The 72,089-nt window shown below is 41.2% G+C and overlaps 2 long non-coding RNA genes and 1 pseudogene across 2 annotated transcripts; all 3 read left to right on the forward strand.

Moving 5' to 3' along the window:
- Nucleotides 1–3,398: 3,398 nt before the first annotated feature.
- LOC123952666 lies at nucleotides 3,399–5,358 on the forward strand. The gene is made up of 3 exons (XR_006820686.1): nucleotides 3,399–3,490; nucleotides 3,590–3,783; nucleotides 5,122–5,358. It is a non-coding gene; the product is annotated as an uncharacterized LOC123952666 (long non-coding RNA).
- Nucleotides 5,359–7,312: 1,954 nt separating this feature from the next.
- LOC123952665 lies at nucleotides 7,313–9,171 on the forward strand. Its single transcript, XR_006820685.1, has 3 exons — nucleotides 7,313–7,783; nucleotides 7,958–8,052; nucleotides 8,175–9,171. It is a non-coding gene; the product is annotated as an uncharacterized LOC123952665 (long non-coding RNA).
- A 23,622-nt stretch (nucleotides 9,172–32,793) lies between these two features.
- On the forward strand, nucleotides 32,794–32,989 carry LOC123953606 (annotated as a pseudogene).
- Nucleotides 32,990–72,089: the final 39,100 nt, after the last annotated feature.

Consider the following 72,089-nt stretch of genomic DNA (forward strand, 5'->3'; position numbering starts at 1 on the left):
GGGGCAGCGCCCAGGGCAACCGGGAAGGCCAGGAGGGGGCGGCTGGACTGCGGGGAGAAATGGGGTCGCAGCCAGGAGGCTCCCCTTGCTCCGAGGGCCGGGTGGGAACAGGTGGCGCCGGCCGGGCCGGGCGCTTTGTGTCAGGGCGCGGAGACTGGGAGCGGGCGTTCGCGCCTCCCTCGGCAGCTCCCTTTCCTCCCCAGCTCTCCCGGGCGGCCGTACGCCGGGTCGGCCGGGTATCGGGGAGGGAGTCGCCAGGAATGTGCGCCTGGGGACTGCGTGGCTCGAGGGAGGAGCAGGGGTGGACGCGGCGGCCGGGGAGTGCGGGAGCCGAGAGGTGGCGCGGGGGCTGCTGTGCAGCCACAGGCCCGAGGAAGATGCTTTAAGAGAGGCGCGTTCGGCTTGGGCGAGGGCTTCATTCTACCGCGGCGCTCCCGGAGGTGGGGAGCTGGGTGGGCGTGCGTGTGTGGAGAGAGGGGAGGCGGGGAAGCCACTTCCGGAGCCGGTTCAGATCCGCGCCGAGCGCGGTGCTTTCGCTGACGCGGACCTCAGGGTGCAATTGTGCCTGCACTGGCGCGCGGGCGATGCGGGAAGCGCATGCTACAGGTTTGTGCGAATGCATAATATTGGGGGCAGTGGGAGGTAGACAAATGCAGTTTGAATCAGGCAGCTCCCTGTCACATCCAGGAGATGTGCAAATGATAGAGAAGAGTTCCTAGCCCAGCGCGTCCTGGGGTCCAGAAGTAAAGCCGCTAATCCAATGGGCTATGATGGAAGAGGCAATTTCAGTGCTAGATTATGCTGCAAACGGTATTGATCAAGACCCCTAGACAGAAACAGATTTAATTGTCTGCAGTAATTCTTGTCAGCTTTTGCAGCTCCGAGATGAGGCAAAAGCTTAGTAAGATATATTTGCATCCGGTGTTAGGTCTTGTATGTGACTTGAGCAGCGTACCGATGAATTAGTAGGATTTAAACTATTCATGCTTTCTCTCTTTTTGAATTTTCAGAGTAACGCGAGCAAGTATGGGTAGGTCATATATGGCGACTTGGCCGATGTTGGTGTTGGGTTTGGATTTTGAAACTTCCTGCAGCCAGAGATTTAATTACCCTGTTGGTGTTCCTGGTTGCTTTGGTTTCCTTTACAATGTTAAATTTGTAACGGATCAAAGATTGAGAGTCTAATATGGCTATCTGGATTCAGAGCATACTTCCATTGGTTGCCGGAGGAGCTGTGGCTCTGAGGGCAAAGTCCTTCAGTTTCTGGTGAACAAAGAATGATTATTTTGAGGTGTCTCAGGGCTGGCTCAGTTTCCCCTTTACTGGTTATTTGACAGGATGTGTTGAGCTCTGGTCTAAGTAGCACAAAAACCAGTTTTCACACCTAAATTTAGGTTCAACATAAGGATTTGATTTTAGTGGATGTGTTTTGAGTGAATGATCTTGAAACAAACAGAAAGTGTGTATTTACTTACACTTGTATCAAAATATGTATTTTTCCATATTCACCTGATGTCCTGGTCCTAAGCATTTTTTTTTAATGAAGGAAATTCAAAAGCACCCACACCCAAGGTTACCTAATGGGAATTTCCAGTGTGGAGCTTAAAATTTTTTAGTGTGTGGAGCAAAAATTTCCAGTGTGGAGCAAAATTTTTTTTACAAGTTCAGATAAGAATGGGGAATAAAAGCCTTTTTTTTTTTTTCTTAAAGATTTTATTTACTTATTTGACAGACAAGTAGGCAGAGAGGCAGGCAGAGACAGAGAGAGGAGGAAGCAGGCTCCCCGCTGAGCAGAGAGCCCCACTTGGGGCTTGATCCCAGATCCCTGAGATCAAGACCTGAGCCGAAGGCAGAGGCCCAACCCAGTGAGCCACCCAGGTGCCCCTAAAAGCCTTTTTTTTTTTTTCCATTTTATTTATTTTTTCAGTGTAACAGTATTCATTCTTTTTGCACAACACCCAGTGCTCCATGCAAAACGTGCCCTCCCCATTACCCACCACCTGTTCCCCCAACCTCCCACCCCTGACCCTTCAAAACCTTCAGGTTGCCCCAACCTCCCACCCCCATTTTTAAAAGGTTACTGTAACAAAGTCTTTCTGTATGTGTTTAACATCAACTCAAGATGTCACTGAAAGCCTGCATTTAGGAGGAGCTTATGATATACTGGAGATTTTCTGAGGGAATAAGGAAGAAGGAAAGTTCTGAAAAATCATATTTCACGGATATGTGTTTTTTTTTTTTTTAAGATTTTCTTTATTTATTTGACAGACCAAGATCACAAGTAGGCAGAAAGAGAGAGGAGGAAGCAGGCTCCCCGCGGAGCAGAGAGCCAGATGCGGGGCTCGATCCCAGGCACCCCTTTCACGGTTATGTTTAAGATTAAGGTTTAAGGGGGGGCGCCTGGGTGGCTCAGTGGGTTAAAGCCTCTGCCTTCGGCTCAGGTCATGATCCCAGTATCCTGGGATCGAGCCCCGCATCGGGCTCTCTGCTCCGCGGGGAGCCTGCTTCCTCCTCTCTCTCTGCCTGCCTCTCTGCCTAGTTGTGATTTCTCTCTGTCAAATAAATAAAATATATATAAAAAAAATTAAGGTTTAAGGGTGTGTGGTTGAAGTACTTGTTTTAACTAGAATTAAATCACTTCATTCCTGTGGTTTTCCGTAAAGCGAGTGGTATATGGAGTTTTCCTTTGAGTTTCCCCACTGAGAAAAAAAATGATGAAAAAATATATTTTAATTCCATTTGTGTAGTGTGGCCTCATTATATAAATTCTTTTAGAAAGAGGGGTGATTTAAATTAGGTGAGCCGATTGCTTTATGGATTAAGTATATGACCTTATTTTCAGTAAGATCTTTTGGTAGAATTATGTGTTATGAGAAAGAAAGAAAGAAAAACAAACAAACAAACAAAGTCTCCCTAAGGCTGGTGGCGGGGGTTGTGATCTTCACTTAGTGGGCGAGATGACAGGCCCTCTGCCTCTGAGCTGGGAGGTGGCGTGCTCCGTTCTCACTACATTTAGCTTTGACTTTTGTCTTGGTCTCCATTTCTGTGTAGAACTTTCTCCCCACCACGTAAGACTAATTGACACCTCGTTGATGGGCTAATTTAATTTGTGTGACCTGTGGATTTGAGAGCAGGGCTCTGAGAAACTGGGAGTTGGGGTTTTTTTAAATAAAATATATGTTCCATCCATCCGATACAGCTGCTTTTGCTTTGCCTGAAAATGAGGAAAATGGTTGATTTGAGGGGGAAGTGTTTTTTTTGTTTTGTTTTGTTTTTTCTCCAAGCCCTGCGGTTTTTACATCTGCCTTGGAAATAACCACTTCCTGAAAACAAGTCCTGAGCTAAGACAGAGATGAAGGAAAGAGCACAGAAATGGAAATGGGCAGATAAGGAGCACTGATGAAGGGCCCTTGTGAGCAGTGAGTTATACCCAGACCGGTGTACATTCTGCACTTGACCGGCATGTCTTTAGGAGTCATCGAAATAATAGGTACTCTTTTCGCTTATGCGTATGCTGAGACCAAGTCCATAGCCAGAGGAGGTGAGATGGGTGCACTTAATATTATTACTATTATTGCTTTACTTTTAGGAAAACCAACAGAGTACCTTATGTGTGAATGTCTGTGTGTCTGTGTGGACTGCCCAGGACTATCATAAAAGCTCTCTGTCCCTGTAAAGAACTTTATAAAGTACTCTGATTGTCGCAGTAATGATCCAGCAGACAGACCCCTGGACAGAGCTCCTGGTTCAAAATCTGGCTCTGCAACTTGCTAATTACCTTGAGTAAGTCCCTTACCCTCTCTGACCCTCAGGATTTCATTTTGTTGTTGTTATTGTTGTTAAAGATTTTATTTATTTATTTATTTGGCACAGTGAGAGATCACAAGTAGGCAGAGCAACAGGCAGGGGCGGGGGGAAGCAGGCTCCCCCGCTGAGTAGGGAGCCAGATGTGGGGCTCGATCCCAGAACCCTGAGATCATGACCTGAGCCGAAGGCAGAGGCTTAACCCACTGAGACACCCACGGGCCCCTTACATTTATTTTTCGACTGGAAAATTCTACTCTCAGGGGCCTGCATCATGAGCATGGCAGATGGACGTAAGGTCTCAAAACTCCTGATTTTTAAGTTACAAAGAAAAGTGTGCATGGTTTCAAAGGCAGGAAACACCAAGCTGCAGAAAGAGCTCTTGAACTATGGGAAAGAATGGAAATTAGCTCATTCCTTGCAGGTGAACACTTACAATATCCATACTACTTGAGAGAAACCAGCCTCGTTTGTCACATTAGATCATAATAACAATAATTAGGTAGTTTTGACAGAAAATATGTCCCCAAAGAGAGGCCACACTCAGAGCCAAATTTCCCAGCTGAAAACCATCAATAAAAACTTTTCAAACACCAGAGAGCAGCAGTTTCCAGCATTCATTTACTCAAACATTATGTTCCTCATCCAAAGTTGAATGTGTTTATAAAGGGAAAAAAATCTACAACATTCACCCCACCTCCTGTCCTATGTTTCTGGTCCCATCGGACCTAAATGATGCCCGCCTGGGTGGTCCAGGGATGCCTTTCCAGTGCTGGCAAGCAAGCATCCAGCCAAACTGCCCCTCACCGCCATCACTGTGCCCTCCCTTCACAGCCTGGAAGACTACAATTAGACCATCCTAAAATGCACAGAATTCAAAGTCACTGAGTGCGGAATATAGTCGATGATGCCATAATGGTGTTGTACAGGGGGTGACAGCCACCCTGTGAGTATATCATAACACATAGAGACGTCAATCACTATGTTGTACACCTGAAATGAATATAACATTGTGTGTCGACTACACTTCAACTAAAAAAAAAAAAAACACTGAACATCACCTCTAGTGCATCTATTTGTTTTTTTTTTTAAGATTTTTATTTATTTATTTGACAGAGAGAGATCACAAGTAGGCAGAGAGGCAGGCAGAGAGAGTGAGAGGGAAGCAGGCTCCCTGCCGAGCAGAGAGCCCGATGTGGGACTCGATCCCAGGACCCTGAGATCATGACCTGAGCCGAAGGCAGCAGCTTAAACCACTGAGCCACCCAGGCGCCCTAATGCATCTATTTGAACCTTATCTCTCTTTAAACTTTGCAGACTCTCCTATCAGAGGAATCATCTGAGGACACCCGAAGCAGAAAGGCAAATAAAAAAAAATCACATTCAGCGAAGTCCTACTGGATGATCTCACTATTCAACCCAGGTGGGCCTGAGATCCCCTCTTCCAAAGAGAAAACAGGCTAAGAAGTCTTTCCTCCTTCTAGCCACACAGGATTGCCATAATTCTACGAACCCATCCTGTGATCTGCAGCAAACCAAATGAAAGACATATGCTGACTCCTGGAGTTTAGAACAAAGCCTTACTTCAATTAAAATGCCTATGGGTTGTATGCCAGAATGAGAAAGTTTTAAATTTGAATTATTAAGCTTCCAGCCACCATCCGAACTGATGTAAATTATCTAATGCTTCACTTTGTTTCATTTAAAACGGACCTTGGGCTTGGACATTTTAGCTGCGGTGCATATTACTGTCCAGGCACAGAGAACGCAAATGGAAGAACAGTTTCTACTCTTAGGAGTCGCAGCCCTTGACCTCCTAAGCTCATCCCCACCAGGGTCGTCCCTTACGGAGGGCCATACGTACGTACATGCATGTGTGCACATGTGTGTGTGTGTGTGTGTGTGTGTGTTCACAGTGCTTCACATACAACAATCTATTCATCCCATCAACAAGCATTTACTGAGCGCCTACTGATGAGTATTTAAGTTGGCCTTAGAGATACACACCAATGAGCAAGTCCAAGGTCACAGCCCTGGGACAACCTGTGAGGAAAGCAGGTAATCATCTAAACAATGATCTACAATGTGGGAAACACTGGGATGGGGACAACAGGTTATTAAAAATAATACCTCAGGCAGGGACAGCGCGTCAGGTGTTGACAGCCACAGTCTCTCATTCCCACAACACCTACAAAGGTAGGTGTCTCCCCACTTTCCAAATGAGTGTCCTGAGGCTGTCTCACACCACACATTGCCTCTCCATCAGCATGAGCGCCCACATCATCATTTAGGTCTTAAATCCCCATCATGGTCCCAACGCCGCACCGGCCACCCGTTGGCTTGTCCAGGCACTGATCAAGACGTTGCCCGGTGTTACACAGCACACTGCATGCCCTGGGAGGAAAAGACCACGGAGCTCACCACAAGGAGCGCTCCAGCGGGCTACAAGAAGCAAGAGAATAATGACAGCACAAAGCAAGGACCCAGCATGGCACAACAGTCTGTGGTCGAGTACCAGCAGAGCAGAGTGCTTCAAGAGAGCACGTCTGAAGGAGAACTCACTGTGGAGGGAAGTTCTTCAGGAGGCCGGTCTTAAGATCATGTGAGGTCAGACAGCGGGAGAGGAAAGTGGTGCTCAGCGAATGTCCAGAAGACTTCCACGTTAGGCTGAACCACCATGTAAGGGGAGCCCAAGGGTGGGGCAAGCCAGCCTGCTCCAGCTGCTAGGAGTGGTGAGGGTACCCCGGGGGGTTAAAAGTGACCCAGCTATTACGGCTCCGTTCACAAGAACCCCTCCCAGAAATCACTCCATGGGCCTCCTGGAGTCAATACAAAGTTGAAGACTCACCAAACAGTCTTGTAGGGGGACAGGGGGTGCTCATGACAGGAGTTTGGACTCATGGGGAGGCCAAGGGCAACATCAATGTGCCTCCCCCCATATGACCCTTTTCCCAGAAGGCCTCCGTTCCCAAAATTGGCAAACAGAAGCCTGAACAAAAATTGACTTGCAGGCCAACTTATTAGCCTGCCTGGAACACCCACATGTGTGGGTCAGTCCCGCAGATAATATCTGCCTTGGTTTAATGCTTTACTGCGGATTAAAATACTTCTACGTGTGTTAGACTATGTGATTTTCAAAACAGCCACAACATTAGCACGGAGTCTCTCACTTTATTTTTTTCTGAGTTTTTATGTATTCATTTAAGTAATGTGTACACCCAACATGGGGCTCAAACTCACAACCCAGAGAACAAGAGTCACATGCTCTTCTGACTGAGCTAGCCAGGCATTGGTAGGCCACTTGTTTTAAAAAATGAAGATCTTGAGGGGAGCCTAGGTGGCTCAGTGGGTTAAGCCTCTGCCTTAGCCTCAGGTCATGATCTCAGGATCCTGGGATCCAGCCCCTAATCCAGCTCTCTGCTCAGCAGGGAGCCTGCTTCCCCCCCTCTCTCTCTGCCTGCCTCTCTGCCTACTTGTGATCACTCTCTCTCTCTCTCTGTCAAATAAATAAAATCTAAAAAAAAAAAAAAAAAAAAAGAGAAAGAAATGTAGGGAAAATAAGCAGTGCCCCTTTTTCTATCTGTCATGAAAAGAATTAGCTCTTCCTTAGCCTGTGACCAGGCTGCGTGTGCAGAGGGTAGGTAGGACTTGGGTGAGGCAAGGAACAAGAAGGAGGGATCTGTTGGGACAAAGAGGGAGTGGCTTGGGGCAGAAGAGATCAGTCCTTGGAGACGACTGAGGCCTTTGCTGCCCACCCTCCTCTAAGAATTTGCTTTGCCTCATCTGTGCGGAGCTCCAATTTTTTTTTTGTTGTTGTTGTTGGTGGTGGTGGTGGTGCCGTCTGTGGTTTCTAGGTAAGCGGTGTAGGTATGTGTGTGTGTCTCAGACGCTGTCGAGAAGAGACTTTGACCAGCCAGCTGCTGATGTCTGAGATGCTGACTCGTACATGATACACAGAGGAGCTGTCTATAGAAATTTGGTAAGCAAAAACCAAACCCAAACCGCTAACAGGTCACTTGCTACCTTACAAATACCATTTTATTGGGATATAAATTGGTGTAATTTGAAAGCAGAGCCTGCCCGGGGTTTTTCCTGTACACCTGGGGCACGATTATACAAAGCTGTCTCTCTAAATATTGTCTTTGCCACCCAGAGTATCTAGAATCAACATGTGCGCTGTTGTCCTTGAAGCCAGAAACTTCTACAGAGTTAGTCCTCAGGAGCTCGTCTGGCTCCTGCTGAGCACAGGTTAGCTTCCTTTCCCTCCGCAAGACATGAGTAGCCCCTCTCCCGGCGCGAGTGCTGTGGCACTGGGCTGCTCTGAGCAAGGCCGGGCTGACATCAGGCCCTCCCACTCCTTTTTCTCCCAGATGTCATGTGTTCAACATTGTGCCGCTGGAACCTGTCATCCCATCTGGCCGTGAGCCTATCAGGTGACCACTTGGTATCCTGTTCTTGGCATTTCTTTGCACCGTAATCCGAATAAGCTTTGGGATAGCTGGAGGATATTTACAGTTTTCCCCTCGAGAACTGGTAAGGGCTGGCCCTAAGTACCACCCCGCATTTTCCCTCATGTAGAGCTGCAGGCGGCTGGCTCAGTTGTCTGGGAGAGGAGGTGGGTGAGTACAAGTGGAATGTTTTCCAGGATAAAGTTTTATCTGTCCATACTCTCCCCACTGCTCCCTTGACACAGAGTTGGCAGCGCCTGGCAAATACAGCAGTGGGCAGGCGAGGTAGGCCTCGGGGTGATGTGTGGAAGCGTGAAGTTCCGGGTTTGGCCAAATGTGATCCCGGGGTTGAAAGAGTATGTCCTGTTTTCTGAATATCGCTGACTTATAGGGGCCACCCTGTGTAGGTCTCATCTCCTCTTCAGAAGCATTGTTCTCTCTGATGAAGATAAGTTGTAAATAAACAAATAAAAAAAAATTAAAAAAAAAAAAAAAAGCTCATCTACATGAGAGAAGAGCGATCACCTGGAGGAATGACCTGGAGTGGCGGCCCGTGCCTTCTCCTGAGCATGTCCCGGGCTAGTCCACCAGGAAGCCTGTCTTCCTTGGTTTCTGTATTCCTTAACAATTGGAATGAAGGAGCGGCCACTTGGTGTGCTTACGCAACTGGGTGCTGCCTGTGATTCTCGGCTCTCCCTATGGATTGTGCATCTTCTGAGTAGAGAACATGGTTTCTTATGTCACCTCTCTTGGGTGGGATTAAGGTAAGCACACACTCGGTCCTATTTATTTGCTTAATGAAAGTACATATGCAGAAATTAGAATATGGTTCAGAGCTTTGTACCCGAATCCCTGATTCCACAATGCATCAGCTGTTACCTTGGGAAACTCATTGGACTCGGTTTTGTCATCCATTAAATGGGAACAGTAATCATACCTGTCTCCTAAGGTCATTGTGAGATTTTAGGTAATGTGTGTAAAGTGCTTGGTCTGGTACCAGGATACAGTATATGCTTAAGAAATGTTGGATGGTTGGGGCACCTGGGTGGCTCAGTAGGTTAAAGCCTCCGCCTTCGGCTCAGGTCATGATCCCGGGGTCCTGGGATCGAGCCCCACTTCGGGCTCTCTGCTCTGCGGGGAGCCTGCTTCCTCCTCTCTCTCTGCCTGCCTCTCTGCCTAGTTGTGATTTCACTCTGTCAAATAAATAAAATATTTAAAAAAAAAAAAAGAAATGTTGGATGGTTAACAAGATAGAGTGAGAAGGAACGAGGGCGAGGGGACTGTATGACATGCTTCTGAATCTCTGTGACAGGACTGTACCTTGTCTCCATTTGTTCCTCCTTTCCCCACTCAGGTTCTGGCCTGGACACCTAGTGGTGGGGTGGGGGTTGAGAGCTCACTTCTTAGTTCCCTTCTTCCACCTTCTCTTCTCCATTCTCTTCCACCTTCGACTCAGCCTGCAGGGTGGGCTCACTCTGCCAAGCTCGACTTTGTTCATCTGATTGTTCATCTGATACATCCTTGCAGGCGTGCCTGCCCCTTGCTTGTGGGCACCAACACAGGACTCGGTTTATGTGCTGGGTTCCCTCAGCAAGTTGGCCTCATGTTATGGTAAATGGCTCTTCGGAGTTCCTGAGAAACAAATAAGGAATTTAGCTGGGCATTCAAAAGTGGGCTCCTGGGGCGCGTGGGTTGGCTCAGTCATTAAGTGGCTGCCTTCGGCTCAGGTCATGATCCCAGGGTCCTGGGGTCGAGCCCCACATCAGTCACCCTGCTCAGCAGGAAGCCTGCTTCTCCCTTTGCACCCCCCCCCTGCTTGTGTTCCTTCTCTTGCTGTTTCTTTCTCTGTCAAATAAAGAAATAAAATCCTAAAAAAAAAGAAAAAAGTGGGCTGTTAGGGATAAGATACCATCTTGAAAGTCCACCCAGGGATGCCTGGGTGGTTCAGTGGGTTAAGTGTCTGCCTTTGGCTCTGGTCATGATTTCAGGGTCCTGAGATCAAAGCCCCCATCGGGCTTCCTACTCAGTGGGGAACCTGCTTCTCCCTCTTCCGCCCCCCCCACTGGTGTTCTCTCTGTCTCTCTCAAATAAATAAAATCCTTAAAAAAAAAAAAAAAAGAAAAAGAAAGAAAGAAAAGAAAAGAAAGGAAAGAAAGCCCATCCAGATGCTATGGGAAGAGGGAGGGAGAAGCTCCTGTCAAGGAGGTTCTAAGGAAAGAGATGTGTCCAGGGAAGCCAGGTGTAAGCTGCTTAGAAATGCTCAGAGGGATAGCCCTCCTGGCATTTACTGGGAACCCAGGACGTGTCAGCATGCAGATTCAGCTTTCCTGTGCTGTCCTTGAGTTCCCAAAAAGCCTATTTCATTTTTCTAGCTGCTTTTTAAGTTAAATGTAGTCCTCAGCAGCCAGAGAAGACCCCAGGCATTTGATCAGAGGCACAAACCACTGCTTTTTGTCACAGATTTTTATGGAAAAAGAGGTCTACAGTGAGTGTGCGGGCCCCCGAGTTCCTGAGCAAGACGAGCTTGCCTCAGAATACAAGATCTGTGGCAGAGCCAAGCCTCCATTTAGCTCTGACACGTACTGATTTAAGATGTGAAAAGGAGTGTTCGGCGAAGCCCAAATTGCCTGTGCCAAGAAAAGCCTATTAGGTTGGTGGCTGAAAGACTGAATTGTTAGGACTCACTTAATGGCCAGGAGGCTCTGCCAGCTGCTGGGAGTGAATGCCCACTTACACACTGGAGTGCCCGTCCTTGTTCCCCTGGGCTGGGGTCTCCTTGGTGCAGGGAACATGGCTGCTGCCCAAGAGGCCACTTTTAATGGGCGATGCCTTATTCTTCAGGCCATTGAGTGGATAGCTTTAGTTTGTGAAAGTGACATTAGATGCTCACAAATTTGTTTTTTTGTTTTTTTTTTAAAGATTTATTTACTTATTTATTTGACAGAGAGAGAGATCACAAGTAGACAGAGAGGCAGGCAGAGAGAGAGGGGGAAGCAGGCTCCTTGCTGAGCAGAGAGCCTGATGCGGGGCTCAATCCCAGGACCCGAGATCTTGACCTGAGCTGAAGGCAGAGGCTTAACCCACTGAGCCACCAGGCACTCCTTTGCTCACAAATTTGTAAAGGAAAATACTTGGAAGCTGGGTCTAGAAGGTGAGTTCAGATGAAATGTCAGGGAATGGCGTAGTGACTATAAACAGGTCACATATGTGGACCGTGAAACAAAACTGTCGCATGAGCCGTATTATCTGTTCATCGTCTCTCCTTTCCCCTGGGCTTGGCTGGACATGCGAAAGGCCCAGCACTCGTTTGACTTAATCTCAACAAATTTCCAACCACGCAGAGTGGACAGACTTTGCCCAACCAATGACAATAGAAAGCCCAAGTAAGACGTGAGAGAAACCAAGTACAGAAACCCGTTTTTGGAGTTCGGGCAGGGAATGGTCATTCGGACCTAGAAGGGTCGTTGATTTTTTTTTCATTCATTTATTCAGATTCTTGTGGGGATATAATAATGTAAGTGGGTGGGTGCCTGATCAGCTTTGTGTGTCCCTGTGTCTCTGTCCATATATTCCTGGGAAGCAAGTGGAAATCAGGCATGAAGCGGGAGACTAGGAAACAGATTTACAGGGAACCCGTCTAGACGGGGAGCTGGAGGTAGGTATTGTTACCCACATTTTACAGATCAGAAAACTGAGGTTCAGGAAGATCTCACCCTTGTATAATGTGTATAAAATGGCAGAGGGGACCACTGGATGCCCAAACTGCTAAGCAGTGTCTGGAAATTGGGTGGTGGACAGTGCAGCTCACTTTGTGTTCTTTGTCTTGGTCATCGTCTTGGGAGGGAGGTTTAAAGGACTTTATTTATCTATTTTTAAAAATTTGTTTATTTATTTGACAGAGAGAGAGATCACAAGTAGTCACAGAGAGAGGGAGAAGCAGGCTCCCTGCTGAACAGAGAGCCCTATGCGGGACTCGATCTCAGGACTCTGAGATCATGACCTGAGCCAGAGGCAGAGGCCTAACCTACTGGGCCATCCAGGATCCTCGAGGTTTAAAAAACCTTAAAACATCCATGAAACATCCAGCAGAATGCCAGCTCCTCTGATACGTTCAGTGTGGTTTCGCTGTGTTCCTTCCACACCAGGCATTTCTCCCATGATGCTAGTGACCATTTGGTTGGTATCCTTCTTCATGGTGGTGCTGTCTGGTATGCTGGGGGATGCTTAGCGGCACCCCTGGCCTCCACCCACTGGATGCCTGTGGTGCTCTCCACCTCCCAAGCTGTGACAATGCAAAATGTCTGTAAACATTGCTCCATGTCTGTTGAGGGGCACCCCCTCCCCACTTCCTGTTAAGAATGACTGGGTTCCGGGATCGAGACAGGGAAGCGACTCACAAGCCCAAGGGTTGGAGCTGGTCATAGGTAAGCAGGATCCTGCACCCAGGGAGCAATGAAAATGCCCTTGAAGGAAGCTACTGAAATTGGTATCCAGAGCTGGCGAATGAATATGGCCAGGGGCCAGGTGGTGTGAGCAGGAGGTCTGGGGTAGGTGCTCTCTGACGTGCTGTCCCTGGAGCGAATGGGTCTGCCGTGTCCCAGAAGCCTGGCATGGGGCTGACAGTGAGGAAGACCTAGAGAGGCTGCTGGTCAGACTTCCAGATGTTACTCCCTCCCTCGGCCGTGGGAGCCACCTGTGGCTAACGCCCTGGTTTGCGCTCTGCCCCTCCATGCTGACCAGGCTGCTGGGAGTCACAGCCCGGCTCCCCCTGCTGCCTGACCCCTGTCCACCCTGCTCTCTCCCAGGAGTGGCTTTCTGCTCCTGTGTTGAGAACTCTGTTTTTAACCTGCTTAATAGGTATTGGCTTTTTTTTTTTTTTTAATATACTGGTCACTAATTTTAAGTCAAAGCTAGAGAACTCCTACTTTTCTTTTCATTTCTTTTAGCCCCCAGTTTCTGCCTCTCTAGCAGAGTGATGGTATGGCCTGCTGTGTGACCGTGGGGGGCCCCTATGGCTGGGTACTGGCTCCTAGATCCCTTCCTCCTAGCAGGGGCTTTTAAAGGTAGAAGGTGGGGTCTGGCAGCCTCCCTGACAGGAGGTGTGGCGGGTGCCCTGCCCGGGCTCCCAGCTCCCTGGGGACAGGGCCACTAGTGGAGAAGTCACCTGGGAGAAGCTTGCCAGTGGGGGAGGGTGTGAAAGGGCCGTGGCTTGGGGGTGTTGTGGAAAAGAGAAATGTGTCCATCAGCATGCTGGCAGGAAATGAGTCCCCTCCCAAGGGTTCAGATGAAGGTTATTATGGAATGGCCACGTATACAACAGTTTGGGGGTCTCATACCTGCCGAAGCTGAGCTGGACCCCCGAGGAGAGCTACCAGCACACACCATTTTAGGGAAGAAACACCCTGGCTTCCCTCTCTTTCCTTCCAATCTCTTGCCAGCACCTCCTGGTAACCGCCTGCGGGGAGACCCAGTGATGCAGTATATGGGGGGGGGCAGCCACATACTGGACAGAGAAGAGTGAAGAATGCACTGGGGGTGCGGGTGGAGGTGGACAGATGGAGGCGATGGAGGATAATCAGGAAAAACATCCATCGGTGGCAACGGTGGACTGGTGCTGGGCTTGTATGTCCCCTTTCCCCTGTGTGGTGCAGGTGGTCAGAATCCCCCCGTCACCGTGGGGGACACTCAGCGCTCCTCCTGATTCTGGGTGTATATACTCTTTCCCCCAGGGGGTCATCCTGAGCAGAGCATCCCACTTCAAAGCGATGCCCTCCTTTTGCGAACCTTGGGGCAGTTCCTCTTCGGCACATTCATACAACGTTTACACTCCCCACCATTGCACTGTTGGCTCTCCGTGTGTGTGTGTGTGTGTGTTTGTGTGTGTGTGTGTGTGTGTTTGCGTGTGTGTGCGTGTGTGCATGCCCTGGATTGGAAGCCCTTCAAGATGTCACAGTTCTTTTGTTCACAGCATCTTGCAAGAAGGTATTCCAGAAATATCTCTTGTTTGATGATCAGTTCCTTTAAGTCATAATCACAAAATTCTGCAGGGAAGGACTGCAGCCATAGTTCCTGAGTTTCCAAGGCGGACAAATAATCACGAAAAAGTTCCTGAAGATGCATCCTGTGTTTTCATTCTTGGGATAACACTGACAGGGGTCAGTCCCATAAAGGTCCCCATATCACACCGCTCTCTGCAGGGAAAGATGTGGACTGAACAGCTATATCTTTTCTACCGTAGCACAGTGATGATGTCCCCAGACTCTGCTGGTGGTTTGACCATGCAGCAGATTCTCAGTGTCATATGTATTTAAAAATGTGAGAGTCTAGTGGGAGTAAAATGGGGTTGACCCTGTTTCAGTGATGGAAACAAAGCTAGGAAGCGGAGGCCGTGTGTACCAGGTACTGACCTGTCCCCGGTCACAGCTGGTGTGGTTCTCGGAGAAAGCAGCACCCGGCTGTGCCGAGCCTGGGAATAGAGCCTCCCCGGCCCGGCTTTGCGCCCCTGAATATTTGCAGTTTCTGAGGGAAAACCTAAGGGACTTGGAGTCAAACCTTCCTGCAGTCTGCAGTTGCCGGTCTCTCTCTTCTGTCAAATTTGCTCTATCTTGTTATAATGCTTGAAAACTGGGGCTTCACAAAGGAAAAAGGGAAGTCTTAACCTAGAATCAACTTCTTTCTCAGCCGATGTGAACTGATTCTAGTATCGGTAGAAAGTTGTGTTGTGTGTTCTGAAAGGATAGGGTTTAATTCCGGTTTCAAATTAATTCTACAGCAAGAGCTTGGAATTCCACCCAGAGAGACGAAACGGCAGCTCCGGTGGGATTGTGTAAAGGGTTGGTGGGGAAACAGGCATTGGCCGCACATGTCTCCCCTGCTTGGGCCAAGTAGGGGGACAGCCAGGACAGGGGCTATGAAAGCACCCACGGACGACCCCTGGGGGATGCCTGAGCAGATAGGGACAGGGCCCAGCCTGAGACCCGTTTTTAGTGGGGTACAGCTCTGGTTCCTGGGGTTGTACTTCCTCTGCGGTGAGAAAGAGATTACAGGCAAGAGGACAGGTGCTCAAAAGCCCCACAACAAGGGGGAAGTGGTGGAGAGGAGCATCAAGGGGGAACCTTGCATTCCAGGTGTGCTGGATTGCTGAGCCCCGCACCCTCAGCGTAGCTGGCAGGGCTGGGGCATCAGTTCCTTCAAGCTGGTTATCTCAGGTGGCAGGAAGCGGAGACATCATTTCTGTGTGTTCCATGAGGTAGGGTAGGAAATGTTGGGAAGCCTTGAACTTGCATCCTTCTTAAAAGCCTGAGATGAAGCAGGAGTGGGTTCCTGGTAGAAGCACCTCGTCAAAGAATTCCAGGGGGCACCAGTCACAATCCATTCACATCCCCAATGGTGTGACTGGTATATCCTGTGGTTTCCCTGGGTCCCTTTTTAATCCCCTGGTAACCTGTAGGTGGTCTGAAGGAAGTGATTGTGGGCAATTGTGTGGGCAGGGAGTTCTAAGATTTTCTGCATTTCTATTTTTCACTGTGCTTAGCTCAGAAATGAGTGGAATTAATGAATGACAAAATGCCAAATTCCAAAATAAAGCAGAAATAGTTCTTTTGTCAAGGCAGCTGTGTCTAGGTTGGGGACTTCTGGTCTACCTCCTTTTCAGTGTGTTTTGATCTCTTCCCTCCCAAGAGCTCTCAAGGTCTGGTACTATGGCTTCTCTGCTCATTGTCCAGCTTCCTGCCCACGGTCCCTGACACGCCTGGAAGCTTGAATGTTTGAAGAGCTTAATTCCCTGTCCCTTTTGCTCTTATCACAGGGTGAAAAGACAGTTGTTCTGAAGGACATGACCAGTCAGTTGAGCCACAGCTATACAGAGATATATGTTTGTTTTGAAATATTAAAATGAGATTTACCTGGACACATTAAATATTTAAATTCTTTGTTGAGTTTTTTTTTTTTTCCTGATTACTAGTTTTTGGGGTTTTTTTGTTTGTTTTGTTTTTGTATTTTTTTTCCAGGTATAATTTGCATTCAGTGCCATTACACTAGTTATTGTGCCATTCCAGGAGTTTTAACAAATGCATGTTGTCATGTGACCTGCAGCACAGGCAGAATATACAGCGATTTCCTTATCTCCCCAAATTTGCTTGTGCCCTTTGTAGCCAGCACCCTGCCTCCCCCAGCATCTGGCAAGCACTCATCAGTTTTCTGTTCCCATAGTCTCCTTTTTGAGAATGGCATAGGAATGGAATCCTACATAGCATCTGTCCCTTGTGAGTCTCTCTAGCATAAGGCATTTGAGATTCATCTTCATTGTTGATATATCTGTTATCCCTTCTTTATCACTGAGCAGTATTCTCTTGGATGAATATGCTACAGTTTATCCATTCACCAGCTGAAGGACATTCAGGGTTTTCCAGTGTATTATTAGTATTTTGACTATTTCCATCTGTTAGTGGGTAGGAAGCTTTCTCATGAATCGCTATGGTACTAACCAAGTATATTTGGTACCTTTCTTCACGGCAAAGTTTTCTGGGTAGCGTCCTGCAAGACACCCTCTATGTTGGTGCACTGGATGGTCCTTTAAGATGGTGGCCTTAGTAGTGGTGTCACCATGGCCCCATATGGTTGACACCTCACCACCTCCTCCATCTTCCATTATTCTCTCCTGCTCCCTCTCCTGAGGGACATACCTCCTTTCATGTGGAGGCCAATTAGAAATGTTCTAAAAGCATTTCTCTGAAAACTCAGAACCCAAACTAAACCATCTCCATATGCTGTTTTCCACTTCAAAGACAGTTGGAAGATAGTTTGACACAGTTTCTTTTCTTCAAAGTGGGGTGGGGGAGGCTTTTCACTGTGGGACCAAGAAGGAGGGTCTAGAAAGAACGCCCTGAGGACATCTGTCTCAGGCAGCCTGGGGAAGTAGACACCTGAAGGGTGGAGGGCAAAGACGGCGTTGGTTGTCTATAATTATTTAGCTGATAGGAACAGAATTCTGCAGCAAAGCCTGGTATCCGACAGGTTGTGTCATTTCGAGCGACCCTCTGTCTCCCAGCAGCTGGAAACATCCCAAGAGTGGCATTGAGGAAACTTGGATTTTGACCTTGACAACATCGTCTTCAACACTGTACTTCAGCTTCTCTTGTTAGGATGAGGGCCGTGGAGAGGATGAGCCTCTTGGGTCTCTGACACTCATCTCACCCTCTCACATCCCAGCCTAGGGCTGCTCTTTGAATCTGCTGGCTCTGTGAGTCCAGAAACAACTGCTTGGTACCCCAGGGATGCTGAGCTGCCCTCATCACTCACCCAGTGTCCGAGGGGGGTAGTGCTCTGTTGGGGGACGAGCCTTAGCTGGCCACGCATTCTGGAGGAGTACAAGAGAGCATTCTCCTGCCGAGGTGAGATTCGGGGGACACTTCTCCAAATCCAGGCCTGTAAGGAAGGCGATCTGGCAAAAGATCCGCTAAAGACTTTAGAAGCCCGTTACGTACATGCAATAATGTCTTCTGCTAGCAAATATATCAAAACGCAAACATAATGTTTGTGTGACAAAACATGGAGCTTCCTTTGGAGCCGTTACTGGCTGCTCATGGGACTTCCTTCACGTTGTTATTTCATATCGTCCTTCTCTTGCAAGTGACATCTAAAACACTTCTCCTTTGAAGCATGCATGTGAGGCCAGGAGAAAATCCGAGAACGGAACGGGATCTTTTGGCCAAGATCTTCTCTTGCAAGTGGCCATTTGCCAACCAGAGCACAGAAATCCTTAATCCTCCCTTTGCTGTGACATTCCTAGTGAGTTGGAAATGGGAAGTAATTTCCTTTATTTATATATATAAATTTATTATATGTATATTTTATAATAAATAAAATAAATTTATTATATATTATATATATTCATTATATATATTTTATATATAAATAAATTTATATATGTATAAATAAATCTTTAAAAAAAGAAGAAATTTCCATATAACTTTTGACTCCTCCAGTACTTAACTATTAATAGCCTACTGTTGACCAGAAGTCTTACTGATAACATGAACAGTTGATTAACATATATTTAGTATGCTATATGTCTCATATATTCTTATAATAAAGTAAGCTACAGAAAAGAAAATTTTAAAATCAAATGGAAGAGAAAATACATTTACAGTACTGAACTGTTGTTTATTGAAAAAAATCCTCATATAAGTGGACCCACACAGTGCAAACCTATATTGTTTATATACGTGAATGAATATTATATGTCTATGAATGAATATTACTCAGCCATGAGAAAAGGAAATCTTGACGTTTGCAACAACATGGATGAACCTTGAGGAAATTATGCTGAGTGAAATAAACCACGCACAGAAAGACAAACCTGCATGGTATCACTTATATGTGGAATAAAAAAAATAAGAAAAATAGATAAGAGAAGTTAAATTAAGAGTAGAAAAGTGGCTGCCAGGGTCTGGAGGGGGGAGGGTGGAGTAGGGAGAGGTTGATAAAAGGGTACAAGCTTTATGTTGTAAGAGAAATAAGGTCTGAGAATCTAATTATCACATGGTGACTACAGTCAATAACCTCGTATTATATAATTGACATTTGCTAAGAGTAGAACCCAGATGTTCTCACATACACCCAAGAAAAATAAATAAAATCTATTCATCAGTTCTTCGTGTGTAGAAACCATGTGATGTCAATGGATAAGCAGATGACACAGAAACCATGCCATTTTGTGTGTGTGTGTGTTCTCTGTGTATTTCTAGCCCCAGGCAAATCCTGCTGTGGGCTGGGCTTCTTATAATAGCCCCTGTTCTGTGGTCACCAGGGCTTAGGAACTGTGTTTCCATTAGTCCCCCTTTCCTGGGCTTTCTTGACCCTACGTTACTGTTCCCTCAGCAGCTTCAAGCAGAAAATCAGCACAGAGATGCTTATGAAGGCTGCCTCACCACTGTTAAGACTGATGTCAGTTTTCAATTCTAGTATTTTATATGAAGCTAATCTGTGTTTTATATTGAGTTATATAAAAATTATAAGCCATACTAAATTTTGAGTGTGATTAAAAAAAACAAAACAAAACACCTGTACGTTTCAAACTTGCATGGGTTGAGCATTTTGTATTATAAATTGCAGGCACTCAGCATAACTCACAGGGCTTTGTTGCTCCTAACTTGGAGTTCTCATGTGTGAAGGTACCCTTTGGTGTGAAATATAAAATGTTCTTTTAATATAATGCTGTCTATAAATATGATTTTTTTTCCTCTGGGAAAGGAGGTAGATTCTCTTTTAGTTCATTTAAATATACAGTCCTGTAAAGTTTTATTTCTCTTTATATCATAGGACATAATTCTAGGTATTTTAGAATTATTTCCAGATCCATAAGCTTTCCTCACTAATTGTTTACAAAATTATTTATTTATTATTTATTTATTTAGAAGATTTTATTTATTTATTAGAGAGAGAGCGAGCGCACAAGCAGGGGAGAGAGGCAGAGGCAGAGGGAGAAGCAGGCTGCCCACTGAGCAAGGAGCCCGATGCGGGGCTGGATTCCAGGACCCTGGGATCAGGACCCAAGCAGAAGGCAGACGCTTCACTGACTGAGCCACTCAGGCACCCTATGTTATTCATTTTTAGTAAAATAGATGACGGTATAGTAAATGCCCTTTGCCTAAGGCATACAGTTAAGGCAACTTAATATGTTTCTAAGTAAAGGGGAAAAAATGGGATGAGATAAATATTACCCAGAGGCCTGTGGTGGTTATCTTTTGGCAGAAAATTACAGCTTGGTAATCCTTGTTTCCCTTTTACTCATCAGTTTTCTAAAATTTCCACAATGGATGTTTTATCTTGGTAATAAGAAGAAAAATGATACTTGTTTGTTCTTTTAAATAAAGTCATTTATCCCAGCACTCAGCCTCTGTCCCCTCCCAAGTGAGTCAGGGCTTGGGTGGGTATTTTTAAGCTTAATAGGAGTGTAAGTGACAACATTGTAAAATATTTAAAGTGTACCTTGTGATGATTTGCCATACATACACACTGTGAAAGGATCTCTTCCGTCTAGTTAATTTTATTCATCACCACACACACACACTCTTAAAAAAATTTTGTTTTTTGATGAGACCACAATACATACAGTGTTATCCACTGTAATCACCACATGGGTTTTAACTTACATTCCTCGTTGTCTCTAGGGTACTGCTCAGAACTATCCCCAGGTGCCGTGGGAGGTCAGGAGTCACAGCAGTTTGGGGGCCACCAAAGTGACCCCAGTGGCAGATACCAGTGTGCAGAAGGCTGCAAGCCTCACTGGGTTTTAAGTCACTGAACCCCTTTTGGTTCATTCTGGGAACCACAGTGTGTGGAGAGCTCAGACTTTGGTTCTCTGGCAAAGGTGTCACCAAGATGAACCCCAGGAGATGTAAATCACAGTACAGCCTGCGAGTAAAGTTGTTTTTAATCCTCACTCTGTGAATGAGTGTGACCTGAAGGTTGTTTAATAATACAGATTCTTTCTCTAGAGAAATGCTAAATAATTAAAGCTTTTATATGTCTGTATGGACTTTGAAAACCAAGAGTCTAAGATTCTGATAGCTTAATTAGCTTTAAAAAAAAAAAAAAGAAAGAAAACAAAACTGCAAGTCATGTGGAGTTGTAAAAAAAAAAAAAATCAATACCTGATTTTTCCTATCACTCTACCTTCCCATCATTCCCTGTCCTTGTCAGTGAAATGAGTATTATGCTATATTCAGTTCATTTTGCAAATTAATGTATTTATAGTTATTCTTTTGAGCCATTTGGTTTTGGGGCAAATGATATCCTTTGTGAATGTTTTATTCTTTTATTTTAAAAGATTTATTTATTTGACAGAGAGATCACAAGTAGGCAGAGAGGCGGCGGGGGGTGGGGCGGGAAGCAGGCTCCCAGTTGAGCAGAGAGCTCGATGTGGGGCTCGATCCCAGGACTCCGGGATCATGACCTGAGCTGAAGGCAGAGGCTTTAACCCACTGAGTCACCCAGGCATCTGTGAATGTTTTATTTCTTATTTAAATTCCAAATGGTATTGAATAGGCACAATAACAATAAATTTTTTTAAACCAGAATTTGTATCTTTTATTTCTTATTTTTTTAATAAACATATAATGTATTTTTATCCCCAGGGGTACAGGTCTGTGAATCGCTAGGTTTACACACTTCACAGCACTCACCATAGCACATACCCTCCCCAATGTCCATAACCCTCCTCCCCCTCTCCCAACCCCACCTCTCCCCAGCAACCCCCAGTTTGTTTTGTGAGATTAAGAGTCACTTATGGTTTGTCAATAACAATAAATTTATTCAAAATTCAAGGTTAGGAAAGAATTTTAATTAACCTGATCATTTTATATTTTTGTAAGGGAGTAGCAGTGTTTTAGCTTTATTATCTGGACAGTATGGTTGCTTTAAAATAATTTTTACTTTGAGAAACTTGATATTGGAGAAATGGAAGTTTTCATATGTTTTGGAAGCCCTACTGAAATAGTACAGCAGCACGTGATCTTAGCTCACTCCTTTTAATTGGTTTGGTCTAGCCTGGGGGATGTTGCCTGGTATACTGTGGTGTGTGTGTTTCATGTGTATGGCATCTGTGATACAGACGGGATGTGCGCGTGGTGCAGTGTGTGTTTAACGTGTGATGTACAAGGAGGTGCAGTTTGTGTTTAACGTGTGATGTACAAGGAGAGTGCCCCTGTCTGGGTGGAATGCGGTGTATATACAATGTGCTGTGTCGGGTGTGTGTGTTGTGTGTGTGTGCAAATATGTGCTATATAGGGTGTGTGCTTGTGCTCACAGGGGATGTGGTATGTGTGTGTAGGTAGAATGGAGTCTGTGTATCATCACTAACTTACGTGAGAGGGAAGAAATCAAAATTATTATTTAGTGGCCAACTCTCCCTTTTAACATGGCCTTATTTTACTGAGTTGGGCACTCAAACTGAGGAAAGAACTAAATTGAGAAAAGGGCATTTGAAAGGACTAGAGAAAGGGGAAGAAGCAAGTCAGAAACTGGCTGATAAAGGGGAGAGAACTCTGGGGGCAAAAAAAAAGATGTCTAATACAATTGTTCTTCTAGATTATGGCCATCTGGTGTGAGATGTGAATTCTCTCCATTCCATAAAAGATTAGTAAAATTAGGGGCATCTGGGTGGCTCAGTGGGTTAAGCCTCTACCTTCGGCTAAGGTCATGATCTCAGGGTCCTAGGATCGAGCCCCGAGTCAGGCTCTCTGCTGGTGGGGAGCTTACTTCCCCTCCCCCCCCCCCCGCCTGCCTCTCTGCCTACCTGTGATCTCTCTCTGTCAAATAAATAAATAAAATCTTTTTTAAAAATTAGTAAAATTAGCATCAACTTGCCAGTGCTTTTAGAGTTGGATTTGTTTGTTCTGGGATATTAAACACTACTCAATCTGGCCTCTAAACAAAGACTACTCAAATGGGCTGGCACGTTTGAGACATCCTCCTTCTCTGAAGAATTTTTTGCATTTTTAAGTTTGGAAAGTCTAAGTCATATGGAATCACTAAAATTCAGATGAGAGGTAAAACCCAGAACTTCATGTCTAGAGATAAGGTGTGGAATGATAGAACTGAATGGGACTTGTTACTTCCTTTAGTCCAAAGACTATAGAGTTTGGAAATCCATAAGAAGCTTACTGGAAAAACTAACATTATTTCCTGGAAGTCAGTGCCATATAAAAGCCTGGGATTTAGATGTAATATCACCCAGATTTGAACCCCAGTTCCAACACTTATTATCCTGAGTGACATTGGACAGGCTAGGTGAAACCTTCCTTGCAGGGTTTAGAGTAAGTAAATATGTATAGTGCACTTGTCACAGACTTTGGCATATAGTAAGTAACAGCTTTTTATCAATTATAAGTGATAATAAGTTCACTACAGCATTGGACTACACAAAGTCCTATTGTGTAGCATTAATATGCTGCTGGACAATGGATGGTTACTCCCAAGAGTAACTATAGCTGTGTACTGACACTGAATTCATTCTACCACACAACTGTGTAACAAGGCAACTCTGCAGATAAATCCGTTTTGTGTGTCAAACTTGGGTATAACAACTATTCTTGGAGGCATCAGTCTGAAAAGCATATTCATTAACTATAAAAATGAGAAATCTGATGCATTCACACGCACCCTGTATGTGCACTTGTCTTCATGGTCAAGGAACTGAGGAGATGTAGCAGAAGGTTAGCATTAAACACAGAGCATTCATAAGTGGATTGTAATTCATTATTTGGTCATCAGAGTGATACAGTTCAATGGATCGCAGCACAGAAAAATGCCAGAGTGTTTTACATAATGTCAATGTGTGCTTGGTAATTATCTATCATTTACCTAGTGCCTTGTGTTTTCAATATGCACTGCACTCATTTAAAGTGGGCAGGTGGTATTCTTCCTCCTGGAGGGCTTGGAAAATAAACATAGAATACTGTCGGAACTAGGACTGTTTCTTATCTCTTCATGTTCCATAGTTGGGAGGACCTGGCAAATGAGGTATAGAAGTGATAATATCCGATGATCTTTGTTCCAATAAGAAGATATTTTCATCACAAAAGGTGCCTTATTCTTACTAATTTCCTCTAGTTAGAGAGATTTCTGTGGGCCAGTGTTTCATAGCCCTTTGTGCTCTAATTCCCAAATGAAGATAGGGGATTGGCATCTGCAAAACTAGGTGGGAGTGAGCATACTTTCTGGATGAAGACTTAAAATTTACACAGTAGCCTGTATTTTCCACAGTAGTCTTACATGTATTATCACGTGACCCTTACCGTGCTATAAGAGTAATAAAGGGAATAATTACTATCTCTATTATGCAGATGAAGAAACTCTGCTGTAAAGAGATAAGTGACTTGTCTAGGTCAACTTAGCTAGTAAGTAGCAGGGGCCAGTCTCAAATAAAGGACTTACAACTTTAAGATCAACATACTTTCCATTCAAATACAAAATCCCTCTGCTAGTAACCTTGGTTTTGCTGAGTAATCATACTGGAAGTACAGTGCTAACTTCTGGGTCTGTTGGTAGACAAAGCTACCATTATTCCATAGGGAATATATGGGAAAAGCATGCTTTTCTGTGAATGGAAGTAGCCTTGCTCTAGCCAATAATTGGTTTGGCAAGTGGAGCATGAGCTATATTTCAGCTCTCATTTACCCTTTCAGCCAGACAAGCTTGTGAAACACTCATGGTAGACCTGCTGGTGGGGTGAAGGAAGGAAGACTGTGGTAACTGGCCTCCAAAGATAGTTGTCAACATTTACTCCCACTTCTGTATGCTCATGATGTACTTCCATTGAAAACTGAAGCTTGTTTCTCCTCCCTTTAAATATGGGTTGGTATTCTGACTATTCTGACTGAGAGAATTCTGTCATAATTAATCTAATATTTCTAAGCCCACGCCTTGAAAGAACTGTCAACTTATCCTTCTTTCCTTTTGATGCTCCATGTTGGAAATCAAGTCATCATGCTATAAGGAACCCCCAAAAACATAAGGAGAGGCCCATGCAGTGGAGAACTGTGGTCCCCAGCCACTGCCCTGTTGGAACTTCAGCCAATAGCTAGTACCAACTGGCACCCATAAGATTTAGATCATTTGGATTTTTCCAACCATCCTAGTGTCCCAGCTGACATGAAGTGAAATAGACCTATGTAGTCAACTCCCAGAATCATTAGATAATATTATTTAAGACATGAAGTTGTGGGTTGCTTTGTAATATAATAATAGTTAACTAAAAAGAAATTCACATGGATTAGTAAGAGCTGGGGCACAAATGACCAGAGCTGTTACTAGCCTCACAAGTGAATTAGCTACAATAATGAGGTGATGACAGTGTAGTGGACTGGTTGGTGGCCCTGAAAAATCTCTGTCCACATGGGGAGATGGAGAGGAGAGGGAGTTGAGGGAAACTGGAAGGGGAGATGTACCATGAGAGACTATGGACTCTGAAAAACAACCAGAGGGTTTTGAAGGGGCGGGGGGGTGGGAGGTTGAGGAACCAGGTGGTGGGTAATAGGGAGGGCACATACTGCATGGAGCACTGGGTGTGATGCCAAAACAATGAACACTGTTATGCTGTAAATAAACAAATAAAAGAAATGCAAAAAAAAAATCTCTGTCCATATCCTAGTCCTCAGAGATTGTGAGTGTCAAATTATTTGGAAAAGGGGTTTTTGTAATTAATTAATGTAATTAAATAATGTAATTAATGTAAGGAATCTGAGATGAGGGTATCATCATAGTAGGCTCTAAACCTAATGACAACTGTGACCATGGAGACAGAGATTGGAGTGATGTGGCTACAAGCATTAAGAAATGCTTCAAGCCACCGGAGGCTGGAAGAGGCAAGAAATGGATTTTCCCCAACATCCCCAGAGGAAGTACGATCCTACTAGATTTTGAATTTCTAGTTTCCAGAAACATCGGAGAATACATTTCTGTAGTTTGAAGCCATCTAGTTTGTGGTAATTTGTTGTAGGAAATAGATACATATTTTGAAATGGGGTGCTGTAAATGTAAATAAACACCTAAAAGGCAGAAGTGGCTTTGGAATTTGATAATGGGTACAGGTTGGAAAAATCTTGAGATGCATGATAAAATAAAATAAATCAATTGCCTTGTATACACTATTGGAAGAAATCGGGATGTTAAAGATAGTCTTTAGTGAGGGCTAAGAAGAAAATTAGGAACATGTTATTGGAAATTGCAGAAAAGGCAATTCTTGTTATATTGTAACAGAAAACATGGCTGACTTGTGTTCTATACTTGTGTAGAACATAGATTTTCTCTTTCATCATGATAAGTATATTATTTAATCCCTATCACTTATTCCCCCACCTCCCCCCCACTGACCGCCTCTCTCATAACCATGTATGTACTCTATAGCTAAGAGTCTATTTCTTGGTTTTTCTGTTTTTCTTTGCTCATTTTTTTTGTTTTGTTTTTTGAATTGCACATATGACTGAGATTATATGGTGCTTGTCTTTCTCTGGCTGACTTACTTTGCTTAATGTTATAATTTCTAGGTCTACCCATGTTGTTGCAAACTTCAGGATTTCATTTTTTATGGCCAAATAATATTCCTGTGGGGGGGCGTGTGTGTGTGTGTGTACCACATCTTTATCCATTTATCTATCAATGGACACTTGAGCTGCTTCTATAGTTTGGTTATTGTAGCATATGTTATAATAAACATAGGGATGCATGTATCCCTTTGAATTAGTATTTTTGTATTTTGGGGGTAAATACCCATTAGCATGATTACTGGATTGTACGGAAGTTCTGTTTTTAATTTTTTGAGGAACCTTCATACTGTTTTCCACAGTGGCTGCGCTAGTTTGCATTCCAGTAGTGCAGGAGGGTTCCTTTTTCTCCACATCCTTGTCAACACATTGTTTCTTGTATTTTTGATTTTAGTCATTCTGACAGGTGTGAGATACTTTTTTTGTATTTTCAATTTGCATTTCCCTGATGAGTGATGTTGAACATCGTTTTGTATGTCTGTTGGCCATCTGTATGACTTCTTTGGATAAATGTCTGTTCATGTCGTCTGACCACCTTAATTGGGTTAGTTGTTTTTTGGGTTTTGAGATGTATCAGTTCTTTATATATTTTGGGTGCTGACTCTTTATTGGATATGTCATTTGACAATATCCTCTACCATTCAGTAGTTTGCCTTTTAGTTTTGTTGATTGTTTCCTTTGCTGTGCAGAGACTTTTTATTTTGATGTAGTCCCAATAGTTTAATTTTGCTTTTGTTTCCCTTCTTTCAAGAGACATATCTAGAAAATGTTGCTATGATTGATGTCAGGGAAATTATTGCCTATGCTCTCTTCATGGATTTTTGTGGTTTAAGGTGTCACATTTGGGTCTCAGATCCATTTTGAGTTTGTTTTTGTGTATGGTGTAAGATAAGTGGTCCAGTTTGGTGCTTTTGCATGTAGCTGTCCAGTCTTCCCAATACCATTTGCTGAAGAGACTTCTTCTCCTTGCATATTCATTCCTCCTTTGTTGAAGATTAACTGACCATATGAGTGTGGATTTATTTGAGTTTTCTATTCTATTCCATTGATTTAAATGTCTTTTTTTATGCCAGTACCATACTGTTTTAATTACTACCTCTTTGTAATATAACTTGAAGTCTAGAATTGTGATACCTCCAGTTTTGTTTTTCTTTCTCAAGATTGCTTTGGCTATTCAGGGTCTTTTGTGGTTCCATACAAATATCAGGATTGTTTATTCTAGTTCTGTAAAAAATGCTGTTGGTGTCATGATAGGGATTGCATTAAATCTGTAGAACATAGACTTTTAAGTGATGAACTTGACTGCTTGTGCAGGAGTTTTCCAAACTGTGTGTTGAAGGTGTGGCTTGTTTTCTTCTTAATGCTTATATTAAAGTGCAAGGGGAAAGAGAGAAATTAAGGAAGAAACTGTTAAGTAAAAGGAGCAAGCTCTTCTTTGGGAAACTCTCAGCATATTCTCATTGCAAAAGATGCTAAACTTGGGAGATTCGCTGTAAGGAAAATGTCCTGGAGAGAAGGCCAGCAGTGTGTCTGAATAATCTTTTGCTGAGGAGATTGGGCATGTGACTCACACATACAATCATCTCAGCAGAGTCCAGTAATAGAGATGAGGTTTTCCAGGAAAGATGTGTTGGGAATCCTCTTGTCTAATGGTGTGGATCCTGTGACATACACAGAAGACCTGAAAGGTTTTTGAGAATGTTGTATCAGCAGAAACTCTGCTAACTGAAGGCGAATCCCAAAGGGGACAGAGACAGGACAAAGTGGAAGTGGTCTGTTGGGCTCACAAAAGTCTATAGAAAAGAAACAAGCTGATAGAGCGACTTTATAGTGCTCAGTCTGTGCTAGTCTTCAAATAAAACAAAACCAAAAAGCAGAAAGACTTGAAGAGGTTGAAAGAGTGAGAGGCACAGGCCTAAAGAACTGAGCAGGTGCAGAAGCCGGCTGAGCTGCCACAGGCCTGCAGGGCAGAGCCTCTGGCCCGGAACAGAGAACCTTGAGCCATAGAGGGTTATTCTCAGTCTTGAAACCTAATGGAATTTTCCCTTCTGGACTTTAAAATTGCTTGTGACTGGTGACTCCTTTATTCCTTTCATTTTCTTTTTTTTGGAATATAATGGCTCTAACTCTTATACCCTATGTGTGTCCCACCATTGGGTTTTGGAACCAGGTAACTTGTGGTACTCATTTCACAGGTCCACAGATAAGAGTGGAATTTTGTCCCATCATGGATCATACTGAGTCTCATCCAGACATGATTTAGATGATTTCGATGTGATTTTTGACTTTTGAGTTGATGATATACAATGAGAAATTAAATCTGAGCTGATGCCTATAATGAGCTGAGACTTTCGGGATCTTGAGATGAGGTGAATTGTATTTTGCATGTGGAAATGATGTGCATATTTTGAGTGGAGCCAGACAGTAGGTAGCCTTGGGCTAAATACTGATCTCTGAAAATGTATGTCTATTCCTAATCCCAGAACCTGTGAATAATACTTTATTTTGCAGATATAATTTAGTTAGAATTCTGGAATTAGAATACCATCCTGAATTATCCAGGTGGGCCCTAAATTCAATGACAGATATACTTAAAAGAGACAGAAGAGGAAGATTCCAGGATTCTCTCCTCCAGAATTGTGGGAAAATAAATTTACCTTTTAAAAATCTCTTGTGTTCATGATAATTTGCTATAGCAGCTTAGGAAATTAATATAGCAAGGAAGTTCATTCTGTGGCTGGAAGGAATCTGTTTTCTCAGTTTTATCACAATCTCTTGACAGTGGTTTTTGGCATAAGATACCATAAGATACCCCCACGTCCCCATGATCCATATAGCACAGGACATTCAGCTCTATCCACACCCGCAGATAGGAACTGAGTACCTCGATTTTTCAACCCTGCCTGCCTCTAAGCCCTTTGAATTGTTACAGTGTAGCTCCTTCCATTAAGTGGTAGAGTAAATTCCCATCCCTTGATTCTAGAATTAATCTTCAGGCTAATAGAATGGGACAAAAGTGAGAGCACACAAGTTCCAAACCTATGCCTTAACCTGTTGCATATTTCTACTCTCTCCCAGAACCCTCTCCCCAGCCTGTGAATAAGCATATGCTAGCCTATTAGAAGATTAGAGACCCTGGGAAAAAAGAGCCCAATTGTCCAAACCAAGGCTTTCCTGAGCCAACTTAGAGCCAGGTAGTTGAGCAAGCCCAGCCTACCCAACAGCAGGGTCACCTAACCCAACCTCCAGGTCACCAAAGCTCATGAGTAAGCCCAGCTGACATATAGATTTCTGAGTTTTAATTAAGTATCTAAATGAAGGAGTTGTTAACTAATGCAGTATGCAGAGGACTTTTCCTAAAGGTTATTGAGAAGACTTTAATTTCCTTGATATGAAATAAAGTCCACCTGAGAAACTCTAGGGTCAGTCAGGTATGGCTCCAATATTTCCATATAAGGTTTCACATAAATATCTGAAATTGGAGGGAATAAGGAAGCAAGAGAATTTGCCTTGAAACTGTGTAAAGCAAGCATACTTTTTTTGCTTTGGTATATTTATCTGGGGGTGGGAATAAGGGATAGTTTTCACACGGAATTGACATTAACTACAAAGTCCAAAAGATGAGCAATGAGTTGGCCAAGGCAACAAGTTACAGGAGGACAGGAGAGCTTTTAGCTTGAGCAAAGGCCCCGAGTCCTTTGTTGGTATTCAGTATATTTTTAATAAATAAGCAAGTGTCCATGTACCTCTTAGTACTTTGCTTCATTACCACCTTTGGAACAACCCCCAAGATGCCTACCATGCCAGCTGTCAGCCTCCTCCTCACTTCCTTTCCCCTTCTTTTCACCTACAAAAACACTGCCTGCTGATGAGTTGTAAGTCATTTTGCAGAGGAAATTGGGTGTGCAAATCCTGTGATTAGACAAACATCCCTCATTAAAAGTTGTAATCCACTGGCCCTCTGTGTTGACACCTTAATTGCGAACTCTTAACAGCCTGAGCACACTCAATGACCCTGAACAACTCCACCTTCATCATCTCTTTCCCAGCCCCCTCCCTTCCTTGCCTGAGTCTCCAGTAGAAAATGACATCGTCTTCCAGATGGGGTAACGTGGTCTTCTCTTACTTGCAGTGATAATAATGTTTTCTCAGTTTTATCACAGTCTGTTGAGAGTGGGACTGATTTGCATATTCCCTAACATTTAATTAACGATGTCACCTTCCCAGTGCCTTGAAAACAGTTTGCATTTTTTCTTCCTCCCCGGGCAGACCTCCAACTGTTACCTCCCACATTTTCTGCTGCAGTCCTTTTTATTACTTTAATGACAAATAATTGGGCAGATTCTGAGTAAAGAGGGTGAGAGCCAAAGGACTGTTGCAAGGGAGACAGCTGCGTGTTACAAGACACTTTTAGTGGTCTCTAAATCAGACAGACAAGTAGAGTAATGATCACCTTGCCATAATGAGACACAATTAAGAATCATTGTGGCAAGTGACAGAGCATTTCATTGAACAGTAACCTCCTTCTTCAGGTTCTCTCTCCCTTCTTTTTTTTCCAAAGGAGATTGAATCTTAATTGTAGCATCGCCATTTGCAATGCTATCATTAAGATTGTGTCAGCATTTCCAATATAAATCGCATATTTTCAAGGGTTTATTACTTAAACATAAAAACTAGCTCCATTTTGAAATTTAGGGTGTCAGATCTTAATCTAAAAGAATCAGAAAATATAGATTCTCTGGTAGAAAAAGGTCTTACAGGTGCTTGATTTGTATCAGATCTCTGAATACTAGAATGCATTTAAAGCATTTTACGTTTTGCAGATTTCTAAGGAAAGACCCTTTTGCCCAGTGTTTTTCAAACTTGAGCATGCATAACAACCACAGGAAGGACTTGTTAAAACAGACGGCCTTACCCCACCTAAGTACTTATTCAATAGGTGGGGTAGGGCCAAGTTTACATTTCTAAAAATTTCCCAAGTGATGCTTCTGTTGCTGGTCCAGGTAACCACACTTTGACAACCATGACAAGGATCAATAACAAAATTCCAAATCACAGAACCACACATCTCAGAAGTTAGTGACATTGATTAGTATTTGAAAGACTAATCCAAACATAGTGTAGGAAACAAAGCATCCTCTTCAGAAATCCACCCTGTGACTGCTCTCCACTCTAAGTGGCAGGGAGTCTTTTCTAGTCAGTTCTTTCAAAATAAAAGGGAAATTAAAAACCAACTATATATACTTGATGAGCCACTGCAATTTAAATTAAATATTCTGGAGGTGCCTGGATGGCTCGGTTGGTTGAGCATCTGACTCAGCTCAGGTCATGATCTCAGACTCCTCACTCAGTGGAGAGTCTGCTTGTACCACTGCCCCTCCCCACAGCTCATGCTTATTCTCTTTCAAATAAATAAATAAATACATAAATAAATAAAATTTAAAAATACATATTCTTTTTTTATTTTACTTTGTCTCTTTCCTAATGAGCTGAGTGCCCTTTGGAATGTGTCCTTGCTCTCTATACACATTCCCTTTCCCCAAGGCTACCTGTCCCTGTCAATATAGTATGTTTGGAATGGCCAACATTCTCAATTTCATGGACAGAGAAATGGCAATAGACTATAAATAATTTGCCCAAAGTCATGGAAATTTTGTGGTAATGGCAGATATATTTGGGTGCTCATTCTATGGACTTATAATCCATAATTTATAATATAAATGGACACATCCATCCTTATACTTAATTCCATTCCTTCTGTGATTCATTTATAGCAATGCAGTTTGCTATGGAATAAGATCAATTATACTATGTAGTTTTTATATAATATAAATTTGAGATGGTGGAAGAATTCAGTAGTGACTAAACATTCCTGTGGAAGCACACTCATGAGTGAAGGAAAGTAACTTATTTTTTCTGAATTTACTAAACCAACCAATTTTTCTAGCATTGTTAAAATGCAGTTGAAAGGCAAGTTAGTGAATTGAAGGGTTTGAATATACTCAAAAAAGTTTTCTTGATTAATAGCACTTAGGAGATTCTGATATCTAAAGTTTAACATCAGCAGAACTCTGTGGTTGTGTCATAAGTAGGAGCATAGAAACCTCTGCCAGTTACCTCAGTGATTATACAAGTCAGGATAGGCTGAGTTATTCAGTGGTAACAAAAATCAAAAAAACAAAACAAACTCAAAGGTGTCATAGAGGTTTATTTCCTGCTCATGCAAAATCTACTGTGGGTCCAGATGGCTCTAGGGTATAATATTCCTTATTTCCCCACATCATTTACCCAAGTGGCTTGGATCTTTTGGTTCCACTGTCTCAACTAAGGCTCCTCAGTCACCTTCGTAGGTGAAGGAAATGCCACCGGGGTGGGGGTGGGGGCTTTGCACTGGTAATTAGAGCTTTGGCCCTGTGGACTCAGATATCACTTCTGCTAGCAGACTGTTGGCCTAGAACAGTCACATCGCTCTGCCCAGTTTGAAAGTGTCAGGGAGCTTTGTGCAGTGGCAGTATCATAGCCAATGAGGTTTATCCGAGGCGCGATTATTGCTAATTGAAAGTGTCAGGGAAATGTAATCAATCAGGAGGAGAGAGGACAAGAAAAATGGGAGGACTAGAAGTCCTACCACCTGCTACAGTGATTCAGACAAAATTTCCTTTCTTCAATATTTTACACAAAATTGTTTTTCCTACCTAGCATCTACCTTTTCTTTATGATTGGATAGTAGGAGGTTTTTGTTATATTTGGTTAATTGTCTCTGCTCTGTATTTTTATCATTGAAACATAAACTAAGGCCTAGTTGTATTGAACATGTCATTTCCAAAGTAATTTTTTACATATTATATCAGTTAATATAACCCTGCAATAATGTGTGTAGAAGGGTATCATGATTGCTGTCAGGAAATAGACTCAGCAATGCTTTGAAACTTCCAGGTTTTCCTAGTCAAGTAAGTGCTGAAGATAAGACTAAAACCCAAATCTGACTAACACCTCATATTCATTTTACTATACCATATTACTGTCTTTGTTGGAGCATTTTATGCTCATTCCTCTCAAATAAGTAAATTAAAATTACTATTGTGCCTTTAAACATGGAATGTTCTGGATCTGGTTTGCCTTAGAGTTTCAGACTTCGTTTAGTATTTATGAGGTCTGGAGTTGTTTTTTTCACAAGGTTGCTGCAGAAATCATTAGTCCATAATTTCCTTAAAAGTCTAAAATTAACTCTGCTTTTATTCCATTTTATTTGATTCTCACATGTGCTTTTAAAATTTTGGATTATTGGGGCGCCTGAGTGGCTCAGTGGGTTAAGCCACTGCCTTTGGCTCAGGTCATGATCTCGGAGTCCTGGGATGGAGTCCCACATTGGGCTCTCTGCTCGGCAGGGAGCCTGCTTCCCTCTCTCTCTCTCTTTCTCTCTGCCTGCCTCTCTATCTACTTGTGATCTCTCTCTGTCAAATAAATAAATAAAATCTTTAAAAAAAATAAAAAATTTTTGGATTATTGCCATTAATTTTATTAAACATCTATAATTACAGGGTCTTGGCTAACATAGCTGGGATATGTGCCATTTGTATTTCTTTACCAGTAAATTGAGATATGTCAACTTTTATGGTGTCATTTTATAGGTCCTCTTACCCCAGAACTTTAATGCTTTTTACAGAAACTAAACCCCTTGGAATTAGGTGTTTGCCTTTTTACCAAGGGAGAAAGCAAGTCCCACTAGGGGCTGTAATACAGATTCTCAGCTTCCGACTAGTTGTTCTTCTCATGGCTCTGGGTGATATACATAGCAAGATTTTGGGTTGATTTTCCCATATCAAAGTGAACTATGAATATAATTGTAAGGTATATAAACATTCATCCACAAAATCCAGTCTTAAACAAATGTAACTATATTTCTCCTTAGGTAACTCTGGCTAAATATCTCTTATAAGCCCCCATTCCTCTGGGTGCTAGAAACTTAATTTCATGGCATTTAGGATGCCTACCAGTAAATTGTGTCAGTGCCCCCACCACAGCCCCTTGGATCTCACCATTCCCATATATGCCAATAGTGTCTTACTGCCAACTTCTACAGCTCTCTACCTGAGGGCTCTCTCACCCACATAGAGGGCAAAATGGAGTAACCCTCAGCCAACTATAGATGAGAGCTAAAAAATAAGTACATTAGCTTCCTAGCCCCTCAGGTGGAAAACTAAGGTGTATTTCACAGTCTATCCACAGGTTCCTATTGGGATTGATTCAGAGTTGCCCACAGCTGTAATATGTTCCTTAATGCATGTGTATTGGTTTCCTTCTCTTTCCTGTTTCATTTCCCCACTCCTCTATGACAGCTTCCTATAATTACCAACCACATAAACCCCATGCTTTTGGACACATCTCAAGTTCTGTTTTGGAGGGATCAGTCCAAGATACTCCCTTTCCAGTTTCCCCTACATCTAAATACCATTGGCTCATAGAACATTGAGACACAAGTGGAGGGGTGAATAATATATGGGTTTGAGTTCCAAATAGGTAGATACGTGGATCTGGGAACCAAAAGGTGGAAGTAGAAAAGGTCCTGCTGTTATTACTCCTAGAGACTTTAAGGGGCTTTGTGCTTCCCTACCCCACAAATTGAGATTGTCAGTCTCGTGGTTCCAGTTCCCAGATGGGGAGACACTTCCACCAGAAAACACAGCCAGAGTCTAATTCAATTTAAAGTTAAGGTTGCCACCTCATCACTCTGAGTTCCTGTGCTAGTAGTCCAGTAGGCACAAAAACGAGTTACCCCATTGGCATGGGTAATTGTCTCTGAATATCATAGGTAGTAGGAATGGTGCCATATATTGGGCAAGGAAGAATATGTTTGGTATTAAAGTAATCCATTAGGATCCTGGTATTCATATGTTCAGTAAATTGGCAACCATTGCATTATAAGGGCCTACAATCCCTTAGTGGTGAAGATCTGGGTCATCCTATCAGAGAAACCACCTAGAGTATCAGAATGACGAACTAAGAGTGAGAGAAATCTAGATGGCAAGGGATGGAAATAGTATCAGCATGATCTCTGATTTTAAATGCAACATCAGGTATGGTAGTTTGACCCACAAATTCCCTTTTGTAAATCTTCTTAGGAACTATGGCCATAGAATCCTGGAGTAGCTGCACCTAGATGCTGGATAGAGTGAATGGAATGTGAGAAACAAGTATATTTGCTCAGTACAAGGGGTGGACTGTATTAGACATTGTTTTGGTGAACCACCTCACCTTCTTTAGCAGGATGCTGTAAATGCTCAAAGATGACTTTCTACTTTGTAGAAATTGCTTTTATCTGGTGGATTCTTAAATATCATCCTGCATCCCAAGGAAGAGCTATAGCCAAAGGCTGAGTGATGGGAGAGTACATCAGCTCCTGCCTCAAGGAAATACAGCACTCTGGTACAATTTATGTTCCAGAGCTCTTGTGTATGTGAAACCATATGCTTGCTCAGTTATAACCTCTTCTCTGTCCTGATTCACTTCCTTCTTTACAAGACTTTTTCTCAAGAGCACTCCCTCAACTCATGTATCTTCAAATCCCTGTCACAGAGTATGCTTCAAGGGAATTTGGCCTATGCCACTCAATTACACAGGTAGGTTATTTTCTGAGATTTACATAGTTTTACAGTAAAAAGGGCATTTTTCTCATTTCCTCAAAAGATAGGACAAGTCAAAATTATGATTTAAAAGGGTTTTTTTCATATCATATTTTATAATCAGTCATAGTCAATGTCATATTTGAGAATTCTGTTTTCTTCACTAATTGTAACTCTGCTATATGGAAGTCTTAGCCCAAGTAACTTGCCAGAATAATTTTATGTTTGAAAGGTGGGCCTGAGCCTATCTTAGTTGACTGAAGTTAAGACTTGGAAATAGTTAAAGACTACAGAATGCACTCTGCAGGTGTTCACAAATAAAGGGTGAAAGGCTGGAGCACTTAAAAATCTTTTGAGTATAAAAAAATGCCTTTCTGTTTACCTATTTGTTGATCTGTCTAAACTATCTAGTTTTGAATGTATTTATACTCACACAGGCTCTTTTTTACTAGGCTAACATAACTATTGCTAGTGAGAAAACAACACAGTAATACACTGTAAGAAACACTAGGTTAGAAAACTTTAAGATAGTGCCTCAGTATCATAGTTTAGTGGTGGTGGTGAGGGCAGTGCTGATTGAGTGGCCTGCTCCTTCTAAATTCTTATGAATCCACAATAACTTGGCTTTATTCTGTACTTACTGGGCCAATTAATGCCTGGTCATGACAACCTCTCTAGTCACACTCCTTGGCACTCTTCCTTTATATGCTATGATTCAATGCAGTTCTCAGAAAGTGCCCTACTGTTTTCATCTTTAAACTTCACACAGGTTCACAGGCTCCCTTTGCCTGGGGCTAGCTCACAGTTTTGTATGGCCAAACTCTACTCACTCATGAAATATCCCACCCACTAGGAAATTGCTGATTACCTGTACATGCCATTGCATTATGTATGCCCAGAGCCTTGTCTTTTATCTGAATTGCTGTAAGTTGTTTGTTTGATGGTAAAGAATGTATATTCGGTTCTGTACTCATACTGCCTAACAAACAACTTAACATATAGTAATTGTTCAAAAATGGTGCTTATTATTATTTAAAAGTGGACACAGAGCACATACCTGAATTTTGATTAAGTTCTGCCAGTTTCAAAAGCTCAGACATAAAACACTTTTTTAGTGACATAAAACCATACCTATCACATCATTTTTTTTGTCTTTTATTCCCCCACATTCTCTGATATTTATCAGTAGTCCACAATGCGATGAAGATCAGTGTAATTTACCATATGGGGAAATTGCAAATTACCTTGCAAACCATACAGGATTTCATAGAATTGATGAAAGTGATGTTGGAGCACTACTAGATTCTGTGTGAAGCTGTTGAAAAGCATGGCATACAAATGAAGACTGAAGAAGATAAGATGCAAAGACAGCTTGAGTGATACTTCAAATAAGAATAATCAGTATAACAATAAAGATTAGGAAAATCCCTTGGAAGAATGGTTGAATCCTTTGAGTACTTTTGGAAAATTACTCACTTTATAGTAATATTTTAAAAGTAAGACGTGACATAATAAATGTTCTATCAATATTTTACCTCTGATTTTTTTTGCCTCTTAAGAAAAACTAATTCTAATAATTAGCATAGAGATGCATTTCTTACTTAAATTCCATTAGTGACACAGGATAAACACACTTCTTTTCTATACTGTTAAGTTTCATTTTCATAGTACTGGCCCAATCAAATTTTTTTTTTCATTTTTTCACCATGAGATTTTGGTTCCCACTTAAAGTGGATTCACTTTAAGGTGGTCTTCTTTTGGGGTACTGATTATCTTTATATACTGAGAACTTTCTGTACTTTCAGGGACAAAACTAGAACTAATATATGGCAATTATAGGCAGATGACCAGGAAACTTTTGAGAATGAAAGGGAGCACACTTTATACCCATCACCCTGATATGACTATTAACTGGAACTGCTCTGGGCAAACCAAAACATTTAGGCACCCTTATTTTAGGGAAGTGTGTGTGTTGAAGTATTTATGAAATATTTTCTGATGGTGTGAGCAACTCCTAGTATCATGACTTCCCTGACATTGGAAGTATTTGCTCAGACTCTCTGTCAGCAATGATATGATGACATCTGAGAACCCCTTTCCAGTCTCCAAGAGCACTGATTCTTGATATACACCTAAAGCCATTACAGCATTCCAGGGTCTTGCTTGGCTATAAAAAGCCCTTTTCATTACAATAGCGACAACAACAACAACAATGGCAACGCTGATAGATATAGTTCTTGGTGTTTGATAATCTTGTTTCTGGTCATTTTCAGGTTTCAGCACATTCTGTAACTGAAGACTCATTCTGCCATTGGTCAAGGCTTGGATAGCCTCAGCTGTCTATCTCAGGCACTCCCGAGCCTTATGGAACTAGAATCACAAAGGTGAGAATAAATGAGGACCTTAAGATCGGAGATTGAAGGTAAGGTTGTTGGTTTGTTTTTTTTTTAAGATTTTATTTTTTATTTGACAGAGAGAGAGAGAGAGAGATCACAAGTAGGCAGAGAGTCAGGCAGAGGGAGGGGGGAAGCAGGCTCCCCGCTGAGTAGAGAGCCCAATGCGGGGCTCGATCCCAGGACCCTAAGATCATGACCTGAGCCAAAGGCAGAGGCTTTAAGCCACTGAGCCACCCAGGCACCCCTGTACTGTTTTGATAAAGAGGCCACTTTCTCATGCTCACGTTATAGATGCGACTTATGTGCAGTGGATCAAGCCAAAGTTCAGCCAGGTGAGCACACCTTTGGAGAATTTTAAAGAACTCTAGACATGTTTAACACAATAATTAACTAACTGGCATATTTAAGCATGAGCATCTTTTTCATTCATTGATCATCTTCATGGTATTTAATTTTCACTCATTTAATAGACATTTGTGGAGCACCTACTATGTGCTGAGCACAAGGGAAAATCAAGACAAAATGTTAACTAATGGTTAATGTTAACCAAGTCCATAGATATTAACTAATAATCCCTAATCAAATAATCCCTGACCTCGAACTGCTCACAGTTTATTGAGGATAGGACAATAAATATGCTAAAACAATGTAGTTAGGGATTATTAGTTAACATTTATGGAGAACTTATAATGATTCAGGTGCCATGCTAATCTATTTATGTTGTCATTTAACCTTACAATAACCTTTGAGTTTGGTCCTATTAATAGCCATCTTCTAGACAAAGAAACTGAGGTACAGAGAAGTCAGTAACTTGCTTTAAGTTGACTCAACTGTTAAGTGGTAAGGGACAGTTCAAACCCTGCTGTAAGACTGCAGAATGAAAAAAAAAAAAAAAAAGACTGCAGAATGAGTTCTTGACAGCTTGTTGGGCTGTAGACACGATGAGAATGCTAGCCCATGCTTTTCTTTGAGTTTGGGTGAGACCATTCAGAAACTTGACCCAGAAGGAGGAAATATAAATTGATATTTGAGGTTGAGTTGGTGGAACTGGCCAGTAAACAAGTAGGGAATCATTTTGGGAGCAGAAGAATCAGTATGGATGCATGCCCACAAAGGGCAGAGGGAGAGGCATATTTTGAGACTCACAAATAGTTCTACATGGTACAAAGTGCAGGGGCTGTGTAAAGGACTGGGGAGAGGAAGACTTTGTGAGTCTTGGTAAGGATTTTTAACTAAAATAAGAAGACATGCAAGAAATTTAAGTAGATGAGAGAAAAGATCCTTTAGAAGGGACTCTTGTAATATATGCACGGCCCTGATCTTAGGACAAGGACGCCCAAAACAAAAGTAAAATCATTACCTGTTCTTTTTTGACAAGGATTCAATATGGTGAATTTTAATTGAACTGAAAGTTAATACAAAACACTCTGATTTTTAAAAACTCATTAAAGAACTCAATCTCCCATTGACTGCTTTCTAGCACTCAATCAAAAATTAACTGAAGTCCAGGAAAATCTAAGAAGAGTCATATGACAAGCATGCCTTTCTAGTATCCAAGCTCTACCTACCCCTATATCCAGTTAAATTAGTCTGGCTGTTATGATTTCTCTTTCTTGTGTAGAAATTGAGGTTCACTGATCTGAGATAGGCTGTATTCCACACTCATTCTCAAAATCTCTTGTGCCCAAGTCTGGTAGTGGGCTGGCCTCTGTCTTCTAAGATCTGTAGATTGAGAAATAACCTCCTGCAGGACATTATGATTCCAGATGGCTGTTAAGGTAGTTTTAGAAGTAAACAGCCCATTTTTGTCCCCATTCCACTTCTTCAGATGAACCAAATAAAGCACATGAAATCTGGGACTTAAAGAAAGGAGGAGGAGGGCCCTTTAAAAGGTAGTTCTATGTAGGAATTAAGCATGTAACCTCTGGATTCAGCAGTACATGAATTCAAATATTGGCCTCAGTACTTAGCAGCTATGTAATATACTTAATTTCCCTCTAAGCCTCAATTTTTTTATTTGTATGGGGTAAAAACAGTACCTCTTTCACAATATATGGGAAAGTAAAGGGATAATCCACACAAATGTAATCATAGTCCCAACCACAAAGTAACTACTCAATAATACATTTGTTGGGGTGCCTGGGTGGCTCAGTTGGTTGGGTCTCTGCCTTCGGCTCAGGTCATGATCTCAGGGTCTGGGATTGAGCCCCATGTCAGGCTCTCTGCTCAGTGGGGAGCCTGCTTCCTCCCCCCTCTCTCTGCCTGCCTTTTTGCCTACTTGCGATCTCTGTCAAACGAATGAATAAAACATTTTAAAAAATAATACATTTGTTTACTGGTGTTGTTGTGGAAAAAAAGGAAATGGCATAAACTGGCCAAATTTCTGTTCTTTTACAGTCTAACGTAGGAGGGATTTTAGGCAGACAAGATAATCTAGGTATCCTGGCATTTTCTTCTCTAGAACAAATGTGGACAGTAATAGAACTACTGTGGGGGATATCCCGTAGCCATTTCTTGACTAGTTTTATGCAATTTCACTGTCCATTGAAAGAAAAATGAGTTACAAAGCGATGTACAGATTCATTGCAATCCATATAAAATCTCCAATTGCATTTTCACAAAAATGGGAAAAACAATCCTAAAATATAAAAACAATCCTAAAATATATCTGAATAGCCAAAGCAATCTTGAGAAAGAACAAAGTTAGGGGCATAACACTTCCTAATCTCAAACTATATTACAAAGCTGTAGTAATCAAAGCAGTATGGCACTGGCATAAGGACAGACACATTTATCAATGGAACAGAATAGCCCAGAAATAAACCCAAGCATATAGTTAATTCATCTATGACAAGGCAGCCAAGAACACACAATGAGAAAGAATCATCTGTTCAGTAAGTGGTGCTGGGAAAATGGGATATCCACATGCAAAATAATGAAATCAGAAATCTACCTTACACCACACACAAAAATCAAGTTAGAATGGATTAAAGAGTTAAACATAAGACTTGAAGCATAAAATGCCTAGAATAAAACACAAGGAACCAAGCTCTTCAACCTTAGTCTTGGCAATGATTTCTTGGGCATGACACTAAAAGTATAGGCAATAAAAGCAAACATAGACAAGTGAGACCATACAAACTAAAAAGCTTCTACACAACAAGGAAAACCATCAGCAAAATGAAAAGGCAACCTATGAAATGGGAGAAAATATTTGCAAACCACTTATTCAATAAGTAGTTATTATTCAAAATATACAAGAAACTCATACAACTCAATAACAAAAAACCAATCTGATGAAAAAATGGGCAAAGGACTTGAATCAACATTTTTCTAAAGAAGACATACAAATGGTCAACCGGTACACGAAAAGGTGCGTAAATCACTAAACATCAGAGAAATGCACATCAGACACACAATGACATATTACCTCATACCTGTTTAGATATTTATGATGAAAAAGATAAGAGATAAAAAGTGCTGGTGAAAATATGGAGAAAAGGGAACCCTGGAATACCGTTGGTGGAAAAGTAAACTGGTACAGCTACTATGGAAAATAGAACTAAGTAATATAACTACAATATGATCCAGCAATGCCACTTCTGGGTACATATCCAGAGGAAACAAAATCATTATCTTAAAGAGATATATGTACTCCTGTGCATATATCTGCATATATACTGTGTATATACTCCTGTGCATATATTGCAGCCTTATTCACGTTAGCCAAGATACGGATACAAGTGTCAGTCACTAGATGAATGGAGGTACAGGAGAGGAGTCAAGATGGTGGAGAAGTAGCAGGCTGAGACTACATCAGGTAACAGGAGATCAGCTCAATAGCTTATCTAAACATTGCAAACACCTACAAATCCAATCGGAGATTGAAGAGAAGAAGAACAGCAATTCTAGAAACAGAAAATCAACCACTTTCTGAAAGGTAGGACTGGCGGAGAAGTGAATCTAAAACGACGGGAAGATAGACCGCGGGGGGAGGGGCCGGCTCCCGGCAAGCGGCGGAGCAATGGAGCACAAAATCAGGACTTTTAAAAGTCTGTTCCACTGAGGGACATTGCTCCAGAGGCTAAACCAAGGTGAAGCCCACGCGGGGTCAGCGTGGCCCCAGGTCCCGCAGGGTCGCAGAAGGATCGGGGGTGTCAGAGTGTCGCAGAGCTCGCAGGTGTTAGAATGGAGAAGCTGGCTACAGAGACAGAGCCGAGGAACTGAACTCTCAGCTCGGGGTTACCTTGAGCTGGTCACGGGTTGGGTGAGCTCAGAGTGCGGCTGGAGGCCGGGGATATGGGAGTGATTGGGTGCTGTCCTCTGGGGGCGCACTGAGGAGTGGGGCCCCGGGCTCTCGGCTCCTCCAGGCCAGAGACTGGGAGGCCACCATTTTCATTCCCATCCTCCGGAACTCTATGGAAAGCGTTCAGGGAACAGAAGTTCCCAAAAGCGAACCCGAGCGGATTACTTAGTCCAGCCCCGGTAAGGGCAGTGCAATTCCGCTTTGGGCAAAGACACTTGAGAGTCACTACAACAGGCCCCTCCCCCAGAAGATCAACAAAATATCCAGCCAGGACGAAGTTCATCTATCAAGGAAAGCAGGTTCAATACCTAGGACAGCAGCGGAATTCCAGAGGAGGAGAAAGCAAAGCACAGAACTCATGGCTTTCTCCCCATGATTCTTTAGTCTTGCAGTTAATTCAATTTTTTTTTCAATTTTTTTTTCTTTCTTTTTTTTCTTCTACTAAATTTTTTAAAACTTTTACCCTTTTCTTTTTTAACATTTTTGACTAGTTTATCTAAAATATATATTTTTTCTTTCTTTTTTATATTTTTTCTTTATTTGTTTTATTTTTAAAAATACTTTATTTTTTTTTTCTGAACCTCTTTTTATCCCCTTTCTCCCCCCCCCAAAATTTGGGGTCTCTTCTGATTTGATTACAGCGCATTTTTCTGGGGTATTTGCCACACTTTTAGTATTTTATTTGATCCTTCATATCCTCTTATCTGGACAAAATGACAAGGTGGAAAAAATCACCACAAACAAAAGAACAAGTCAGTACTGAAGGCTGGGGACCTAATCAACACAGACATTGGTAATATGTCAGATCTAGAGTTCAGAATGAAGATTCTGAAGGTTCTAGCCGGGATCGAAAAAGGCATGGAAGATATTAGAGAAACCCTCTCTGGAGATATAAAAGCCCTTTCTGGAGAAATTAAAGAACTGAAATCCAACCAAGTTGAAATAAAAAAAGCTATTAATGAGGTGCAATCAAAAATGGAGGCTCTCACTGCTAGGATAAATGAGGCAGAAGAAAGAATTAGTGATATAGAAGACCAAATGACAGAGAATAAAGAAGCCGAGCAAAAGAGGGACAAACAGCTACTGGACCACGAGGGGAGAATTTGAGAGATAAGTGACAACATAAGATGAAACAACATTAGAATAATTGGAATTCCAGAAGAAGAAGAAAGAGGGGAGCAGAAGGTCTATTGGAGAGAATTATTGGAGAGAATTTACCTAATATGGCAAAGGGAAAAATCATCAAAATCCAGGATGTGCAGAGAACCCCCCTCAAAATCAACAAGAATATGCCCACACCCCATCACCTAATAGTAAAATTTACAAGTCTTAGTGACAAAGAGAAAATCCTGAAAGCAGCCCGGGAAAAGAAGTCTGTAACATACGATGGTAAAAATATTAGATTGGCAGCAGACTTATCCACAGAGACCTGGCAGCCAGAAAGAGCTGGCATGATATATTCACAGCACTAAATGAGAAAAACATGCAGCCAAAAATACTCTATCCAGCTAGGCTATCATTGAAAATAGAAGGAGAGATAAAAAGCTTCTAGGACAAACAAACCTGAAAGAATTTGCAAACACCAAACCAGCTCTACAGGAAATATTGAAAGGGGTCCTCTAAGCAAAGAGAGACCCTACAAGTAGTAGATCAGAAAGGAACAGAGACAATATACAGTAACAGTCCCCTTACAGGCAATACAATGGCACTAAATTAATCTCTTTCAATAGTTACCCTGAATGTTAATGGGCTACATGCCCCCAATCAAAAGACACAGGGTATCAGAATGGATATAAAAGCAAAACCCATCTATATGTTGCCTACAAGAAACTCATTTTAGACGCGAAGACACCTCCAGATTTAAAGGGAGGGGGTGGAAAACAATTTACCATGCTAATGGGCATCAGAAGAAAGCTGGGGTGGCAATCCTTATATCAGATCAATTAAATTTTAACCCAAAGACTATAATAAGAGGTGAGGAAGGACACTATATCCTACTAAAAGTGTCTGTCCAACAAGAAGATCTAACAATTTTCAATATCTATGCCCCTAACGTGGGAGCAGCCAACTATATAAACCAATTAATAACAAAATCAAAGAAACACATCAACAATAATACATTAATAGTAGGGGACCTTAACACTCCCCTCACTGAAATGGACAGATCATCCAAGCAAAAGATCAACAAGGAAATAAAGGCCTTAAATGACACACTGGACCAGATGGACATCACAGATATATTCAGAACATTTCATCCCAAAGCAACAGAATACACATTCTTCTCTAGTGCACATGGAACCTTCTCCAGAATAGATCACATCCTGGGTCACAAATCAAGTCTCAACTGGTATCAAAAGATTAGGATCATTCCCTGCATATTTTCAGACCACAATGCTCTGAAGCTAGAACTCAATCACAAGAGGAAATTTGGAAAGAACCCAAATACATGGAGACTAAGCAGCATCCTTCTAAAGAATGAATGGGTCAACCAGGAAATTAAAGAAGAATTGAAAAAATTCATGGAAACAAATGATAATGAAAACACAATGGTTCAAAATCTGTGGGACACAGCAAAGGCAGGCCTGAGAGGAAAATATATAGTGGCACAAGCCTTCACCAATAAACAAGAAAGGTCTCAAGTACACAACCTAACCCTACACCTAAAGGAGCTGGAGAAAGAACGAGAAAGAAACCCTAAACCCAGCAGGAGAAGAGAAATCATAAAGATCAGAGCAGAAATCAATGAAATAGAAACCAAAAAAATAAATAAATAAATAAAATAGAAAAAAATCAATGAAACTAGGAGCTGGTTCTTTGAAAGAATCAATAAGATTGGTAAACCCCTGGCCAGACTTATCCAAAAGAAAAGAGAAAGGACCCAAATAAATAAAATCATGAATGAAAGAAGAGAGATCACAACTAACACCAAAGAAATACAGACAATTATAAGAACATACTATGAGCGACTCTATGCCAACAAATTTGACAATCTGGAAGAAATAGATGCATTCCTAGAGACATATAAACTACCACAACTGAACCAGGAAGAAATAGAAAACCTGAACAGGCCGATAACCAGTAAGGAGATTGAACCTGTCATCAAAAATCTCCAAACAGGGGCACCTGGGTGGCTCAGTGGTTTAAGCTGCTGCCTTCGGCTCAGGTCATGATCTCAGGGGTCCTGGGATCGAGTCCCACATCGGGCTCTCTGCTCAGCAGGGAGCCTGCTTCCTCCTCTCTCTCTCTCTGTCTGCCTCTCTGCCTACTTATGATATCTCTCTGTCAAATAAATAAATAAAATCTAAAAAAAAAAAAAAAAAAAAAAAACTCCAAACAAACAAAAGCCCCAAGGCCTGACGGCTTCCCAGGGGGAATTCTACCAAACATTTAAAGAAGAACTAATTCCTCTTCTCCTGAAACTTTTCCAAAAAATAGAAATGGAAGGAAAACTTCCAAACGCATTTTATGAGGCCAGCATCACCTTGATCCCCAAACCAGACAAGGATCCCACCAAAAAAGAGAACTACAGACCAATATCCTTGATGAATACAGATGCAAAAATTCTCACCAAAATACTAGCCAATAGGATTCAACAGCACATTAAAAGGATTATTCACCATGACCAAGTCAGATTTATTCCAGGGCTGCAGGGTTGGTTCAACATCTGCAAATCAATCAATGGGATAGAACACATTAATAAAAGAAAGAACAAGAACCATATGATACTCTCAATAAATGCTGTAAAAGCATTTGACAAAGTACAGCATCCCTTCCTGATCAAAACTCTTCAAAATGTAGGGATAGAGAGCACATACCTCAATATTATCAAAACCATCTATGAAAAACCCACCGCAAAGATCATTCTCAATGGAAAAAAACTGAAAGCTTTTCCGCTAAGGTGAGGAACACGGCAGGGATGCCCATTATCACCACTGCTATTCAACATAGTACTAGAAGTCCTAGCCTCAGCAATCAGACAACAAAAAGAAATTAAAGGCATCCAAATCGGCAAAGAAGAGGTCAAACTATCACTGTTCCCAGATGATATGATACTATATGTGGAAAACCCAAAAGACTCCACTCCAAAACTGCTAGAATTTGTCCAGGAATTCAGTAAAGTGTCAGGATATATAATCAATGCACATAAATCAGTTGCATTTCTGTACACCAACAACAAGACAGAAGAAAGAGAAATTAAGGAGTCAATCCCATTTACAATTGCACCCAAAACTATAAGATACCTAGGAATTAACCTAACCAAAGAGGCTAAGAATCTATATGCAGAAAACTATAAAGAATTAACGAAAGATATTGAGGAAGACACAAAGAAATGGAAAAATGTTCCATGCTCCTGGATTGGAAGAATAAATATTGTGAAAATGTCCATGTTACCTAAAGCAATCTACACATTTAATGCAATCCCTATCAAAATACCATCCATTTTTTTCAAAGAAATGGAACAAATTATCCTAAAATTTATATGGAAACAGAGAAGACCTCGAATAGCCAAAGGAATATTGAAGAACAAAGCCAAAGTTGGTGGCATCAAAATTCCGGACTTCAAGCTCTATTACAAAGCTGTCATCATCAAGACAGCATGGTACTGGCATAAAAACAGACACATAGATCAATGGAACAGAATAGAGAGCCCAGAAATCGACCCTCAACTCTATGGTCAACTAATCTTCGACAAAGCAGGAAAGAATGTCCAATGGAAAAAAGACAGCCTCTTCAATAAATGGTGCTGGGAAAATTGGACAGCCACATGCAGAAAAATGAAATTGGACCACTTCCTTACACCACACACGAAAATAGACTCCAAATGGATGAAGGACCTCAATGTGAGAAAGGAATCCATCAAAATCCTTGAGGAGAATGCAGGCAGCAGCCTCTTCCTCCTCAGCTGCAGCAACATCTCCCTAGGAACATCGGCAAAGACAAGGGAAGCAAGGGCAAAAATGAACTATTGGGATTTCAAGATCAAAAGCTTTTGCACAGCAAAGGAAACAGTTAACAAAACCAAAAGACAACTGACAGAATGGGAGAAGATATTTGCAAACGACATATCAGATAAAGGGCTAGTATCCAAAATCTATAAGGAAATTAGTAAACTCAACACCCAAAGAACAAACAATCCAATCAAGAAATGGGCAGAGGACAGAACAGACATTTCTGCAAGGAAGACATCCAGATGGCCAACAGATGCATGAAAAAGTGCTCCACATCACTCGGCATCAGGGAAATACAAATCAAAACCACAATGAGATATCACCTCACACCAGTCAGAATGGCTAAAATTAACAAGTCAGGAAATGACAGATGCTGGCGAGGATGCGGAGAAAGGGGAACCCTCCTACACTGCTGGTGGGAATGCAAGTTGGTGCAACCACTCTGGAAAACAGCATGGAGGTTCCTCAAAATGTTGAAAATAGAACTACCCTATGACCCAGCAATTGCACTACTGGGTATTTACCCTAAAGATACAAACGTAGTGATCTGAAGGGGCACGTGCACCCAAATCTTTATAGCAGCAATGTCTATAATAGCCAAACTATGGAAAGAGTCTAGATGTCCATCAACAGATGAATGGATAAAGAATAACTGGTTTATATACACAATGGAATACTATGCAGCCATCAAAAGAAATGAAATCTTGCCATTTGCGACGATGTGGATGGAACTAGAGGGTATCATGCTTAGTGAAATAAGTCAATTGGAGAAAGACAACTATCATATGATCTCCCTGATATGAGGATATGGAGATGCAACATGGGGGGTTAGGGAGATAGGAGAAGAATAAATGAAACCAGATGGGATTGGGAGGGAGACAAACCATAAGTGACTCTTAATTGCACAAAACAAACTGGGTTTTGCTGGGGGGAGGTGGGGTTGGGAGAGGGGGAGGGGGGTAATGGACATTGGGGAGGGTATGTGCTATGGTGAGTGCTGTGAAGTGCGTAAACCTGGCGATTCACAGACCTGTACCCCTGGGGATAAAAATACATTATATGTTTATAAAATAAATAAATATATATATATATATATATAAAGAAAATAAATCATTATTCCTTAATATATTCCTCTTTTCACAGTACTTCTTCATATTGAAGAAGTAACATAGGTTTCATTTAAAATAATCGTATCAATACAGGAGAGGATAATCTGAACCTCTAGTACATTAAAATTTTACTTATGAATGATCAGTCATTGAATGCTATAATTTAGACATTTCTATGTGTCATCATAGATACAACATAACTTTTTAGAATGCCAAATATGTGCCATAAAAATGCATAGGAACAAAGGTTTCAAGAGATGTTAAACCCCCTTTCTCATCAGAGCCGTGAATCTTTGTTTTCATGAATCTTGAAAAAAGATTGCCCAAGATCTTTGTAATAATACATAACAGAAAATAAATCCATCACAATCAAAAAATGACTCAAAAATAAACAAGCTTCCAGAACAGGGAAAAGTAAAAGCAGCTGCCAGTCCCCGTGCCCCTCCCATAAATTGTTGCATAGCTGTTACCACCTCCGGTATTGATGTTTTGCCAAACCAAAGACCAAGGTATTCCAGGGATGATGTGCTGAAGTCTTCATCCAGGCATCTCTGTATAACTTATGCATTCTAAAAGCAAGGAAAATTGGTTCATCTCCAAGGACGGAGTTGATGGAAAAGGGACATTTTTTCTAGGGCATGTGTCTCCTGTTAGGGGTCTAGGCAGAGGTAGTATCCCCAAGCATTCTTTCCCTTCCAAAAGACTCTCCGAGATTGTGTTGACAGCTTATCTTCAGAACACAAAGAGTGTCCAGGAAACACAAAAATACTGCATTAAGAAATCATCACTCCAATGAGAAAGTGGAAAATTGGTTACAGAGTGAAGAAATTTTGTTCAGAATCTTAAAGTTTGCTTTTACTCCACAGACTATAAAAATACTTTCAATTACATTCTCAAGCAGTCACTAGGCTGTTTTTATTCTTTTTTCTTTCTCTTTTCACTTCTTTTTGTTTCTTTTCTTTCTGGAGCAGTGATTAATTTTGGATTTAGCAGATATCACTAAGTTCCCACAATTTGCATCATGACTCTGTGAATACTCATATTACCCTTGTGAAGCTCACTATGAGAGGTAATTTCCATTTTACTTACAAACACGTATACAGGAATGGATAGATTCTACAGTAATCCTAGAACCGTGGCAAATCAAGCCACCTCACCAAACAAATCTTTTTTTTAAATTCATCATTTATTATGAACCAGGCACTGTGGTACAAAATGGGGACTTATTGACAAATAAAATATCATCCCTGCTTCAAGGATCTCATAGCCTGGGGAGGAGGAATTACAGAGTTTAACCTTAATAAGTAAATGAATTGTTTTCAATTCTATAATGGAGATATACAGAAAATTCTTGCTTCATATACCCAATTGCTTTCTTAGAAATACAGTCTCAAGTCTTAGAAACATAGTCTCAAGATTTGCAGTGTTTGGATTTTATTGTTTATTTATATAAGATTTTTTATTATTATTATTTTGAGAGATAGAGAAAGAGAAACGGCAGGCAGAGGGTGAGGGAGAAGAAGGCTCCCTGCTTATCAGGGAGCCTGATGTGGGGCTTGATCTCAGAACCTGGAGATCATGACCCCAGCCAAAGGCAGACACCCAGTCATCTGAGCCACCCAGGCACACCACTCAAAAACTGGATTATTTGGGGGTCCTGTGTGGCTCAGTGGGTTAAGCCTCTGCCATCGCTTGAGTCATGATCTTAGGGTCCTGGGATGGAGCCCCTCATTGGGCTCTCTGCTCAGTGGGGAGCCTGCTTCCCCCTGCCTGCCTCTCTGCCTACTTGTGATCTCTGTCAAACAAACAAATAAAATCCTAAAAAAAAAACTGCATGTTCATGTCCTCTGCCCATTTCTTGATTGGATTGTTTGTTCTTTGGGTGTTGAGTCTGCTAAGTTCCTTATAGATTTTGGATACTAGCCCTTTATCTGATATGTCGTTTGCAAATATCTTCTCCCATTCTGTCAGCTGTCTTTTGGTTTTGTTAACTGTTTCCTTTGCTGTGCAAAAGCTTTTGATCTTGATGAAATCCCAATAGTTCATTTTTGCCCTTGCTTCCCTTGCCTTTGCCGCTGTTCCTAGGAAGATGTTCCTACGGCTGAGGTCGAAGAGGCTGCTGCCTGCATTCTCCTCAAGGATTTTGATGGATTCCTTTCTCACATTGAGGTCCTTCATCCATTTGGAGTCTATTTTCGTGTGTGGTGTAAGGAAGTGGTCCAATTTCATTTTTCTGCATGTGGCTGTCCAATTTTCCCAGCACCATTTATTGAAGAGGCTGTCTTTTTTCCATTGGACATTCTTTCCTGCTTTGTCGAAGATTAGTTGACCATAGAGCTGAGGGTCGATTTCTAGGCTCTCTATTCTGTTCCACTGATCTATGTGTCTGTTTTTGTGCCAGTACCATGCTGTCTTGATGATGACAGCTTTGTAATAGAGCTTGACATCCAGATGGCCAACAGACACATGAAAAAGTGCTCCACGTCACTCGGCATCAGGGAAATACAAATCAAAACCACAATGAGATATCACCTCACACCAGTCAGAATGGCTAAAATTAACAAGTCAGGAAATGTCAGATGCTGGCGAGGATGCAGAGAAAGGGGAACCCTCCTACACTGCTGGTGGGAATGCAAGCTGGTGCAACCACTCTGGAAAACAGCATGGAGGTTCCTCAAAATGTTGAAAATAGAACTACCCTATGACCCAGCAATTGCACTACTGGGTATTTACCCTAAAGATACAAACGTAGTGATCCGAAGGGGCACGTGTACCCGAATGTTTATAGCAGCAATGTCTACAATAGCCAAACTATGGAAAGAACCTAGATGTCCATCAACAGATGAATGGATAAAGAAGATGTGTATATATATATACACAATGGAATACTATGCAGCCATCAAAAGAAATGAAATCATGCCATTTGCAAAGACGTGGATGGAACTAGAGCGTATCATGCTTAGTGAAATAAGTCAATCGGAGAAAGACAACTATCATATGATCTCCCTGATATGAGGACATGGAGAAGCAACATGGGGGGTTAGGGGGATAGGAGAAGAATAAATGAAACAAGATGGGATTGGGAGGCAGACAAACCATAAATGACTCTTAATCTCACAAAACAAACTGGGGGTTGCTGGGGGGAGGTGGGATTGGGAGAGGGGGAGGGGGTTATGGACATTGGGGAGGGTATGTGCTATGGTGAGTGCTGTGAAGTGTGTAAACCTGGCGATTCACAGACCTGTACCCCTGGGGATAAAAATACATTATATGTTTATTAAAAAAAAAAATTTGGAAGGGGAGGCGAACCATAAGAGACTATGGACTCTGAAAAACAACCTGAGGGTTTTGAAGGGTCAGGGCTGGGAGGTTGGGGGAACAGGTGGTGGGTAATGGGGAGGGCACGTTTTGCATGGAGCACTGGGTGTTGTGCAAAAAGAATGAATACTGTTACGCTGAAAAAATAAATAAAATGGAAAAAAAAACAAAAAAAAAAACTGGATGATTTGGCATGTGACATAGTTTCCATAAGTGTCAGTTCTATCAACTTTAAAATGGGGACAAAATCTTAGTTATCTCACATGTTTTTTTGAGAATTAATTGAGATCATACTTTTAAGAATCCTAGCACAGAATCCAGAGTAAGCCCTGAATAAATATCAGCTTAAACTATTACTACGTTCCAGGCACTTTGCTATGTACACACTTGGGTGTGCTGAGATGAGTATTTTCCTCTCACTACCATTAAGGATCATGCAACACAGTGTAAGAGATAATTCTCCTCTATCAGCTCTGCTCAGAGATAATTGTTTTCTCCTTTTAGCAACCCACTGAGTTCTCCTTTGCCCCATCATGCTCTTTGGTCTGGATTGGAGAGTTTCATTTTCTTATTTTAGGAACCTCAGAAAACATTCAGTATAAGACATAAAATTGTAATGTCCCTATAATCAGCCAAGATGTTCCTATCATCATCTGAGACAGGAGAAGAATGAATAAGCATTCCTGAACTTTCTCTTTTAAGTTATTCATTTATTTGTTGGTTTGTTTACTTTAGTAGTGAGGTATCACATATACACTATAAGGTATACAAATCCAACTCAATAAATTTAACTTACATACACACTTGTTAACTATGGCTCAGATCAAATTTACCAACTTTCAGAAGTCTTTCATGCACCCTCCCAATCATGATTTTCTCACCAAATACAACTGTTATTTTGACTTCTATCACCACATACCAGTTTTTCCTATATTAGAATTTTATATAAAAAAATTAAACATATGTACACTTTTGTCTCTACTCTATCTTTCAACACTATCCTTGTGTTGTTCACCCAAGTTGCATGTAGCAGTAGTTTGTTCTTTTTCATTCCTGGTAGCATTCTGTTGTACAATATAGCACAATTTATTATTCATTTTATTGTTATTGTTTTTATTGTTATTGAGAATTTACATCTCATTATAGAGTCCATTATGGCCAATCCAGTGCAATTCGTGCCACCCTGTAGAGCTTATGACTGGGAATATTTCTGCCATCGAAATACTATAGTCTGACATTCTATCCCTCTGCCTCATGCCCCTGTCCTTCCAGCTCATATATCCCTGTTAATTTTTCTACTCCATATCATCCACTTTCCACTTCTTGCAAGGCCTTGGTCTTCCTTTCCTCACTCAGCAAGGTAGAACTGATGGCTTGTCGGGTAACCAACATGTAAAAAGCACCAGTCCAGCATAGGAAATAGAGTCCATGGTACTATAACAGCATTATCTGGTGACATGTGGTAGCTGCAGTTGCGGTGGGCACAGCACAGTATAGAGTTGCATACCTGACATTCATGTGATATAGCATCAGCCATTCTTCAGTTAAAAACATAAAACAAAATAAAACAAAACAGGCTCTAGTACAAGTGGACGACCCCATCTAATCCCCTTCGGTCCTTCCTGTCTGGCAAAATCTTGTCTCTGCCTTTTTTAGAAATGCCTTTCTGTATGTAACTGATTATTGTTGGATTAAATCTCCCATGTCAAAACTGAGTCTACTCACCACTGAGTCCACTGATGCCACATGAAATTCAGCCCCAGCACTACCTGGAAAACATTCATTCACTCCACAAATACTTATCCAAGACTTACTAACTTGAAAAATAAATGGAGTAAGGTCACAATATCCTTAGTACATTTTCTCCTCAGTGTATCCAGATCTAATTTATTTTATTTCAAATTTTATTTGACAGAGAGCAGGAGTACAATCAGAGGGAGTGACAGAGGTAGAAGGAGAAGCAGGCTTCCTACCAAGCAGGGAGCAAAACTCAATCCTAGGACACCAGGGTCATCACCTGAACTGACGGCAGATTCTTAACTCACTGAGACACCCAGGTGGCCCTCAGATCTATTTCAGATTTCCTTTACTTTCCTGACACTTAGGGCATCTTTGCTTTCCCAGCAGATGTGCTGGAACACAGCTCACAGTGGAGCAAGAAATCAGTGATCAAGCCTCTCACAAAACAAAACAAAACAAAACAAAACAAAATCTTTCCCCCAAATTCTCCCCATTCTTCTTTTTCCTCTTCCTTCCTGTTATATGGGAAGAGGTTTCCTTCCAAATCTCAAAGGAAATATACTTTCTGAAATGTCTTTATTGAGAGAGAGTTAACTTCTAGTCCTGATGGACTGATCTACCCTTGCCAGGTCTCTTTCTGACCTGCTCCTCCATGTCCTTATTAGGCACCCAATATCTTTTTTTTTTTTCCTATGGTTTAAGTACATCTTTTTTTTTTTAATGGATTTTACTACAGAAATGTGTCCAAGAGCACATATAACAATATAACTTCGCACATATCTGCCACACAACTTGCACTATTATCATTGGGCGGGTGTGAAACACTGTGATTAAAGTGCAAAAGCCCCTTTAAAACATCTTGCCATCCATCTCTGAGACATATGCCATGTGTCCACGTCAAAGCTCTCACATTTCTTTGATATTTATCACCTGTGCTATACACTTATTCACAACAGGTGTATGCAGCATTGGTGTCAAAAAGGCACTGGGCTTTAGAGCCTTTGGCAATCAGTTCTGCTCTGCCTTATAGTCAACCCTAAGGAGCCATCTGGGTGAATTCCTCAACCCCACAGAAGAAGTAAACTTATGGAGCAAATTCAAGGCAGAATTTCACTGTCCCTTGATCACTCAGTAACTGTAATATGCAAAAAGCACAGAAGAACACCGTATATGTTGTTAAAGGCTTGACATTGTGTGTTTTCAAATATTTAGAAGAAAAATTTGTCCTGTTACTGTTCAAATAACAGTATATTTTGTTAAAGGCTTGACATTGTGTGTTTTCAAATATTTAGAAGAAAAATTTGTCCTGTTACTGTTCAAATAAACTACTATGTTTCACCTATAATGGAGTAGATCAAACACTCCCCTCTTTCCCAAAATGCCATTTAAAGTAAAAGATTAGATGAAAACTGCTCAATATCATTAACCATCAGAAAAATGCAAATCAAAATCAATATTTACCAAAACTTCACACCTACAACGATGGCTAAAATCAAAAAGAATACAAATGTTGGTGGGAGTGTGGAGAAATTAGAACCCCCATGCAATGTTGGTGGGAATGCAAAATGGTGCAGCTAATTTGGAAGCAGTGTGGCAGTTGATCATGGAGCACTGGGTGTTGTGCAAAAAGAATGAATACTGTTATGCTGAAAAAATAAATAAAAAGGGAAAAAAAATAAAAAAATAAAAAATAAAATAAATAAATAAAATTAATTTCTATTGTTTAAAAAAAAAAAAAAGTTAAACATAGAGTTAACATAAGACGCAGCAGTTCCACTTCTTGGTATATACTCCCCAGAAATGAAAACATGGGTCTATACAAAAACTTGTAAACAAATGTTTATAGCTATCTTATTTAATAAGGTCAAAAGATGGAAACAATTCAAACATCCATCAACTGAGAAATGGGTGAATTTAATATAACATATTCCTATGTTATACTATGTTGTGGAATAAAAAAGACCGGCCCATGCCACGACAGGGATGTTAAATGAAAGAAGCCAGTCACTAATGGTCACATAGGACTCCATTCACATGAAGTGTCCAGAATAGTGAAATCTACAAAACAGAAAATAGACTCATCTTAGAGCTTGAGGGAGGAGAGAGAGGAGAATGATAGCCAAAGGTTGCAGGTTTGTTTCTCTCAAGTCATGACAACATTTTAAAATTGACTGTGGTGATGCCTATACTGAAAATCAAGGAATTATACATGGTAAATGGGTGAATTGTATGGTATGTGAGCTGTATTTCAATAAAGCTGTTAAAACAAGTAAAGGATTTAAAAATAAGTGCTTAAGGATGACAAGAAGGGGAGCATAAAGGCCAAATGCTGTCAACACATTTTTGGAAGATGGAAATCTGGTGGAGGAGTGGAGACTCACTAGCAGAGCAAACAAAGTGCTGGCAAATCAATTCACACTGCCAAACCCAGGAGAAGAGCAACCTGGTGGCACCAGAGAAAAATGAAATTAGGGGTTCTGTGTTAGTAAACATGTAGAATTTTTGTTCTTTGTGCTTTGTTTTATATTGCATATAATTTCTAAAATTTTCTTTTTGAATGGGGGCTCTCTTTGCCAGTTTTGTAAAACCTTGTTGAAATGTTAGCATGTTTCAAATGTGCAGAGAGGATCCCAGGTTTCTTGCATAGGACAGAACCTGAGACAACTGTTTTAAAGTTGGCATTGCACACATCTGGGGTCGGAGTATGGTGCAGGCAGTAGCTTCTGGAATCAAAGTCAGAAATCTCAAAGGTTGGGTTAAATTCATTTTTTAAATGTATTTGAAAATACAGTTGTGGAAAAGTTGCACAGATATAAAGCCATAGATGTTAAAGCCATATACCCTTTATCCAGATGTACCTATTATGATTTTGACCTGTTTACAATCTCTCTCTCCTTTCCTCCTCCCCCTTCTCTCTATATAGGAACACATATATATGCCTACCTATGAAAGCTATGCATACATTCTTGAATATTTGAGAATACATTTCATGCATCATGTACTTTCCCCCTGAATATTTCACAGTATATTTATTAAAAAGAATATTCTCTGACAGCACAGTTATCTCCTTCAATAAATTTCATGTTGATGTAAAACTTTTAACTATTGCCCCACTCAAATTCCATTTTTATCAATTCATCAAGTAATGTCTTCTGTGTGTGTGTGTGTGTGTGTGTGTGTGTGTGTGTATTTGTGTAAACCTTCTTATAGGATTTATTCTAGAATCACCTACTACATCCAGTTGCTGTGTATTTTTTGTTTCCTTTTATTGGGATCAGTTTCTCAGCCTCTTTTTCAACAAGGCCAGGTTTGAAATATCAATTTGATGTGCCATATTTATAACCTCTTCATACCTGGAAATTTTGGGGGGTATAACTTATCTTGTTCAGAATTTAAAGGATGTTTTTATAGTTGTGAGTCCTAGGGGCCTATTTAAAAATGATTCCAAAAATTCAAAGATATGTGAAGGGATTTTTCTTAAGAAATACATCCTACAGTCAAGGGAGGGTATGTGAAGTGGGGCAGGCTAGAAGTGTACTTTCCTTTGGGAGAGACAATGGTGAAGCTGTGGATGCAGGTTAAGAGAGAAAAAGAAGGCTGTCATTACGGGCAAACCCTCCTCATATAGGAGGGAAAGGTTTGGGTGTCTAGTGCTAAGACTGATTCATCAGGGAGGGAATGTAGGCAAGTAAAGTAAGGAAATGATACAGGGCTTAATTTCAACAGTTTATAATCTAAATAAAGAAGCTGTAATGATTTCGACTATTAAATGACTAGGTAACATGGGGAGAAGAAATAAATACATGTAACCATCAACAAAAATGACATTATCATTTAAAATTGGTAGAGATGACAATAAGGCATTTTGGTGAAAAGGTAAGGTAGAAGGTATGTTTGAAAAACACTTTTCAGGGGTGCCTGGGTGGCTCAGTGGATTAAGCCGCTGCCTTTGGCTCAGGTCATGATCTCAGGGTCCTAGGATAGAGCCCCACATCGGGCTCTCTGCTCTGCAGGGAGCCTGCTTCCCCCTCTCTCTCTGCCTGCCTCTCTGCCTACTTGTGATCTCTTTCTCTGTCAAATAAATAAATTAAATCTTTAAAAAAAATAAAAACACTTTTCATGGAAGAAATAAATATAGGTGTCATTCAAAAATGCAAAAGGTATTGCTAGGTATAGTTACAGTTGTGCTCATTAGACATTATGATAGAGGAGATCACTTCCTAAATCAAGGTGAGTTTGGTCTGCTGTGATGCAGCACACTTGTTCTGTAAAATAAAGGAACCTTTAAAAATGTTGGCGGGAGAAGGGGAACTGGACAGAGAGGGAAGAGGGAGCAGCAGGGAGAGACACTATATGTGGGGAAGAGAACTTATAGGGCGTGAATAGCCTAAGAGGGATTTGGGGAAATGAAAGAATTACTAAAAGTTTTTAAGTTGTTTGCCTCAGTTCCATGGGTGTATCATGCCCTTGTCTCCCTCTTTGTCATGCTTTCTGTTCCTTGGTAAAGGCTATTCTGCTTTCTCATGCTTTTTAGTGAACTTTTGAATACTTTTTGGTATTCAGTACTTTTGGATACTTTTTTGGAGCTATGGGAATGGGCTGCTGCTGAGTGTATTTCTGGCTTCATACAGAGAAAGATGAATGAGGGAGAGCTGCAGCTGTAGGCAGAGATCTTGAGAATGTAAATCCTGGGGTACAGCAAACCTTCAGAGATGAATTGAGGTCGAAAGTGAGATCACCAAGCAGTGAGAAGGGTCTCAGGTGATATCAGGGTAACAGGGGACCAAGAACATTTCACTAAGGTAAATATATGATATGTGACTAGGTGGAGCAGGAAGGTAGGCTGGAGGCATCTAACAGGCCAGGAAGGATGGACACATCTCCTGGGGGGGATAGTGGGGGAAGGGTTGCATGTGATTTTCTCTCTCCTGTGCTGTCTCCTCCCCAACACTCAGGAATCTTTGGTGTCTGAGCTAAAGCCCTGTGATGTGGGTCTGGAACTCTAGTCTAGCACATGGATTCTCCATGCCCAGCTGTCTGAGGCAGGAGTGCATTTGCCATGATGTGAATAATCTTTGTCTGAGAAGCCTTACTTCACCATGGCTGAACTCCAATTACACGTGCTTAGTCTTCCCATCCTTGCCTTCCTGGGTGGGGTGGGGTTCCTCCTCCTTGTGCTATGCTACCAAAGGAGGAAACTGTGTTTACCAGTATTTTGGAAACAGAAATTCAATCAGTTAAGTAAAGTCTCTCAGAGATACTAAATCTTTCTTTTCAAATAGATGAATTCAAAACAACTTCCAAATAATACTTTTGCTGAATCTTACAAATACTAAATAATTTGTTTTTTTTTTTATTCTATTCTATTTTATTTTATGAGTCTCTATGCTCAGTGTATAGCCCAAGGCAGGGCTTGAACTCATGACTCTGAGATCAAAACCTGAACTGAGACCAAGAGCCAGATGCTTAACCAATTGAGCTACCTCTGTGCCCCTGCAGTTGTATTTTAATTTTCATTTGGTTTAAAATAGTTTTTTTTCTTTTGAGTCTTTCTTGGCCTGTGTACTAGTAGTGTGTCACTTAATCTAATCTAAACATGTTGGGATTTCCAGCTATCTTTCTGCAGTTGAGTCCTAGTTTAAGTCTATTATGGTCTGAAAACATACTGTGTGTGATTTCTATTTTATATTTGTTAAATGTGTTTTGTGGCCTTGAATATGGTCCATCTTAGTGAACGTTCCATGTGAGCTTGAGAAGTATGTGTACTCTGTGTTTGGATGTGGTATTCTATAAATGTCAATTAGAGCAAGTTGTTGATGATGTTGTTTGGGGCAACTATATCTTTACTGGTTTTCTGCCTGCTGAATCTGCCCATTTCTGATAAGGGCTGTTGAAATCTCCAGCAATAACAGTGGATTCATCCATTTTTTCTTGCAATTGTACCAGTTTTTGCCTCACATATTTTGACACTATGTTGTTACATGTGAACCTGTTAAGGAGTGTTCTGTCTTCTTGGAGAATTGACCTCTTTGTTGTTGTGTAATGCTCTTCTTTCCCCCTGATAATTTACCTTGTTGTGAAGTTTGCTTTGTCCCAAAGTAAGAGAGTGACTCCTGTTTTCTTTTCATTAGTGTTAGCATGGTACATTTTTCTCTGTCCCTTGGCTTTTCCTCTATCTGTATCTTTGTATTTAATGTGGATATTTTTTCCCCATTTTATTTATTTTTTTCAGCGTAACAGTATTCATTGTTTTTGCACAACACCCAGTGCTCCATGCAAAACGTGCCCTCCCCATTCCCACTACCTGTTCCCCCATCCTCCCACCCCTGACCCTTCAAAACCCTCAGGTTGTTTTTCAGAGTCCATAGTCTCTTATGGTTTGCCTCCCCTTCCAAATTTTTTTTTAATAAACATATAACGTATTTTTATCCCCAGGGGTACAGGTCTGTGAATCGCCAGGTTTACACACTTCACAGCACTCACCATAGCACATACCCTCCCCAATGTCCATAACCCCCTCCCCCTCTCCCAATCCCACCTCCCCCCAGCAACCCCCAGTTTGTTTTGTGAGATTAAGAGTCATTTATGGTTTGTCTCCCTCCCAATCCCATCTTGTTTCATTTATTCTTCTCCTATCCCCCTAACCCCCCATGTTGCTTCTCCATGTCCTCATATTAGGGAGATCATATAATAGTTGTCTTTCTCCGATTGACTTATTTCACTAAGCATGATACGCTCTAGTTCCATCCATGTCGTCGCAAAAGGCAAGATTTCATTTCTTTTGATGGCTGCATAGTATTCCATTGTGTATATATACCACATCTTCTTTATCCATTCATCTGTTGATGGACATCTAGGTTCTTTCCATAGTTTGGCTATTGTACACATTGCTGCTATAAACATTCAGGTACACGTGCCCCTTCGGATCATTATGTTTGTATCTTTAGGGTAAATACCCAGTAGTGCAATTGCTGGGTCATAGGGTAGTTCTATTTTCAACATTTTGAGGAACCTCCATGCTGTTTTCCAGAGTGGTTGCACCAGTTTGCATTCCCACCAACAGTGGAGGAGGGTTCCCCTTTCTCCACATCCTCACCAGCATCTGTCATTTCCTGACTTGTTAATTTTAGCCATTCTGACTGGTGTGAGGTGATATCTCATTGTGGTTTTGATTTGTATTTCCCTGATGCCGAGTGACGTGGAGCACTTTTTCATGTGTCTGTTGGCCATCTGGATGTCTTCTTTACAGAAGTGTCTGTTCATGTCCTGTGCCCATTTCTTGATTGGATTGTTTGTTCTTTGAGTGTTGAGTTTGCTAAGTTCCTTATAGATTTTGGATACTAGCCCTTTGTCTGATATGTCGTTTGCAAATATCTTCTCCCATTCTGTCAGTTGTCTTTTGGTTTTGTTAACTGTTTCCTTTGCTGTGCAAAAGCTTTTGATCTTGATGAAATCCCAATAGTTCATTTTTGCCCTTGCTTCCCTTGCCTTTGCCGTTGTTCCTAGGAAGATGTTGCTACAGCTGAGGTCGAAGAGGTTGCTGCCTGCATTCTCCTCAAGGATTTGGATGGATTCCTTTCTTACATTGAGGTCCTTCATCCATTTGGAGTCTATTTTCATGTGTGGTGTAAGGAAGTAGTCCAATTTCATTTTTCCGCATGTGGCTGTCCAATTTTCCCAGCACCATTTATTGAAGAGGCTGTCTTTTTTCCATTGGACATTCTTTCCTGCTTTGTCGAAGATTAGTTGACCATAGAGTTGAGGGTCGATTTCTGGGCTCTCTATTCTGTTCCACTGATCTATGTGTCTGTTTTTGTGCCAGTACCATGCTGTCTTGATGATGACAGCTTTGTAATAGAGCTTGAAGCCTGGAATTTTGATGCCACCAACTTTGGCTTTCTTTTTCAATATTCCTTTGGCTATTCGAGGTCTTTTCTGGTTCCATATAAATTTTAGGATTATTTGTTCCATTTCTTCAAAAAAAATGGATGGTATTTTGATAGGGATTGCATTAAATGTGTAGATTGCTTTAGGTAGCATTGACATTTTCACAATATTTATTCTTCCAATCCAGGAGCATGGAACATTTTTCCATTTCTTTGTGTCTTCCTCAATTTCTTTCATGAGTATTTTATAATTTTCTGTGTATAGATTCTTAGCCTCTTTGGTTAGGTTTATTCCTAGGTATCTTATACTTTTGGGTACAATTGTAAATGGGATTGACTCCTTAATTTCTCTTTCTTCTGTCTTGTTGTTGGTGTACAGAAATGCAACTGATTTCTATGCATTGATTTTATATCCTGACACTTTACTGAATTCCTGGACAAGTTCTAGCAGTTTTGGAGTGGAGTCTTTTGGGTTTTCCACATATAGTATCATATCATCTGCGAAGAGTGATAGTTTGACTTCTTCTTTACCGATTTGGATGCCTTTAATTTCTTTTTGTTGTCTGATTGCTGAGGCTAGGACTTCTAGTACTATGTTGAATAGCAGTGGTGATAATGGACATCCCTGCCATGTTCCTGACCTTAGCGGAAAAGCTTTCAGTTTTTCTCCATTGAGAATGATATTTGCGGTGGGTTTTTCATAGATGGCTTTGATAATATTGAGGTATGTGCCCTCTATCCCTACACTTTGACGAATTTTGATCAGGAAGGGATGCTGTACTTTGTCAAATGCTTTTTCAGCATCTATCGAGAGTATCATATGGTTCTTGTTCTTTCTTTTATTAATGTGTTCTATCCCATTGATTGATTTGCTGATGTTGAACCAACCCTGCAGACCTAGAATAAATCCCACTTGACCGTGGTGAATAATCCTGTTAATGTACTGTTGAATCCTATTGGCTAGTATTTTGGCGAGAATTTTTGCGTCTGTGTTCATCAAGGATATTGGTCTGTAGTTCTCTTTTTTGGTGGGATCCTTGTCTGGTTTTGGGATCAAGGTGATGCTGGCCTCATAAAATGCGTTTGGAAGTTTTCCTTCCATTTCTATTTTTTGGAACAGTTTCAGGAGAATAGGAATGAGTTCTTCTTTAAATGTTTGGTAGAATTCCCCTGGGAAGCCATCTGGCCCTGGGCTTTTGTTTGTTTGGAGATTTTTGATGACTGCTTCAATCTCCTTACTGGTTATGGGCCTGTTCATGTTTTCTATTTCTTCCTGGTTCAGTTGTGGTAGTTTATATGTCTCTAGGAATGCATCCATTTCTTCCAGATTGTCAAATTTGTTGGCGTAGAGTTGCTCATAGTATGTTCTTATAATTGTCTGTATTTCTTGGTGTTAGTTGTGATCTCTCTTCTTTCATTCATGATTTTATTTATTTGGGTCCTTTCTCTTTTCTTTTTGATGAGTCTGGCCAGGGGTTTATCAATATTATTGATTCTTTCAAAGAACCAGCTCCTAGTTTCATTGATTTTTTTCTATTGTTTTTTTGGTTTCTATTTCATTGGTTTCTGCTCTGATCTTTATGATTTCTCTTCTCCTGCTGGGTTTAGGGTTTCTTTCTTGTTCTTTCTCCAGCTCCTTTAGGTGTAGGATTAGGTTGTGTACTGAGACCTTTCTTGTTTCTTGTGAAAGGCTTGTACCGCTATATATTTTCCTCTCAGGACTGCCTTTGCTGTGTCCCACAGATTTTGAACTGTTGTGTTTTCATTATCATTTGTTTCCATTTTCAATTCTTCTTTAATTTTCTGGTTGACCCATTCATTCTTTAGAAGGATACTGTTTAGTCTCCATGTATTTCGGTTCTTTCCTGCTTTCTTCTTGTGATTGAGTTCTAGCTTCAGAGCGTTGTGGTCTGAAAATATGCAGGGAATGATCCTCATCTTTTGATACCAGTTGAGACCTGATTTGTGACCCAGGATGTGATCTATTCTGGAGAATGTTCCATGTGCACTAGAGAAGAATGTGTATTCTGTTGCTTTGGGATGAAATGTTCTGAATATATCTTTGATGTCCATCTGATCCAGTGTGTCATTTAAGGCCTTTATTTCCTTGTTGATCTTTTGCTTGGATGATCTGTCCATTTCAGTGAGGTGAGTGTTAAAGTCCCCTACTATTATTGTATTATTATTGATGTGTTTCTTTGATTTCATTATTAATTGGTTTATATAGTTGGCTGCTCCCACATAAGGGGCATAGATATTTAAAATTGTTAGATCTTCTTGTTGGACAGACCCTTTGAGTAGGATATAGTGTCCTTCCTCATCTCTTATTATAGTCTTTGGATTAAAATGTAATTGATCTGATATAAGGATTGCCACCCCAGCTTTCTTCTGATGCCCATTAGCATGGGAAATTGTTTTCCACCCCCTCACTTTAAATCTGGAGATGTCTTCGCGTCTAAAATGAGTTTCTTGTAGGCAACATACTGATGGCTTTTGTTTTTTTATCCATTCTGACACCCTGTGTCTTTTGATTGGGGCATTTAGCCCATTAACATTCAGGGTAACTATTGAGAGATATGAATTTAGTGCCATTATTAGTCTGTAAGGTGACTGTTACTGTATATTGTCTCTGTACCTTTCCGATCTACTACTTTTAGGCTCTCTCTTTGCTTAGAGGACCCCTTTCAATATTTCCTGTAGAGCTGGTTTGGTGTTTGCAAATTCTTTCAGTTTTTGTTTGTCCTGGAAGCTTTTTATCTCTCCTTCTCTTTTCAATGATAGCCTAGCTGGATAGAGTATTCTTGGCTGCATGTTTTTCTCGTTGAGTGCTCTGAATATATCATGCCAGCTCTTTCTGGCCTGCCAGGTCTATGTGGATAAGTCTGCTGACAATCTAATTTTTTTACCATTGTATGTTACAGACTTCTTTTCTCGGGCTGCTTTCAGGATTTTCTCTTTGTCACTAAGACTTGTAAATTTTACTATTAGGTGACGGGGTGTGGACCTATTCTTGTTGACTTTGAGGGGGGTTCTCTGCATCTCCTGGATTTTGATGCTTGTTCCCTTTGCCATATTAGGGAAATTCTCTCCAATAATTCTCTCCAATAGACCTTCTGCTCCCCTCTCTCTTTCTTCTTCTTCTGGAATCCCAATTATTCTAATGTTGTTTCGTCTTATGGTGTCACTTATCTCTCGAATTCTCCCCTCATGGTCCAGTAGCTGTTTGTCCCTCTTTTGTTCGGCTTCTTTATTCTCTGTCATTTGGTCTTCTATATCACTAATTCTTTCTTCTGCCTCATTGATCCTAGCAGTGAGAGCCTCCATTTTTTATTGCACCTCATTAATAGCTTTTTTGATTTCAACTTGGTTAGATTTTAGTTCTTTAATTTCTCCAGAAAGGGCTTTAATATCTCCAGAGAGGGTTTCTCTAATATCTTCCATGCCTTTTTCGAGCCCGGCTAGAATGTTCAGAATCGTTATTCTGAACTCTTGATCTGACATATTACCCATGTCTGTGTTGATTAGGTCCCTAGCCTTCGGTACTGTCTCTTGTTCTTTTGTTTGTGGTGATTTTTTCTGCCTTGTCATTTTGTCCAGATAAGAGGATATGAAGGAGCAAATAAACTACTAAAAGTGTGGCAAAGACCCCAGAAAAATGCGCTGTAACCAAATCAGAAGAGACCCCAAATTGTGGGGGGGAGAAAGGGGATAAAAAGTGGCTCAGAAAAAAAAAAGAAAAAAATTTAAAAAATAAAACAAAGAAAAAATATAAAAAAGAAAGAAAAAATATATATATTTAGATAAACTAGTCAAAAAACGTTAAAAAAGAAAAGGATAAAAGTTTTAAAAAATTTAGCAGAAGAAAAAAAAGGAAAAAGAAAAAAAATTGAAAAAAGAAAAAAAAATTGAAGTAGCCGCAAGACTAAAGAATCATGAGGAGAAAGCCATGAGTTCCGTGCTTTGCTTTCTCCTCCTCTGGAATTGTGCTGTTGTCTTAGGAATTGAACCTACTTTCCTTGATAGATGAACTTCATCCTGGCTGGATATTTTGTTGATCTTCTGGGGGAGGGGCCTGTTGTAGTGACTCTCAAGTGTCTTTGCCTGAGGCGTGATTGCACCGCCCTTACTGGGGGCCGGACTAAGTAATCGGCTCGGGTTCGCTTTTGGGAGCTTCTGTTCCCTGAACGCTTTCCATAGAGTTCCGGAGGACAGGAATGAAAATGGCGGCCTCCTAGTCTCCGGCCCGGAGGAGCCGAGAGCCTGGGGCCCCACTCCTCAGTGCACCCCCAGAGGACAGCACCCAATCACTCCTGTATCGCCAGCCTCCAGCCACGCTCCGAGCTCACCTAGCCCACAACCAGTTCAAGGTAGCCCCGAGCTGAGAGTTCAGTCCTCGGCTCTGTCTCTGCAGCCGGCTTCTCCGTTCTTATACCTGCGAGCTCTCCGACACTCCGACACCCCCGATCCTTCTGCGACCCTGCGGGACCTGGGGCCACGCTGACCCCGCGTGGGCTTCACCTTGGTTTAGCCTCTGGAGCAATGTCCCTCAGTGGAACAGACTTTTAAAAGTCCTGATTTTGTGCTCCATTGCTCCGCCGCTTGCCGGGAGCCGGCCCCTCCCCCCGCGGTCTATCTTCCCGTCGTTTTAGATTCACTTCTCCGCCAGTCCTACCTTTCAGAAAGTGGTTGATTTTCTGTTTCTAGAGTTGCTGTTCTTCTTCTCTTCGCTCTCCCGTTGGATTTGTAGGTGTTTGCAATGTTTAGATAAGCTATCGAGCTGATCTCCTGCTACTTGATGTAGTCTTAGGCTGCTACTTCTCCGCCATCTTGACTCCTCCCTCTCTCTCCTGGCACTCTTACTGGATTATCTGCTTCATGCCTCCTCAGGATCTTCCTTTTCTATTTTACTTTGTCTCCAATAAAATGTTCAGTTAATTCAAATGTGAATTCAAAACCAGTTATATTCCCTTGTTTCCTGCCCCCAAACCAGCAGTTCAGTAGCTTAATTTGGAGAGAGGTGATCAAGTAGACAAATATACAACAGGCGCAGGCTTCTCATTGTTTTACTGCATCTCTCGGAGCACAGGTACCTCTACAGCAGAGCCTATCTGAGCAGGATTTATTCCATTGTAAGAGGAAAGAATGTTCTATTCTGAAAGTGATGGGGACTTCCGGAAGTGGTTTACAGCAATGTGAAACCTGTCCTTACATTGCCTTCCTCACGTTAGTGAATTTGTTTTCTTAGAGGAAACATGAAACACTGTTCTCATGCTCATGAAAACACACAACAGAAACCTGGGTCTGCATCCTGTGGTTTTTATATTATCATTGAGGTCAAATTATCATTGACCAGAAATGAACAAGAACAATTATCAAACACAGTCTTGCCCACTCATTTACTAATAGACTCTCAGGAATGAGAAGCAGATTACTTATTTTTTTTTTCTGTGAAGCGATAATATCTCTAACTAAAACGTTCAGGAAAACGCTCATTTAATTCTTCTTGTGCAAGTAATCTAAATCATTTGTTTCATTTGAGAGGCAGGATTGATTTAGCATGGACTTTGGAGCCCAATTCCCTGGCACAAACCCCAGCTCTCAAGGTCTCTGGGTGACCTTGGATGAGATACTAAACGCCTCTGTGCCTCACTTTCCATCAGTAACATGAAGATGAAAATGATAGGTCCTGCCTCAAGGTCTTCGTGGGAACTAAGTGACTTAACTCAGGAAAAGATTTAGGGGCCCAGAATATGAAAAGCACTCTGTGTTAGGCATTATTATTTGTTTATAAATACCATTAAAATTATTTTTATTCAAATAATAAGTATTATTCACTATGCATACAATGATGCTACTTATTTAAGGTGGTTATTTCTTAGAAAGTAAAAATTATCATTACTCAATTTGAATAAACCCATTGTAATGAAATTTTAATTTTCATAATTATTATAGGGAAGACTTATTCCTTAGAGAGCACTGGCCTAATCATTCAGTGGAACCCAAAGAGATATCAGAATTTCAATATTTATGGATATTATCAAGACATTTAAAGTCCTCTGATTTTTCTGTTATTAATTGAAAACTAGAGAAAGTGTCCATTTTTTTCTTTTTTTTTTTAAGATTTTACCTATTTATTTGAGAAGCAGACAGAGAGAAAGGGAGAGAGCGTGAGTTGGGGGGGGAGGGGGAGAGGGAGAGGGAGAAGGAAATCCTAGCCAAGCAGTGAAGCCCGATGTGGGACTTGATCCGAGGACCCTGGGATCATGACATGAGAAGAAGGTAGAGGCTTAACTGACTGAGGCACCCATGTGCCCTAAGAAAATTTCTATTTTAAAGATGAGGACAGAAATTGTGGAGTTTATTGTATGCATAATGCTCTTTTAACATTGAAAGGCATAGATTTCTTACTATAGATATGTGCTTTCACCAGTATGAAACATGGGGAATTATATCAGGGACAGTCTATTTCTATTTCAGTGACAGTCTATCAGGGAAGCTTTTCCCCTTGCCCTTGGTAACATTAGAACTCTCCATGGTATGCGATGTGAAATACGCAAAATCCCCAACCAGATCATCTTTGATAGTGCATACAGGCCACACATACTATCTGGGTCTGTATCTGGAGAGCAAAGATGATAATACTTAGCATTTACGTTTGAAAGTTCCTTTGCCTTTAACATTGGCATGGCTTTATCTCCGTGGGACCATCTCATGTTTCTGACATTGATAACTATCCCATTTCCCAACAGTTTTGGGGATAGTGGAAATACATTTGCTACAAACCTACTTGCCCTAACTTTACCCCCTTCTTGCTATTCTCCATTCTTACCTGCCTTCCTACAGCCCCCCAATTTTAAATGGAAACATGGTAACTAGCCTAACAGAAGAGTCTGAAATGGACAGAAGAATTAATGCTTTTAGAGGGCACAAATACTGAACATGGATTCTGTTAAATCAGAATTAGTATTTTTAGGGAATCCAACTAGAAGGTCAGTAAAAAATCCTGCTTACCAGAGATTTTTTACTTTAACCTATAGATTTATTTTCAGTAATCTGTTTCTTTGAAGTCTAATTTGTTTAGATTGGTAGAATCACTGACAATGATTCTCTGGCATCCATATTTGCTAATCATTGGATCACAGGTGTATCTGCTCTGTGGCCACGGCTGTGAACCATCGTTAAGATCAGTAATTCTCAATTTTTATGTACATCAGGATCACTCAGAAGACTTGTTAAAACACAGACTGGTGTGGGGCACTTAGCGGAGCATCCAACTCTTGATTTCAGCTCAGGTCATGATCTTGGGGTCATGAGATTGAGCCCCAGGTCTGGTTCTGTGCTCAGCGCAGAATCTGCTGGAGACTTTCTCCCTCTCCCTCTCTCCCTCCTTCCATGTGCTCTGACTCTCTCTCCCTCTCTCTTCCTTTCTCTCTCAAATAAATATATAAAATCTTAAACACACACACACACACACACACACACCTATACACACAGACTGGTGAGCCCCAATCCTGTAGTTTCTGATTCAGTGGGTCAGGAGTGAAGCCCCTCTCCCCCAAATTTTCTAACAATTTCTTAGGTGATGCTGATGCTGCTGGTCCAGAAGTCATCCTTCGAGGACTAACAATTTAGGTTATACATGGATCCCTTGTCCTGGGAGAGGACATTGTGCTCCCGAGATCTAGGTAAACTCTTCAAAGTTATCAAAATTCCATGCTCATGATTCTGACAAATCCTAGGGTGGGACTTACACTCTCAGGTTCCCTTCTGTCTGGTGCTTCTTGGGGTCCTGCTCCCTCTCACATGCACAATGGTGACTCAGCCTCTTCTTCTATCTCAGTTGTGAGCAAAATATACCTCAGTAGAAATGTTTCAAGGAATCCGAATAAAGGCATACATCACAACAAAGAGAACACCTTCTCTCATCCTCAAGTGTCCCGTCATCTTCACTTTCTGGCTCTGGCCTCACTCCATTTTCTGCCTTCTATCTCTCCCCGCTCCAAGGTTTTTACCCAGCTGTCAGGAGGAAGAAAAACCCATCCCTGTCCATGAAGAGTGGCAGAACTATCACGTGTTCTTCTGCAGGCCCTTTCCTCCTACAAACGTCTAGCACAGTATTAGCCCAAACAAAGACAGGTCCCTTCTGGGAATAAGTCTGGTGCCAGACGTTAAGATAACGATCACTTTTACTTCATTATTACTAAATACCCATCAAAATGACAACACCGTAATAACCCTCTGGATTTATCTACTATTACCCTTTCTCTAAGTATCTCCAAATAGAATCTGACATCTTTAGATCTTTGCCCCTGTCATCTTTACTTTTTTTGCTTTGTTTTGTTTTTTGGTCTGGAAATTTTATTAGGTGTGTTCATTGTATGTGCTTCTTTTAGGGAACTATGTTTGCAGTCTCTGTCTAGATGGGAGGGCAGGACTTGTAGGGGAGGAAGGATAGTGTGGGGTTAGTGAACATACAAGGCCAAGGTAAATTTGGGGGCTAAGTTTTTGAAAATGTCGTAAAAAAGTACACTTCACTATCTATTCTCTTAACTTTTTGTTCTCTTTCTCCTTTCCAGAGTTTGTTCATTGGATAATTATTGTCTCATTAGTTTGGAACATGTGAAACTCAGTTTCTGCAAAAATGTCACCCTGCATGTAGTTCAAAAACTGCGAAAACTGTAGATGGTAAGAGAATGCTGATTTTTGTCCACTTGTTTCTCTTTCAGTCTTAAATGTCATCACAAAATGAAAACTTGATATCAGCTGTGCATTGGTTTATTATTTAATGTTTATATTATTATTATTTATAAATCCTCAGTGTTGTTTCCATTTTATCAATACAGAGTTCTAGCTATCATTAAATATTTCCCAGAAAATAGCTTCTGGTCACTTCATTTAAGACCAAATCAAGTTTTCATGACTTCTCATATAGCACAAAAATTATATTAGTTCTTTGGTACTTTGAAATTCATTGAAAAGTTCAGGAAAAAATACTTGGGGGGGTGTTATATACTTTTCAATTACATTGGCCTCTGTCCTTGGGATATCATTTACCTGAACGATACACAAGCCAGGGAAATAAAAGCATTTGAGGAGTTTTTGGAGTTGAAACTACCATTTCAGATGTCCCATATTTCAAGAATTATTTGATTAATCCTAGTCTTCTCTGTGAAATCTGAACTTTCTGGAGGAAATCTGAGGTTTCTGTAATGAGTTAATCTTTCAAGAAATAGAGGAATCCATAGAACAAATACTTTTGTATGGAACCCCACAACTTTTTAGGTTTCAAAACGAACAAAATAATGGAACAGTTTGAGGAAATTCAGTTTGCTGATTGTCTATGTTTTATAAAAATTAACTAATAATTTGTTTATTACTAAAAATATGAATTCAGAACTTAGAAGACATAATGGAATTTACATTATTTTCCAAAATCCTAAAGGTATGGCATTCCTCCACAAATGTGTTAGTGGGCAAAGAATCCTGTGTTCTTCCAATATCTCATTGCATGGTGCAAATGTGACATCTTACTTTTTTTTTTTTTAAGCTAGATTTCACTTTATTCTCCCATCTTCTTTTACATTAAAGATTTGCAAATTAAAGAATACATGTAAGAGTGTTAGAAATCCTGATTCTTTCAATTACTACATCAGTAAAAAATTAGTGCCCTAGTTCATTGCTAAGCTGAGACTCTGGGGTACTGGTTAAAGAGCCTTATTTGAATATCTCATCCTTTGAATACTGAATTATAGAATACTTTCCAGAGGAATAGGAAGGGTTTTAGAATTTTATAGATCTCTGTCTGACTGATCTAGTTTGTCTCATTTTGTACTTCTGGGAACAGGAGCTTTAATCTTTCTTAGTCTAAAAAAAAAGATTAATATTTTAACATCTCTTCATATTATAGAATTGGGAATTGCCATGCCTCATAGAAATGTACATTTCTCCATTATTTTTGATGAATATAAATGTGTCTCTGATCTAATAATGCACATATTGCATTCCCTGGGGCTAAAAGTAATTTTTGAGCATTTGAGATCAAATTCATAGGATTTCCTAAGAAGAAATCCATTGTGATCTTAGAACATGATTTGTCTTTTTTTTTTTTTTAAGATTTTATTTATTTATTTGAGAGGCAGAGATCACAAGTAGGTAGAGAGGAAGGCAGAGAGAGAGAGGAAGGGAAGCAGGCTCCTCACTGAGCAGAGAGCCTGATGTGGGTCTCCATCCCAGGACCCTGGGATCATGACCTGAGCTGAAGGCAGAGGCTTTAACCCACTGAGCCTCCCAGGGGCCCCATGATTTGTCTTTTGCTAGAATGTAAGTTTGGGGAAAAAGTTGAATGTGTCCTAGACAGTTCTAAAACAAGTAGTAAATTGGGGCACCTGTATGGCTCTGTCTGTTAAGTGTCTGCCTTTAGCTCAGGTCATGATCCTTGGGTACTGGTATCGAGTCCCATGTCC

The sequence above is a fragment of the Meles meles genome, chromosome 11 (assembly GCF_922984935.1).
Source record: "Meles meles chromosome 11, mMelMel3.1 paternal haplotype, whole genome shotgun sequence".
Taxonomy (NCBI): domain Eukaryota; kingdom Metazoa; phylum Chordata; class Mammalia; order Carnivora; family Mustelidae; genus Meles; species Meles meles.